Source organism: Pinus tabuliformis, chromosome 6 (genome assembly GCF_031772625.1).
Source record: "Pinus tabuliformis cultivar Carrire ecotype Pingquan chromosome 6, CPIR1, whole genome shotgun sequence".
Taxonomy (NCBI): domain Eukaryota; kingdom Viridiplantae; phylum Streptophyta; class Pinopsida; order Pinales; family Pinaceae; genus Pinus; species Pinus tabuliformis.
Genome location: NC_142292.1, coordinates 675594513 through 675666601, shown reverse-complemented (window position 1 = coordinate 675666601; position 72089 = coordinate 675594513).

Below are 72089 nucleotides of genomic sequence, written 5' to 3'. Positions count from 1 at the left end.
TAGGGACTTTAAAGGATAATATCCAACATGATGTTCGCCTTGGGAACCTGATTCATTAGAGAAGGCATTCAGGTTAGCAAGAAAAATGGAAAGCAAAATTATGGCAACCAGGAAGCATACCACTCACAACTATAAAGATGGAAGTGTTGTTGCCCCTAGTCTTCCACAACCTATAAGGTTGACACCACAACAATTGGAAAAAAAAAGAGCAAAAGGGCTTTGTTACAGTTGTGATAGCAAATACACTAAAGGTCATAAGTGTGCTGAGAAGAAATTATTCTACATAGATTGTGAAGAGGAAGAAGAAAAGGAGCAAGAAAGGTCAAAAGAAGAGGATATACTCCAGGAACAAAGCCTAGATAAAGAAGAAATGAATCCAACCATATCTTGTAATGCATTGGTTGGAATTACCACTCCTCAAACCATCAAGATAGAAGGACAAATCAAGAAGAAAAAGGTAATAGTGTTGATTGATTCAGGAAGTACCCACAATTTTATTCATTGTAAGGTAGCAAAAGAATTGAATTGCTTCCTATATCCAGCACCAGAGTGTCAAGTGATGTTTGCAAATGGAGGAACAATAAATTGCTCTGGAAAGTGCCATAATATCAAGCTATCCATGGGAGAATATGTATTGACTAGCCCAATGCTTTCCATTCCAATGGGAGGTGCTGATGTTGTACTAGGAGTCCAATGGCTACAATCCTTGGGTACAATAGCTTTTAATTTTCAAGAACTTTTCATGAAATTTTTTGCAGAAGGAAAGGAAGTTGAATTAAGGGGTATTGCAGGGAAACCAGAAAGATAATCAGACTCTAACGGTATGACAAAGCTTCTAAAAAAGGAACAAAGAGGTGTAATTGCACAATTATGTTCGCTAGATGTTTCCACATCAAATCATCTATTTCTCCAGATCTCCAAAAAGTCTCGGACAATCATTCCAAGGTATTTGAGACTCCCAAAGGTCTCCCACCTATTCGTGATCATGATCATGCTATTCATCTGATTCCAGGAAGTGTTCCTCCAAACATCAGGCCGTACAGATATCCCTATGCCCAAAAAAGTGAAATTGAACGTATGGTTGCAGAAATGCTAGAGGCTGGTATAATTCAACCTAGTCAAAGTTCTTTCTCTGCTCCAGTAGTATTGGTGCACAAGAAGGATGGATCATGGCGCATGTGTCCGGATTATAGGGAGCTCAACAAGCTCACTATTAAAGATAAGTTTCCCATTCCTGTCATTGATGAATTACTGGATGAATTGCATGGATCAATTTACTTCACCAAGTTGGATCTTCGTTCAGGATATCATCAAATCAGAATGAAGACTGAAGACATTCCGAAAACAACATTTAGAACTCATGAGGGTCATTATGAATTTTTGGTCATGCCTTTTGGCCTTACCAATGCACCTTCTACATTTCAAGGTTTGATGAATTCCATTTTCAAACCATTCCTTAGAAAATTTGTGTTAGTATTTTTTGATGATATACTAATCTACAGCAAGTCTTGGAAGGATCATGTTGAACATGTTGACAGGGTGCTACAACTATTGGAGGAGAAACAATTATATGCAAAAAGATCCAAATGTTTCTTTGGAGTACAAGAGGTGGAATATTTGGGTCATATTGTATCTCATGAAGGAGTTAAGGTAGACCCTAGCAAAATTAAAGCCATTAAGGAATGGAAAATCCCCACATCCATAAAGCATCTGCGAGGATTTCTCGGGTTGACAGGGTATTATCGCAAGTTTGTTAAGAATTATGGGAGAATAGCAGCACCTCTAACAACATTATTGAAGAAAGATGCATTTTCATGGACTCCAGAAGCAACAAAGGCCTTCGAACATCTTAAAGAGGCAATGTGCCAAGCACCGGTCTTAGCTACACCGGACTTCACAAAAACTTTTATTGTGGAATGTGATGCTTCAGGAAATGGAATTGGTGTTGTTTTAATGCAAGATGAAAGACCCATTGCTTTTGAAAGTCGTCCAATCAAGGGAAAGTTTTTACACAAAGCTATTTATGAGAAGGAAATGTTGGCAATACTACATGCACTTAGAAATGGCGACCCTACCTAATGGGAAGACACTTCAAGGTAAAAACGGATCATGATAGCCTTAAATACTTTTTAGAACAAAGATTATCCTCTGAAGAGCAACAAAAGTGGGTCACAAAGATGTTGGGTTATGACTTTGAAATCATCTACAAAAAAGGGAAGCAAAATGTGGTGGCAGATGCACTCTCAAGAAAGGATGAGGATGTGGAAGCATTGTTGTGCGCCATTTCTATTATCCAACCAGATTGGATAAACGAAGCAAGGAAGGAATGGAAGAATGATGAAGAAGTGTGGGCACTTATTCGAAAGTTACAACAAGATTCCAGTACATCTGATACATTTAGCTGGAAAATTGATTCGTTATGGTACAAAGATCGCTTATACCTCTGTAAGAATTCCCAACTCAAACAAAAGATTCTTATGGAATTGCACACTTCTCCCTTAGGAGGGCACTCAGGATTTTTAAAAACTTACCACAGGGTTAAGAAGGAATTTTTTTGGGATGGCCTTAAATTGGATATTCAAAAGTTTGTGGCAGAATGTTTGGTTTGCCAACAAAATAAAGTTGAAACAATTAAGACCCCCGGTCTATTACAACCTTTATCCATTCCAAGCCAACGTTGGGAGGAGGTTTCAATGGATTTTATCACAGGTTTACCCAAGTCTGAGGGAAAGAGTGTCATCATGGTGGTAGTTGACAGACTTACCAAGTATGCACACTTTTGTGCATTATCACATCCATTTAAAGCCAGTACAGTTTCTACTGCATTTATGGAAACAATTCAAAAGCTACATGGAAACCCAAAGATTATTGTAAGTGACAGAGATCCCATTTTCACTGGAAATTTTTGGACAAAATTATTTTCTTGTCTTGGTACTCAGTTAGCTCATAGCTCATCTTATCATCCTCAATCTGATGGGTACACTGAGATAGTAAAAAAATGTTTGGAAGGATATCTTCATTGCTTTGTATCTGATAAACAGACACAATGGGTCAAATGGTTGCCTCTGGCTGAATGGTGGTATAACACTTCCTTCCATACAGCAACAAAAATGACCCCATTTATGGCACTTATTGGATATCATCCACCATCCATCACATCATATTTAAGAGAAAATTCTAAGGTTCAAGCAGTGGAACATCACATCGAGCATCAACAACAAGTCCTCCAACTCTTAAAGGATAACCTCGTGTTGGCACAAAATAGAATGAAACAATAGGCAGATCAACATCGCAATGAAAGAAGTTTTGATGTAGGTGATTGGGTATTCCTGTGGCTACAACCATATAAACAAATGTCCCTCAAGCAAACTAAGAAGGATAATAAATTATCACCAAAGTATTATGGTCCGTACAAGGTGTTGCAAAAGATTGGTACTATGGCATACAAATTGGAGCTTCCTGTAGCTTCTCGAGTGCACCCAGTTTTCCATGTTTCATGTTTAAAGAAGGTAAACAAATGTCCCTCAATCAAACTAAGAAGGATAATAAATTATCACCAAAGTATTATGGTCCGTACAAGGTGTTGCAAAAGATTGGTACTATGGCATACAAATTGGAGCTTCCTGTAGCTTCTCGAGTGCACCCAGTTTTCCATGTTTCATGTTTAAAGAAGGTTATAGGCGACAAGTTCCTAGTTCAAACAATATTGCTAGAACTTGACGAGGAAGGAAAAATTATATTGGAACTGGAAGCAGTCATAGAAACAAGAACTCGACAGCTACAAAATCGATCAATTTCAGAGTATCTCATCAAGTGGAAGAACTTATCCGCTGAAGATTCCACATGGGAGGATGAGAATTTTATACAAAAGCATCCAGAACTACTCAAGCGTTGAGGACAACACTTTTTTGAAGGAGAGGGGCATGTTAGGTCCCTATAATACTAGTGATTACCCCATTACTATTGTAGTTGTATCCCTTATTAACATTGTTGTGCCCCTATTGTCCCCATATTTTTATTACTATGCCCCATAGAATCGCTCTATTGTTATTTTTGTGGCTTTATATTATTATTGTTAGGTCGACTGTGTTATATTGTGACTCCTTAGACTCCTATATATACAAAGGAGGTTTTGTCATTTGAATCATCAAAGAATCATTCATTTGTGTAATGTAAAGGAGGTTGCCCCTTTAAAGAGGCTGAATTCTAAGGCGTTGATCTATCTTTTCTATCTTTTTGTGAGCTGGTTTCATAACATATTGTCTCGAACCTCCATGGTAAGGAGACTCCATATGCAATGTGGAAGGCCTTGAAAGACCTGTTTCAAAATAATAGTGACCATAGGAAGCTAGCACTGGAGGACAAGCTCAGAAAAATCAATATGGAGAAGGGCGACATAATACCAAAGTACTTGACCAAGTTCAGCCAATGTCAGGATGAGCTTGGAAGTATCGGTGTTACAGTGGCTGAAGATGATTTGGTCATCCTAGCACTTCTAGGCCTTCCCAAGAGCTGGCATAGGTACCAGGAATAAGTAAATGAGAGGGAGAAGCTACCAGAGTGGAGCGTTTGTGGTCCAACTTGGAGCATGAAGAGATTCGACAGAACACTAGAGATGGAACCTCATCCAAAGAAGTGGAAGAGTATTTTGCGTTATTAAAGAAAGAAAATAAATCCAAGCGAAAGAAGTCCCAAGGCGAGGAGGTAAAGAAGAAATAATTGTCCAACATCAAGTGCTTTCACTGTCATGAGTTCGGGCACTATGCCACGAAATTTTCACACAAGAAAGCAATCATGAAGGAGCCTACAATAGCACCAGTAGGTGAAGCTCTAGCTTCACAATTCAAATTTGATTTTACTCTCATTGCATGCATGGAAATCATAGTATGGGGAAGCATGTGGTATCTCGACATTGGTGCCTCGTTCCATATGAAGGGGAATAGAGACCCCTTCAGTTACTTGGAGGAGAAACACCTCAAGAAGAATATAGATTTTGGAGATGACGGGAGGTATAGTGCGATCGATATTGATACAATTAATTTTAATAGGGAGTTAGGTTCCCCTCTCAAACTCACAGATGTGATGTATGTTCCAGGACTAAAGAAGAATATTGTTTCTGTCACAGTATTGGAAGACCATGGCTACATTGTGATATTTAGTAAAGGAAAGGTTTTCCTTAGACACATTACCACTGGATAGGTGAAGCAGATCGGTGTCCGAGTTAAGAATCTGTATGCACTTGAGGTATAAGATGCATGAAAAGGCTTGAGGAGCAAGGAAAAGGTCATAGACTTGGTGGTTGAGAGGGAGCATAAATTACCTCTCAACATGCAACCTCAGAAGTAGCCTCAGCAAGTTGTGGAGTAGCCACAATTGGAGAAGCAGAGAGGAGGACAAGTGGAGACATCTGGTCAAGCAGAGACCTCCAGTAGGGGGAAATTTTGATCTAAGTGGGTAGAGGGAGCACATGTAACCATACCTCCAGGTGTGAGGTGGGACGATATGAAACCTTAGTCCAAGAGTTTTAGAAATTGGACAGGATCCATTAAGGAGTGTTTGTCTCATGGAGCATTACCTTGCTATGGGGCCCCACAATATTCAGTAGCAGGAGGATTAGTTTTAGTCAGATACTGAGGAGTGTAGATTAGTGTTGACAATAGAGTAAGAAGCTCAGTGGCAGAGTCAGCAGCAACATAGTTTTCCTAGTAGCTAGTTGCAGACACATTTATTTAGTTTATTTTATATATTTTTGGATGCTTTTCAGTTGCATATGTTGCAATAGCAACAAAAACAATGAAAAGTGTTGCATGCAGTACATTCCAAAGTTGTTGGATTGGGATAGATGTAAATCATTTTCTTGTTGAGAGCGAGTGTTGAAAATTACAAGAAGAAATATTGAAAGTAACATGAAGAAAGATCCCAATTTAATTTTGTCCTTGAATTAAATTAGGAATAAAATTGTAATTCCACATCTCATGACAACTTGTATTAGTTAAATAAGTTAATTTGACTTAGTTGGCTCAGTTAATTCGATTTGAGGGTGTAACTTGAGTCATGTAGAGTGTTTCCTACATTATAGGAACCCTGGTTGAGTTTATTTTGAGTTTTAATTAAATAATTCAGATTAACCGGTTAAATTAGTTCCAATGGTTGGAGGAACTAGTGGGAGGTCTAGTAGTGTGGTGCTGCCTACACTATAGTGTGGTGTGTGGTGTTGCATGCACTATAGTGTGGTGCTGCTTGTAGTGATTAACCAGTAAACTGATGATTCACTCATAAATAACTCATGCATGTCAGATCTGAGAGTTACCTAGTTGAGACTGGAGTTCAGGTACATTGTACTATCAGTTGTATAATCATTCGAATTGTACAGGTGGTGCAAGCAGTCAGAGGAAGGCCTACGAGGATTGTGCAAGTCCAATTGAAGAATTTTTGTACTATCAGTTGTATAATCATTCGAATTGTACAGGTGGTGCAAGCAGTCAGAGGAAGGCCTATGAGGATCGCGCAATTCCAATTGAAGAATTTCCCTAATTAATAGGGGCTAATTCCCAAGGAGACAACGCAAGGAAATAGGGACTTGGGTAAATGAGAAATTGGTTAAGTATTGGCCTAGGCTTGTCAAGGAAGCAACAAGACAAATAAAGATAGTGCAGAGTTTGCTCGAGAAAAATATTGTAATCTTCTCATATTTTCTCACTTTAATTGTTTTCACTGATGTGTAGAGTAGATTCAAGTCTATTGTTTTAGCATATTATAATTAGCACTTTGAATCTACAAGGAATTTTTACATCTAGCATAGACATATAAATTGAATGGTTGGTAAAGGTATTAAAACACTTACCTCATCATACATCTCACATTGTCAAGATTAAAAAATATCATAAAAATTAACTAAATTATAACTATATTTTAATTATTATTATTATTATTAGTTATAAAAAATCATTATATGAGTAACAATATTTTTAACCATAGAAAATTACATTCACCTTAGCATAGAGATTTTTTATATATAAGTAGGCTTTGTTATAATACCATGGGCCAATACCATAACTATCAATAGAACATGCCCCAAAAACCATAACTCTTTTATATATATATATATATATATATATATATATATATATATATATATATATAATCCCTATCATCTATTTATTAATTATTCATAATTAAATTAAAATTCTAAAAATTCTATTCTAAAATAAACATTTGTATTTAAATAAAAATTAACAAATTTATAAATATTAAATTAGAATAATTCTAAATTAGTAATTCTTTAAATACCAATTAAACTTTTAAGCTTAGTAACTCTTTAGATATCATTTAGAGTATAGTTAGAGTTAAGCTAAACGAGTAACTCGGATCCCCATTATAACTATCAATAGCACATGCCCCAAAAACCATAAGTCATATATATATATATATATATATATATATATATATATATATATATATATATAATCCCTATCATCTATTTATTAATTATTCATAATTAAATTAAAATTCTAAAAATTCTATTCTAAAATAAACATTTGTATTTAAATAAAAATTAACAAATTTAATAAATTAACAAATTTATAAATATTAAATTAGAATAATTCTAAATTAGTAATTCTTTAAATACCAATTAAACTTAGTAACTCTTTAGATCTTTTAAACTTAGTAACTCTTTAGATATCACTTAGAGTATAGTTAGAGTTAAGCTAAACGAGTAACTCGGATCCCCATTAAGGTTAAGATTAAAGTGAGAGTTATTTTAAAATAACATAGTTTTGAATACTTACTAATATTAAATTAGAATCACTTCGATAAGTTAAACTCTTTGAATACCAATTAAACTTTCTAACTTAGTAACTCGTTGAACACAAATTAACGTTTCTAAGTTAGGCAAGTTAGAGTTACGCTGCATGAGTAACTCTTTGGATTTCATTAGGTTAGGTTATGTCGGCGTCATTGCAGCACTTTATTTTAAATGCCGAGTAATATTTCTTTTAAACGAGATGGGTTCAGCTTCGTATGTGGAAGTTTACCACCAGTTTAGTAAAAAGTTGCCCTAATTAGATACCCACTTCAATCGCATTAACCCTTTTTGTAAAGCTATTCCAGATCGGGCTTCTTATTAGTAAATTCATTGATCTCTGTTTTTGAGAGAGGGTATTCCAAGATAAGAGGACAACGACGCTTCTGAGAAAGTGCCGACGCCTACAGGAATTGGTCGCATTTCAGTCGAGCGATTCTCCTATCGTTTGAGGCCGAGAGGAAACTGGTAAGCCTCCGTTTTATGTTTCAGCAAATTTACAGTTGCTCAACGATTCCTTGCATTGTTTTTGGGGGTCGTTTATGAATTTTTTTCACTGCAACCTTTTAGCTATCTGTTACCACAAGTGTTTTATGAATTTTTTTCGTTGCAACCTTTTAGCTATCTGTTACCACAAGTGTTTCCAAATAGATGCATGGGAATGAAAGTGGTTGACATCTTTGTATGGAGTATAAGAATGCAGAATGCATGTCCATATCAGGCACCCCAACAATTTTAAACAGGGTAGAATATAACTTTAAATTTGTTCCTAGGATGCTTTGGTCATGTGAAAGGATTCTTTTTTATTCAAGCCATCATGTTTATTTCTACCTTTTCTACAAGATGGTTGTTTCTATCTAGTCACACCGCAGTTTTTTTTGTCTTTTATCTAAAGGAATTCACAATTAGGGTTTTTCTTTTTTCAAGGATTTCACGACTAGTTGTGTTGCTGGGATAGGATTATAGTTTTAAATACATGCGATCTCTTATCTTTTTTCAATGAAATTATCTGCCCGTTCGATCAAATAATGAATCTGCTTATTGCGTAGTTTTGAGTCTTCAACTTAGCAATTCCGGTAATGGGTTGGGAGTCCTCATTGAGTCAGTTCCTTCCACCATTAATGTGTGTCACCATCTCTATTCAATGGAAAATTTCTCAACACTATGTGCTAAATATGTTTTGGCTTTCCACCATAGAATCGAAAAAGGGCATATGATGAGCTGCTGTAGATTGATTATCTGCGGGCCTGCGCTGGCTCGTGGGGCATTTAAGGATGAGGGGCTTACTGTTATAATCTTCATTCGTCGCTGAAGTGAAATTTTTCTCATAGTTGATTCCTGCTTTCTAGCTACAAGTCTCTCCTTATGTCTTTTGATGGATCCTTCAGAGCTGTACTATCTGCCAAATATGGCTTCATGTTCATTGCTTTTCTATAGATTTCAAATAAGATGTATGTAGGTAGGCGTGATGTTTGGTGGATATGTTCCTTGTTACTCGGAATTTTCGTGCACTGAATGAGAAAATCGTAGTGACATCTATTATCAAACGCAGCCAAATGCATAGAGACCCAGTTTTTAATGGTTGGATTGTTGGGTTACATGACTCGTTCAGAGTCAAAACCGCTACCGGTTACCAACGTAGAGCTACTTTAAGAGAGTTATTATCTATGAACAAATTGATGCCTATATTTTTAAAATGCCATTTTTTTTACTTATTTTATTTTATGATCAGGGTATTTTGAGCTACGTGCTTATAGTTGCGAATTTATTTAAAATGCTCCCGTATATCTTCATCGACACTCGTTTTGTCAATGCTGTGTTAAAAGTAGCCATGTGTACATGGAAACAACCTAAGAAATAGTTAATTAGGAATGCTAGGCGTCAAAAGTTCAATTAGGATAATGTGTGTTTGGAAGTCTCTCTGGCCTGAGATCCCTTTATTGCACAGTTTAGAAATAAAGTCAATGTATACATTAATATACTATAGAGAAAAAAAATTAGGTTATACCCAATAGAGAAACTTAGGATAAGTAAAAATACCATTTTTAAGTATGGAAGTAAATTAAAATGTTGGTGTTTGGAGGTTTACATTTTTTAAATTCTTATTTGTCATTAGTATTGTTTATGTGTAGAATATGCCAATTCTTCCTTATATTTATGTTTGTGTTCGTTTTTCAATATTCGAATTTTTTTTGTTAGTAGAATGTTGTATTTTATAAGTTGTTAAAATTTGGTTATATTAATATTATAAAGAATAAGAAAATTTTTAAAGGAAAAATGTAATAGTTAGAATCCTAATTGGGAATCAATTTTTATAAAAAAAAAATTCAGTTTAAACCCCAAAAAGGGATAGATAATTTATTGACTACCATTTGAGAGATTGCTATATTTGTCTCTTTCGTCTAAAGTGAGACTTGTTATAAGAACAATCACAATTAGCTTAGATTTGGAACATATAGACCTCGATGGAATCCTCTTTCTAGGAGTTCAATCTCAATGTTCCCTTTACAGACACCCACAAATGGACTATCTTCTTCATTAGAATGGGTAAGGATTCTTAGCTACCCTTCTAAACCTTCTTAATCCTTCTTAATGAGAGTATTGGTTGTAGCCTGAGAGGTCAAAAGTACCTTGTAGTAGTACCCATTTGAGTAGGACCAATGAGTTGTTCACTCGTGTTTTCTCAACAAGCAAGAATAAGTTTCCGACACAAGGGAGAAGAGAAATTATCTATGCCGGTTGACGAGACTTTCGTCTTGTGCATGAGCTATGATAGATGAATAGAATAGAGCATGCACAGTTTTAGTCAATTTCATTGCCATTAACATTTACCAACTCAAATGCTTCAAACAATACATAGAGATACAAAGAATTTCACATAGTAATATAACTATACATTCATCAACACAAACCTTGATCTACATCCTTATGGCTTGATTCATCCCTTAATTGGGCATTTTATATATTATCAAATTTTACACCATATGACCATTAGGTTCCTCTTAGATTTACATTGAATATATAGATAAATGTAAATAGATATAAATTGGTTTTGGATCCTATTCATTCTCCTAATATCACTCCTAAGATCCTACAAGCTATCAACCACAATCCTATTTAAATTATTCCTATTAGAGTAAATTTGATTACATTCAAATCATTCATCCTAATATTCCTCAATATTCTAGAATAATAACTCAACCTATCTAAAACTCATAAATGTATCAATTTAGGAAAATACAATTTATTTACGTAGAAGAATAAAAATTGTTCTCAAAAATCAAGAACCCTTCTTAAAGATTTTTTTCTGCAAAGATGATTGTCTTGAAAGTTCTAAAGCTCCTGCATCATATAGCATGGCAATAGAAATTGATACAACCAAAGGTAGGTATTTTGATACCCCTTGTAGGTTGTACTCTTGTAACAATGATAGATATTTATGCCAATAGGCGTTCCTATGCTAGTTTGGCTTGGGTAGATCCAACCAATCAGAGACTTTGATTTTCGTCCTCCTCCTTCCAATGTGAATTAGATACGTGTCACTCCTCCTCTAGTGTTAACTCTTGTTCGAATGTAGGTGTCATTCATGTGTTTTTGATAACTGTTGTTGAGGAAATGAAAATTATGTTTTGGAGTTGTGCCAATGTAGATGTTGTTCCTATGTTTTTTTAACTGCTATTTCAAAAATGGAAATTATCTTTTGGAGTTGTGCATGCACAACATTTCAGTGTATGCAAAATTGCTGGCTTTTCTCTACTTCCCACAAAGCAAGGTTGTTCATGCATTTAATCTACATAGAAGATTAGGTTCATATATCTTTGAAATGATTCATTTTCCTTACTTGGCCACAAGTATCTTCTATCAAAATTGGTATGTGAAAGAGCAATATCTCTCCTTGATGATAAGGTGTCTCTATCTTTGCTCAATATATGTCAAAAATATAATTAGGGACATTTTTGAAAATGTGCATAAGATGTAATAAATGAGATATTAATAGATCCTTCTAGTAAGGGAGATCATAAAATATGGATTTCCTTTTCATTCCTTTTGGCATTTCAACCATAACTTGTTCTGGTTCCTAAATTGAATGAACATGATGAAAAAAATGGTTCCAAGCTTTTGATTCAATATCTTCATACACTTTAAGCCAATCGGTTGGACCCATAACCTTGGGAGGAGCTTTATTTTTAAATTTTCCATGAAATTTATTCTTTAGGCGATTTCTAAACCTATGGTCTCGTGGTAGAAAAACCTTATTTTTTGCATAAACAACTTTGTGTTGATCTTTTGAATATCACCCCTCGAATTGTTTTGCACATCTTGGACATGCAAAAATCCCCTTTGTTTGTAGCCTTGTTATTCAATATATAACTTACATAAGAAAACAATAATAATGTAATACTTATATAGAAGTTGAATTGAAAATAAATTATGATATACTGCAAATATGTAGATTATTTTATAGCTTACCAGAACAATCACCATGCCTTGGGAAATCATGAATTCTCCAACATAGTATGCCATAAAACATGAAGGATCTATTTGATCAAGGATGTGATATGTTATACATTCTTATGCCCTTCCATAGTAGTTGCATCTCATCAACAAAAGGCACAATGTAAATATCCATTTTTTTCACTTGATGTTTTCATAGAGTGATGAGAGTTAGCATAAGGTGTTCCTTTACAGCACTCATATATGGGGTAATATTTTATACTATCATTACAACTAGCCAAACACAATAATTTTAGCTTAGTAAAGAGAAAGGGCACCCTCCATCCATTGTAAGTCCTAACTTAGTACTGCAAGGTTCATCTTTGAATTTTCTTGGCCATTTTTCCTCTATATGTTTCATTGCTTTGGAGACCAAAGGAATATACATGAATACATATTTACTCCATTTCTTTGCATGCCAGTCCATCAATTGTGCAAAATATTTATAGCGAAACCTCTGTTGTAGTCTAGGAATAATTGGCATGTGTTGTAAAACCTTTTTTGGAAGGGTAGGACCTTGTACATTTGTATGATAGCTTTTCTCTTTGCATATAGGGCATTCTTTGTTATTTTTATATTCATCCCTATATAATATGCAATCATTTTTACATGCATGAATTTGCTTATATTCAATCCCCAACTCAACCAACAATTGACACACTTCTCTACAAGTTGATGGAAACATATTATCTTCAGGGGATATTTTATCCTTTAGAGCCTTGCAAGTTTTTTTTCAGACCCATGTGTTAGAAATGTCATTTATAGCATTGTTTATATACCATAATTTAAAATATACCTAAAATAAATTAAAGTGAAGTTAGTACTTATTTTCTAATCGAGGACACAAATCGACGGTGGAAAACTAGAAAAATAATTCAAATTAATTTAATAAGGTAGTGAAGTTCTTGCCTAATCAACCAAATAATGACTTATTTCCAATACTCTTAATGTGCATGAAAGCTTGAACGTTCTACTTGCACCCGATTTGAACATGACTATCTTTTCTACTTTCTTAATTAATTCATTGACGTTGATATCATCATAATTATGTTGGTGGGAATTTCCCTTTATATCTGCATCATCATTATTATGCATATGATCATAACCATCACCATTGTTTCCATCCCCAAAGAAACTTGTTAGCATTTCGTTCAATCCTTCTTTATGCATTACATTTCCATTAACATGAACACTTCGAACAATGGATAACATGTCATCAGTGTATGTTAATTTCATCAATTCCACAATTTTTTTAGGTGGTAGTGCTCTCTTCAATGCTTCTCTTCTTCTCCTAGTATGGTTTAAAGGATGAATTTGATAATCTCGTTGATTTCTTAATGGTCCAGTTAGATCTTGATCATTAGTAGGTGTATCATCAACATAATTGACCTATAATTAAATGCAACCATTATCTAATGTTAAATAGCAATTATTGGATAAAACACAGATCCATTCCAAAGATATATGCAATAAATTACTCAACAAGCAAGATATATATATATATATATATATATATATATATATATATATATATATATAATAAATTAAAAATATTATTTTTGAAAATATAGTTTAAAAAAACCACAACAATTTCATATTTTTGGATTTTCTTCCTTATATTGTAGATTAATTTCTAGCTGAACTTATTTATAACACCCACAAAGTATAATAATTGTATTAGAATATTCATCTGATGTATTATCATCATGTTTAACTTTTTGTTGATTGCCACCAATTTCAATTGTATTTGTTGACTCAATTGTCATATCTTCTTCCACCAACTTTCTCATGCTATGTGATTTAATAGTATGGGGTATAATCTTGTATACAATGTTGGTTGTTTTATAGTAAAGGGTTTAACTTTGTATTTGTTGCAAACACATTTTCCACCAAAAATAATCAACAACATGCATTATTTTTGTCAAGTTTGAATAATAAACTATATAAATTACTAGATTTAGGAAAAACAAATGGGAATCTAATATTCATTTTATTAATATTTCATAAATTAATGTGATATTTAACTACTTGATACTCCAAATCATGTTTTTTTTTTGTCTTCGTTAGAAATAACTCCAGTTGATTCCATAGCCTCCCCTAGGTCCTGTAATACATAACAATGATAGCAATTTATTATTAAAATCGTCTATAAGATTGTTATAATCTTATTTCTTATTCAATGAAGCTAATTTTCATGTTAGTTATTTGCATTTTCAATTATGGAATTATTCACCGTTGTTGCGACACTCTTATGATAAGGATTGAACCTAATTAATAGTTGTTGTGATTGGCACCACTGCAGTGGGGGGCAGGTTGCCAGCTACCAAACATGTAACACTAAGCCATGTTAGGTAATGTAAATGTCTCCATTACTTGATATGAGACAAAACTAGACTGGGGGTAGAGAAAAAGAGTCTGAGTGATAATATATGGTGGAAATTTGATATCAATTGTGGTGTATCTGCAGGTTCTTATGGTGTATAGTAAATTAAAATTCTAAAAATTCTATTAAAAAACATTAATATTTAAATAAAAATTAACAAATTAATAAATATAAATATAAAATTTCTTTAATTAAATTAGAATAACTCTAAACTAGCAATTCTTTAAATACCAATTAAACTTTTATACGTGGTAACTCTTTAAATATCGTTTAGAGTATAGTTAGAATGACGCTAAACGAGTAATTAAAGTGAGTTATTTTAAAATAATATAGTTTTGAATACTTGCTAATATTATAGCAGAATCACTTCAATTAATATTATATCAGAATCACTTCATTTAAGTTAAACTCTTTGAATACCAATTAAACTTTGTAACTCGTTGAATACAAATTAAATTTTGTAACTCAGGCAAGTTAGAGTTACGCTGCATGAGTAACTCTTTGGATTCCAATTAGGGTCAGGTTATGTTGGCGTTATTATTGCAGCACTTGATTTTAAATGCCCAGTAATATTTCTTTAATGCGGAGGTTTACCACCAGTTTAGTAAAAATTTGCCCTAATTAGACACCCACTTCAATTGCATGAGCCATTTTGTCACGCTATTCCAGATCGGGCTTCTTATTAGTAAATTCATTGATCTCTGCTTTAGAGATCAATGAGAGAGGGTATTCCAAGATAAGAGAACAACGACGCTTTGAGAAAGTGCCGACGCCCTGAAGGAATTGGTACACATTTCAGTTGAGCTTTTCTCCTATCGTTTGAGGCCGAGAGGAAACTGGTAAGCATCCATTTTATGTTCAGCAAATTTAAAGTTGCTCTACAGTTCCTTGCATTGTTTGTGGGGGTCGTTTATGAATATTTTTTCATTGCAACCTTTTAGCTATCTGTTACCACAAGTGTTTCCAAATAGATGCATCGGCATGAAAGTGGTTGACATCTTTGTATGGAGTCTAAGAATCCATGTCCATATCAGGCGCCCCAGCAATTTTTAACAGGGCATAATATAACTTTAAATTTGTTCCGAGGATGCTTTGGTCATGTGAAAGGATTCTTCTTCATTCAAGGCATCCTGTTTATTTCTACCTTTTCTACAAGATGGTTGTCTCTATCGAGTCACACCACACTTTTTTCGTCTTTTGTCTAAAGGAATCCACAATTAGGGTTTTTTTGTTTTTTTTTAACGAGTTCGCAACTAGGGTTGTGTTCCTGGGATAGGATTATAGTTTTAAATACATTTGACCTCTTATCTTTTCTCAATGAAATTATCTGCTGGATCGATCGAATATTGAATCTGCTTATGGCTTAGTTTTGAGTCTTGACCTAAGCAATTCCGGTAATGGACTTGGAGTCCTCATTGAGTCAGTTCCTTCCACCATTAATCTGTGTGGTCATCTCTATTCAATGGAAAATTTCTCAATACTATGTGCCTAATATAGTATGACTTTCCACCATAGAATCGAAATGAGGGCATATGATGATCTGCTGGCCTGCACTGGTTCGTAGGGCATCTGAGGATGAGGGGCCTACTGTTGTAATCTTCGTTCGTCGTTGAAGCGAAAGTTTCCTCATAGTTGATTCCTACTTTCTAGCTGCAAGTGTCTCCTTATTTCTTTTCATGGATCCTTCAGACCTGTAATATCTGCCAAATAAAGATGCATGTAAGTAGGCGCGATGTTTGGTGGATAAGTTCCATGTTACCTGGAATTTTCGTGCAGTTATGAGGAAATCCTAGTGACATATATATTATCAAACGCCGCCAACAGAGTGCTACTTTATCAAGAGCGTTATTATCCATGAATAAATTGCTACATATATTTTAAAATGACAATTTTTTTACTTATTTTATTTTATGGTCAGGCTATTTCGAGCTACGTGTCTATAGTTGCGAATTCGTTTAAAATGCTTCCGTACGATGTACAGTTTGGTAGTCAATGCCGTCTTAAAAGTACCCATGTGTACATGGGACCAACCTAAGAAATAGTTAACTAGGAATGCTAAGTATCAAAAGTTCAATTATATTGGTGGGATAATTTGTGTTTGAAAATCTCTCTTGGGCGAGATGCCTTTTTGGTACAGTTTGGCAATAAAGTCAATGTATCCATTAATATATTATAGAGAAAGGGAAAAAGATTAGGATATACCCAATAGAGAAACTTAGGATAAGCATAAATGACATTTTTAAGTGTGCAAGCAAATTAAAATGATGGTGTTGGAAGGTTTACAATTTTTGAATTTGTGTTTTGGTATCCTTGTATATTCATATATCTTCAATGCTTTAATTCTTATTTGTCACTAGTATTGTCTATGTGTAGAATATGTCAAATTTTTCTTATATTTTTGTTTGTTTTTTTGTTGGTAGAATATTATATTTTTCTGGTTAGTAGAATTTTGTATTCTATAAGTTGTTAAAATTTGGTTATATCAATATTATGAAGAATAGGAGAATTTTTAAAAGAAGAATGTAGTAGTTGTTTTGCTAATGGGGAATCAACCTAGACAATTGCCTTGGTTTAAAACCCAAAAAGTGATAGATAACCTATTAACTACCATTTAAGAGGTTGCTATATTTGTCTCTTTCACCTAATGTGAGAATTATTATAAGATTGATTACAATTAGCTTAGATTTGGAACATATATACCTCGGCGACACAAAAAGTGCTTGCATTAGCTCCTAGTCAATTTGAACTTGTAATCTCTAGAAGATTGAGGATTGAAGGGGAACTAAATTACTAGTTTAGTTAGAGGGGAAACTCGATATCTTATTATACCTTTCATTTTGTTTCTTATTGATAATGTTTTAGTTTATTATTATTAGTTCCCACCATAGGAAGGGTATTATAAAATCTAGTTCATCTTTAAATTGTCATTACCCTCATGCTCTTTAATGAATGATGTTGAAGGATTAAACTTCGCCAATGGTTCATTGCCAATGCATTTGCACTAAAACCTTTTACTGTCATAAAAATGAATACAATGTATCTTCAATTACATTAGACAATTTTTAATTATAAGAATAATTTGAGTCTTGTTGATGATTCAAAAAAAAATTCAAAATGATTGTGAACAATCAAGTCTTTAGGAGTTAATATTGATACAATAAATGATTGTTTGTGCACTTGGATCATTGCATTTCAAAGGTGAATTCATGCACTATTCTTCTTTGCTAGAGTTGTTCAAAATAATTGTGAGTGATTAAGTGGCCACAAATGCAATGTTGATTCAATAAACATAATGCTTGTGCATTGCAATCCTTCCAATACAAATACCCCTACATGTGTTGATTAAGGTATTTCTAATAGTATCTTATGCACTAGTGACACCTCGATGTCTATGATTTCTATCTTATGTCAAGCCTTACATCTTATTGAGCAAGGTGAATAGAGTTGTATTTTCTTTGAAAATTAGCATCCATCCACTATAGACCAAACCCTAATGTTGCTTGTACTTTTCTTGGCTCTTACATAGGTTATTGGCCATGGCATATTGGAATTTTCTTTCCTTGGATTTGTATATCAAATCCATTCCTTTTTTCCTTATATAAAATAGTCTAAGTCATAGGGTTCATCGAACTTGAACCTTAAGGTTGAGATTTGATGAGCCTAAAAAAAATTTGAGTTCATCGAACCTCAAATATGAACTTAATAACAAAATTCAATGAAATCATACATGAAGACATGCAATTTTGATTTAGGGTTTTCTTTCAATTTGATAAAAAAATATAAAAATTGAAGGGCATGCATCATGTGTGTCATTGTTGAGCTTCATCCTCAACCTTGCACATCTTATTTTCGACCTTCATCCTCAGTCTTCAACATCTTATTTTCAACCTTTATCCTCGATAGAACAATTTATCTACAATTTTGACTCTTGTACATTCCTCACCATTGCAATGCATTATGTTGTGTGTATTTTGTAAATGCTTTAGGCTCTGGAATCTACTCAAACCTCCACTTGCTTGGTTTGATCCCTCTTATACAATGCTAGAGTTGTTCAAAATAATTGTGAGTGATTAAGTGGCCACAAATGCAATGTTGATTCAATAAACATAATGCTTGTGCATTGCAATCCTTCCAATACAAATACCCCTACATGTGTTGATTAAGGTATTTGTAATAGTATCTTATGCACTAGTGACACCTCGATGTCTATGATTTCTATCTTATGTCAAGCCTTACATCTTATTGAGCAAGGTGAATAGAGTTGTATTTTCTTTGAAAATTAGCATCCATCCACTATAGACCAAACCCTAATGTTGCTTGTACTTTTCTTGGCTCTTACATAGGTTATTGGCCATGGCATATTGGAATTTTCTTTCCTTGGATTTGTATATCAAATCCATTCCTTTTTTCCTTATATAAAATAGTCTAAGTCATAGGGTTCATCGAACTTGAACCTTAAGGTTGAGATTTGATGAGCCTAAAAAAAATTTGAGTTCATCGAACCTCAAATATGAACTTAATAACAAAATTCAATGAAATCATACATGAAGACATGCAATTTTGATTTAGGGTTTTCTTTCAATTTGATAAAAAATATAAAAATTGAAGGGCATGCATCATGTGTGTCATTGTTGAGCTTCATCCTCAACCTTGCACATCTTATTTTTGACCTTCATCCTCAGTCTTCAACATCTTATTTTCAACATTTATCCTCGATAGAACAATTTATCTACAATTTTGACTCTTGTACATTCCTCACCATTGCAATGCATTATGTTGTGTGTATTTTGTAAATGCTTTAGGCTCTGGAATCTACTCAAACCTCCACTTGCTTGGTTTGATCCCTCTTATACAATGCATATTGTAAACTCTCTTCTTGGTCTATTACCTCCCTACTCTCACAAAAGTTATTGCTTGTAATGAAAAATGGTCTTTTATGTCATATTTCATTGTAAATTTTATATATGTGCTTGTGTGTCTATGTGTGGATCATACATGTAGGACACGTTAGAAACAAAAACATATGCATGATGATGATACAAATTCATCATGCATATGTATGATTCATCGATGATACAACTAGTACTTACTACTACATCAATGATGATAAATTGACAAACACAAGAAGTTAACCATAAAATATAGTTTTCTCATTTGGTCATCAAAATAAAAATGTATTACATAAATACTGAGTTCTAACTCACTGAATTGTAGATAATATATGTGAGAATGCTAATCGAAAATAAAAAATATAAAAAAGGGTAGAAATAAGAATTGTAGATCAATATGGAAGAATCTCATAGGCTATAGCTCATCAACATCAAAATAAACATCACTACTGCCATCATTCTCTTCTACATCCTTATCCTTTTTATCTAATGTAGTCACTCCATTTGTTGATATGGAGGATGACCTCTCAAGAGTATCACAATCATCAAAAGTTACAAGCTTCAAGATTCACTGTTTAAGATCCCTCAACACTATTGTCCAAACCCATATCATATGGAAACACATCCCACAACTTTGTCTTTCCCTTAATTGGTTCTCTCTTTGTCTATAAATAAGGTGAAGGTTGGTGTGCACATACACCATTGTCTCTAACTTGGATTCCTCAAGGTTGCTCTTCTCCCAACTATGCACATCTCCATATGTGCTCCAATTCCTCTCACAATAAGAGAGAATGAAATGACCTCACAGAGGAGCATCATGGCTAAATATTGTAGAGGAGGGCATGTTGCCCCATGAATTTCCTACCAAGCATAGGGGATCCCTAGAACCCCCTATCTCTAATCACATCATAACCTGCAAATCTCTGAGTACTAGTAGAAACTTTGCAAAGGCATCTTCTACCTCATCAAGTGATTCTCTATTAGGATATACTTTTCATAATGCATCATTCATCCCTTATGAAATATCACTATCCATGTGAGGAGGGAATCTACGTGAAGCTCCAGCATGTAGCCACTCATTGTTATAGTATTTTGGATTTAATGAGTGAGCCAAGAAACACAAAGGTGTGCAATTCTTGTCCCACCTACTAACAAGAATATACTTTATGGTGGCATAGAAAGCCTTCATTAATGTCTTATACTCAGGGCACTCATTCTAAAAAATAATAGTCCTCATGGACTTAGTCATGGAATACCATATTTCATTAACCTCTCCTTGAATGGGTTGGTTTATCTCTACAAATTGTAACAAAGTAATGATAGGGTCCATGATCTTAATAGTAAGATCTACTCTCTCCCACCAAGCATCATCTAACATTGTATCGTTGACTCCTTTTAGGGATGCTTGATCAATATTTCTTCAAAATGACTAGTACTATGAAATAACCATGGCCCCAAGAATGGTTTTGACCTCCCACAATCGCTTCAACATGATGAATGTAGAGGAAAACCATGTATGTACAATCTTCAATAATGATAGATGTGTGTACTCTTTGTAGATTGTGACAACATTGGTGTGATTTTGTACAATGTCATGGATATGTTGTGCATTCTCAATAAGACTTCTAATCCATGACACATAAGAAACAATAGGTTTAAGTGGTAAATTCAGGGAATCGATAATGCAAGGTGTCTAAAATATTTTTGGATATTTACCTTCTTAGATCATGCGAACATCCTTGGAAACAGGTGCATTGTCAATAATTATTTTCACAGAAGTTCAAAACCTACATCTTCAATAAATTTAATGAACAACTCACCTATATATTGTGCATCCTTGTATTTTCTAAGAGCATCCACTTCTTTGAAGAAAATTTGTCCATCTAAGGAAGAAATCATCATGTTAATGAGTGGATGTCATGTTACATTTTTCCATCCATAATAAGGTATATTAATTTTTTATGTTAGCTACGCTAATTTAATATGATCAAGCATTTTATCAACCTTCTTTTCCATAACTGACAATGTGGTTTTTATATTCTTTGAACTAGGAGGCATAAACCCCAATGAAACCCCTTATGTTAGATCCTAAGAGATCACAATATATAAAGATGATCATGTAACATTAAATGATATGAAGTTGAGATAGAAAGAAAAGGCAATGTTTAGACCAATCTCTTCTTGCCTCTCTTGTTGAATATATTTTCCATTGAACTAAGTTCCCTCCTTTTTGTTCCTAGACTTGCACCCCCACTAGAACTACCAAATGGATAAATGCTTCTCGTTAAGAATGGAAGTGGATCCTCATTCTTATTTTCCATTGATGTTGCAGCCACCATTTCCACACTAACATTGGCTTATCTTTCTAGTTATTTCCTCTTAGATGCACTTACTAATACAAATTTTATAATTCTGCAAGATGTGCCCAACAAATTCCCTTTCACACAGAAATAGGTTCTCCCAAATTGATGGTTGCAAAAGTTGTGTCCAAAGAACATTGCCTCCTCCCTTTAGCTTTCTCCTTGGCCCTTGATTTCTTGTAGAATAGTTCCACAAGGGATATTTAAGTTCTTGACCTTTTTGTCTTGCTAAAATGATATCTCCCTTAACATTTGAAGGTGTTGTTGTAGCCCCACTTCCAACACATGGAATATTATTGGAACTTGATGAAATTGAAAGAGGGGGGGAATTATCAATGGGATAATTCCTTGCCTTCTTTTAGCCCTTTTGTGTTTCCCTTGATTCAACCATTATTGTTGTGAATATATATAAAAATGGATTGTTGTAATGCTCTGCATGTAAAAGAAAACAAATCAGGAGGTTGTTGTAGGAAAACTAACAAATATTGGAAGGGAAATCCACTTAATTGCACCTTGAATCTCCTCTAAAACTCATGTTCCTCCTTTGTTGGTTTCTCACACACTCTTGCAGCTCCAAATCATAGGATTGAATGTTGACTTTGGCTTGTTGAACTTGGGTCCAACATATACTAGTTCATCTTTCGCATCATCAAAATTTCCATCCATAATAACTTGAGAGTACATGGATTGGATTATGGTCATCATACATAATTTTCCTTTCCTTGGGCCAAAAATATTCAAAATATGAATCATGTTCGTCCACTATATGAATCATTATATATTTCTTTTATTGTATCAAGAACTCTTTCCTAATCCTCTAATATATTTTTCCATTCTTTTATAACAATTGGTTAATCCTCATTATCTATAGTGTCTTTCCACATTTTTATGTATGATGGTATTCATTCCTTTTTTTCTTTTAGGTAGAAATCATTCTCCTTTGGATGTAAGAAACATGGCCTCTCTGTGGGCAGTTTAGGCTAACCTTCATCATCTTTATTCTATAGCTCAACTATTTCTGACCACTCAATATCTTTGATAAATTATTTGTATCTCAATGTTGGAACATCATTGAGTATAATAAATTGGAAGTATTGGACATTAAGATGTCTGACTAGTACATTTTTCCCTTCTTGATGTATCTATTAAGGAAAATTTTGAAGGCATACCCTTTGTCAATAAGTGTAGGTGGGAATACTCATTTTTCTTCAATTTTGTGATATGTATCCATCATTTTAGGTAAAGAATATACATCGTTACTATAAAATTCAGAAGACATTATTTCATACATTACATCAACATATTCATGACTGTGCCCCATGGAAAAGAACCCAACCTCAGTAATGATGAAAACACTAAGAGAAGCTAAAGCAATAGAAACATGAAAATCTCATGACTCTTATTATCACTTGTTGTATTATCAAATTGTACAAATATGTGGATGAGGTGATTTAAAATCAACATTTTGATTTTTTTGTCTTCGAGGAGACATAAAGTCATCCTTATACACTTTACCTTTTGAGTAAAGACAGCTGTAAACTAATGCCTTTGAAGGGGTTTTTTCTGCTTCCACTCATATAAAGTAGATCACCATACACATCAAGGTGTGGATCTTCTAGGCGCCTAAAACACTCTGTAAGGGATGCAATAGTAAATTGTGATGATCGCATACGTACAAATGGTAGGGAGAAATAACGAAAACATCATGTATTGTATCCATGTGTAGCATACATGTAAATGATAAACCTAAGTTTCTAGCTTGTTAGATTTGTTGTTATCACAATCACAAGGGTTGCATGTTGCTGTTGGACACCTAATCCTCAATGGGTTAGTGTAGAAGTCGAATGGACAAAAGCAGTCCAAGAGACCTTGGGATTCGAAACCCAAGAGTCACATAATGTACTATAAATGTATATCTCATGTTAATAAAATTGAATTGCATGATTTATCTTTTATATCTGTCTTGCTGTCCATGTGAGTTTAACATGGTATCAGAGCGGGCGATCTCCTGCCCTGCTCCATTGTGAGCCACCTGTTTCTGTGGCCTTTGTAAACCAATGCTCTCCTCTTGATTATACTTTTCTGAGCATTTCTTAGAATAGAGGATGTTACCTCTATCAGCGCTGCCATTCCTCTGTTATGAGCAGTCCTGGCCCTCTGCCATATTCTTTTCAAGCGCTGCCTTATAACGCCTCTGTAATCAACGCCTGTGTCACCACTACGCTCTGTCCATAAATGCCCCATTTAAAAGCGCTGATCCATCTGCGATTTACCATTATTGGCTGTCCTGACTGCCAAGCGTTTCATGATAATTACGCTGCTCCTGTAGCTGCTCCACCTGCATTTAATACGCTGCTCTCTGCATACGAAACGCTCCTTCACCCAGCGCTATTTGTGCCATTCTTTACCTGTGCCCTCTGTCATTTACTGTCCTGACCTGGTATGAGAACAAATTATTTCTCAAATTGAAGCATCAAGGACGTTGGAAGGACATAGCCAATGTGTTTCTTCCGTTGTCTGGGTCGAAAAAGATACTATTTATTCTACCTCTTGGGACCATTCAGTGCAGAGTTGGGATGTTGAAACTGGCGTTAATTCATTGACAGTGGGTTGCCGGAAAGCACTGCATTGTCTGAGTATCGGTGGTGAAGGCTCTTCACTAATTGCTGCAGGCGGGGCTGATTCCGTGCTTCGAATATGGGATCCGCGTATGCCAGGGACTTTTACTCCCATTCTTCAACTGTCATCGCACAAATCCTGTGGGGGAGACATTTCCTGGTATCGATATTGAATGGTAACATTTGAATGCTGGGATGTAAGATGGTTAAAACCTTGAAGTCGAAGAGTTGAAACAATGGTTTGCAAATTTGAATCTTTGTGTTCAAATACTGGTGCGTTGGTTCATATATCTGATGTGAATGTATTCATGGTATGTTATATATCTTGATTGTTGGTGTATTGACAATTTTGATGGTATCACTGTGTTGCATAATACTGCGTTACCGTAATTGTTGCTTGGTTAACGCCTCTCCTTCCACACAATTAATACTCCCGAATCCTGACGTTTGTTTGTCATACCATCAACTCTCCGCCTCCCCATACCACTGGTCCTCTCCTCTGGTTGCTGCATCCTGAATACTCGTGGATCCCTATTGCGTTCATACATCATACCGAATCATCTGTACACTCGACTCTGGTCCTCCCGCTTGGTGGTGCCACCATACCTCCCTCCGTTGCATATGTTGAACGCCGGTATACAAAATATACAACATCGGTCCATCATACCACGTTGCCTTTCGAACACTGGTATTAAGAGAGGCAGCGGTATTAAGAGGCACGTTGGTGCAGTTTTTGAGTCATTGTTTGGTGCAGTTTTTGAACGCTGTCCATATCTGTTGAATATTAACGCTGTGCGTTTGAATAGTGTTGAATATTACGCTGCGTTATTGAATAACTGTTAAATGGTATTAACGCTGTGGGTTTATACATATGCCCGTCCAAAATTTGTATATGCGTTGAACTGAGCTGGTATATGCGTTGAAACGGATACAGTAGCTATCGGGTGCCCTGTTATATCCGAGTTGTCTATGCATTGTTCAGCACTAATAACTTTGCGGGAATAGAAACGCCGGTACATGGAATCTACTTTAGTCAAATAGAAAGCGCCAGGCCGCAGCAAACTGAGCTGAGAAGTTGAAACGAAGTCCTTTGCTCCGTACAGAGTTTCCATCCGCTTCAAGTTTTCCACGAAATCTTCAGAAAGAAACTCGTTACGAGAATCAAGTTTGTTTATGCATTGTTCAAATTTTATATGTGCTCAAATTTTATATGTGCCTAACATTTGAATTGCCTCAAATCATAGCTGTTTAAAGCTTGAAGCCGTTGAAGTTGTAGAGACCCACATCAATTTTGGAAGCCTTGAATGGTGCACTTTCACTATATCATTATGTTGCGAGTTGTTTTGAATTGAAGACTGCCTTAAATGTTGTGTTGTGTGAACGCTTGAATTTACTATGCGGTGTCGTGCCTTCTGGTGGCCAGGCTCCAGTTTTGATGGTAGCGAAAATAACGCAGAGAAGGGATGTGAAATACGCAGAAGATGAAGCAGAGCATATTTTACAGGAGACATAGATAGTGACTGCCTCTTGGCACATAAAGAATGATCTAGCCCCAAGGCTACAAACTTGTATTTTCTGTGGTTGTTTCAGTTGAGCAGCATATCACTGTACCTGTGCTTGAAATCTTAATAAGTATAGACTATTGGAAGTGATGTTTGGTGATGTACCTCTGCTATAGAGGGTCTCAAACTTCCTCATCTCATTGGATGTGTGGCTGTGAATATATTGAAGACACTCCATATTTATTTCTCTGTCTTGGAGCTGAATACGTTGCATATATTATCACTGTGGTGTTTTCTCTGTAATGATGGAGCTTCTTTGATGTTATAACACTTATCTACAGCCACTGTTCTTCCTAACATTTGCTGGTATATTCTACTTTAGATCTCTGTTATTATTTGAGTTGATATATCAGAGGTATATGTAATCCATTCCTGTAGTTGAAGTTCGAATCTCAAAGAAGGAAGAAGTCATTTAGTTGTGCATCCATACAAAGCGTATCTTGGTATACCTGAGCATTTTAAGGGTGAAACATATCTATTGTATCTGTGTTGGAAGGACTTTGAGCCTCTCATTCTTGCTGGACACAAATCTGTTAGTGATTGGCTAAATTCTTAGCTGGAATTAGTTGAGTGCCTTTTGAATACCTTCGGTGAAGTTTTTTACATCATTGGGGTCATTTCCAAAAAAAAAAAAAGGGGTTGAGATTCTTGGATTTATTATTGAAGGAAGAGGTCGAGCTACCCTTATGTATATTCGTGGAGTTTGAGCCGTGTCTCCATTGCTGGTATTCGCGGATTTTTTTATTCTTTTTGCATTCCTGAGCTTCCAGAAGGGATATAGAGGCAAGTTCTATAAAGTTTGAAGGAATCAGCTACGTAACTTAATTTAAAAAGTCTAGTCAGATGTGAAATTTCTACAGAATTTAAAGAACAGAATCTCTGAAAGTCTGAACTGATATTCTTAATTTTTGAAATCTTCAATAGCTGGGGTTTGTCTAGACTTGCTATAGTCTCCACTAGGATTGTTGAGTGTTCATTTCTTTGTTGAGACAATGGCTAGATTTGATGATGTATTAGAGTTACTGAATACACTAATACACTCCACTATTGGTGGGAAGGTAAATGTTAACAAAGACACTCTTTGTGACATTCAGACCTGCCTGCATGATGCACAAGAAAATATTGATTTTTTGCAACTAGAATCTCAGTTCCAGCAAGATGAGCTTCAACAGATTTGTCATTCCAAATTGTTTTCTGCTCAAAACAATATGTTGTTCAAGGTTAAACCAGCAAGTGGTGAAATTAGTAGGATTGAGGTTGAATCAGATCCAGAATCCAATAAAGCAGCAGTTGTACATGCAGATGCAGAAACTCAGTCTGCACTTCCCAAGCCCATCATCAGACCTTGGGAACAGCTTGTCCACAACAAGCACAGAACTGGTCTTGGATATGACAAGGACTTGTCCTTTCATATTCCAAACTACGCCAAGCCCATTCAATTTCAGAGTGCCGGATTCATTCATGACAGTTCACCTGCTCCTCATGACAGTTCAGCTTCAGCTGTTCTAGACTCTGCCCCTCTTCCACAGCAGCAACAACAACAACAACAACAACAGATTGTGAAATGCCAACACTGCGACCGAGTTGGCCATTTGAAAGATCACTGTTTTGATCTTCATCCATGTAAGCACTGTCATAAAACCAGTCATTCTTCACACAGATGCTTCAGAAACAAACATCCTGCAAGAACAAAGATTCATCTTCGATGGATCGCTTCTTGGCAATGGGCATCAACAGCCAAGAAGATATTCCAAACACATGTCAGAACTTGTTCCAGAATATTGAACAGTCTTGAAGTTGAGTTTCCTCCATCATCTCACCTTGTATCTGACAGGGGGGGAAATGATGGTCATCTACAAGCTTCAAAGTCACATCAAGCGAGCCTGAGCCACAACCTGCCACACCAGTTTCAGAGTTGTAGCCAGAGACAAGGATGCCCATGAACATGCCTTCAGTTGGCAATCTGGGACACTTCGTCTAGCAGAAGACTTCAGCTTCTTGCCAGTTTTGGAAGCATTCCAGGAACAAAATTGAGAACACTTCCTCTAGCAGAAGACACCAGCTTCTTGCCAGCTTTGGAAGAGTTCCAGGAATTGCATTAAGCATTCCAGAGTTGTTGGTCATCCTTAAACCATCATAGGTTGAGACTTCCCTTTTCAGGTTGAAGTTTTAACTTTTATGCGGGGTGAGACATCCCTTTTATGGTTGAAGGTTTTCCTCTTTAAAACAATAGGATCACTTCCTCTAGCAGAAAACTTCAGTTTCTTGCCAGTTTTGGAAGAGTTCCGGGAACTGCACTAAGCGTTCCAGTGTTGGTGGTCATCCTTAAACCACCGCCCTTTATACCAACATTTCATAGAGCACATTCAGCCTAGTGCTGCCATGCATTTTTTGCACATTTTGTATTACAGCTCTCTTCTTGGACTCATACATAAACCTTCGGATTAAGGGGGGGAATGTTGGACACCTAATCCTCAATGGGTTAGTGTGGAAGTCGAATGGACAAAAGCAGTCCAAGAGACCTTGGGATCTGAAACCCAAGAGTCACATAATGTACTATAAATGTATATCTCATGTTAATAAAATTGAATTGCATGATTTATCTTTTATATCTGTCTTGCTGTCCATGTGAGTTTAACAATTACAATAAATATAGTGTGCACTAGATTTGTTTCTAGAATAAACAAAAGCATTGCAAGATAAAATAAATATAACACACTGAATTTGTTTCTAGCATAGACACAAATACTGCAGAATGAAACAAATCTAGCACATAGTATATTCCTTATAGTATAAACAAAGGCATTGTAAAAGAAAAAAATATAGAGCATGCTAAATTTGTTTCTACCACAAACAAAAACATTGTAGGGTAAAACAAATCTAGTGTGCGCTAGATTTGTTTCTACCACAACACCAACATTGCAAGTATAAAAAATATAATGTGCACTAGATTTCCTTCTTGTATAAAGACAAACATTGCAAGGTAAACAAATATAGTGTGAACTATATTTATTTCTAACACAGAAACAAAAATATAATGTGCTAGATTTGTTTCTAACATATATACCTAAGATTTGTTTTTTGTAGATTTGTTAGATTTGTAATCTTATAATACCTTATCTAGAAATCATTTGTAATCTTATAATAATCTAGAAATCATTCTCCTTTGGATTATATTTTTTTATATATGTTATTATCACTGACAAAGCATAGGATTACAAAAAACAAACAAACACATGTGCTAGATTTGTTTTTTGTAATTTAGCATAGGGTATTTATTTCTAACATATATACCCTATGCTAGATTTGTTTTTAGTACAAACACAAACATCACATTTATTATAAAGTTGTTTATTAATATTGAGTATTTCATGTTTTTTACAATTTTTTTCAGAAGTTGTGAAATTGAGTGTATCTGACAAGTAATGTAGTGAAGAGAACATGAAAAACAAATGATCCACAAACAATCCTCTTTAACTTGTTATGGTGGTTTTATATATTATTTATAGGACCTTATATATGTTAGTTTAGTTGGTTTGATTAAATTTTAATAGAACACTATATGAAAATATTTGAAATTAGAATTTCATTTTTATTTATGCTACTAAATTTTCATTATTATCTGCAAAACCATCAAAATGTTAAAATATCCATATAAGAAACAAGAAAAAGTTTTTCATGCCAAATTCTAATGTCAATAACACTTTTTACTTGTAATTTTGAAATGATTAGAAAGTAAAATACATCCAATACATATGAGTTTGTGCAACATTTATATGTTTAGATATAAACTTGTTTAAATATGTTTTCTTATATGTATCTATTTGGATACATATATGAAAACAAACTAGAGAAATTATGAATAATTGCTAACTTTTATGCTCAGAATGATAGTGACATCGAATTCCAATTGGAGGAAATTAAAGAAAATGAAGTAAAAATAGTTTTTTTTTCAAATGTAGTGTATATAATTTAGACCAAATTTGGTCGAAGAATTTAATAATGATTCCCCAAATAAAATAAAGAATTTAATGTTTAAATTGGAAACTATGAAAAATTCACTAAATATGGTATAAAGAGTTGCACAAATCTTTTAAAATATATCACTAAAGTTTTAAAACACCATTATGGATGAAGAAAAATATCATTTGAACTTTTTATTTATAATAAAAAGTAAAAATTTGGATAAAATATTAAATGATTTAAATTCAATGCACAATTAGTTTCTTTAGGGAGAGTATGTATAAATGAACTAGAACAAGGCTTTGAATAAAGTGATTTTAAACTTTTTACATAATTTAAAAAGTCCATGAAAGTTGAATTTGAGAGATCTAAGCTTGTAAATCAATGTGATGAAGTTCATGAAAATTTAAAACATTACTATTTATTTTCAAACATTTTCAATAAATAATTGGATGTACAAAGATGTATACAAACTTTAAAATGTTTAAATTAAGGTCATGGATTATTTAAATTTTAAAGTATTAGTCGAATCATTCAAAGAGAAATTTCAAGCATTATTATTTGTTGCACTTCTAATTCCATTTGATATCACTAAGGTTGATCCACTAATCAATCTTGTTAAGATTGTAAGTGAAACATATTATGCTAAAAGCATCAAATTTTGGATATTTGATGGTAAGCACACCATTCAAATAGCAAGAGAAGTTAGAACAAATTTAATATAGAGTGTATATGTGGAACGAAATAGAATTAGAAGTGATATTAAATAGAATTAGAAGTGCATCAGAAGATGATTTCTATAGGAATGTTTTGAATAATACTTTAACATTTAAATCATCTCGTTATCTCAATTTAAACATTTTGGGTATTATATGAATCTTTTAATGTATACTTTTTTATTGAAAGAGTTTGAAAATAAATAGTAGTGCTTGAAATTTTTATGAATTTCATCAAATTTATCTAAAAGCTTTGCTATCTTAGATTCAACTTTCACAGATTTTTGAAATTTTGTAAAAGGCTTGAAATCACTTTTTGTATTGCACTCTTCTAGCTGATTTAAATATAATCTCCTCAAATTAGGTAATTGTGCATCGAATTTATAATTTAGTATTTTATCCAACTTTTTACCTCTTTGCTGCAAATAAATAAGTACAAATGATATTTGTTTACATCTTACATAATGATATTTTATAACATTAGTGATATATTCTAAAATAGTCATGGAACTCTTTATCCTCGATTTAGTTAGGTATTCATAGTTATTCAACTTAAACATTGAATTTTTTATTGTATTTGGTGAATCATTATTTGATGTTTCAATCAAATTTGATCTAATTTTGTATACTCTATTTGAGAAGAAACAAAGTTTACTTTCTTTTCTTTAATTATCTCCATTAGCAAGCCAATGTCATTGTCATTGTTACCATAACAGTTAATAATTATTCATAATTTCTGTGGTTCATTTTCATCTATGCATCCAAATAGATCCATATCAAGAAATGTATTCATTGGAATTTCTATCTAAACATATCAATCTTGCATAAACTCATGTATTCTATGTATTTCACTTTCTAATCATTTCAAGATAACAATTAGAAGGTTTTGTCAACATTGCAATTTAGGTTGAAACTTTTCTATTCTTTGGATGAAAATCTTAACATTTTGCTTGTTTTTGAGCCAAGAGGTTATGCAAGCAATAATAAAAAATATTAGCATAAATAAAATGAAATTTTAATTACAAACATTGTCATATAGTGTTCTATTAAAATTCAATGGGACCAACTAATTTAACAATTTCTAAAGGATTATAAATAATATATAAAACAACAATACCAACTAAAGGAAATATTGTTTGTATATCACTTGTTTTTTGTTTTTTTTTTCGCCACTTTACTTGGAATTTCAAATACACATTTTCATAGTTTCTGAAAACAATTGTATAAAATTTGAAATACAAAATATTAATACACAATATTATAATACATTATTTTCATTTAGATGCATAAGAAAAATAAGAAAATGTGTTTTGGAAGCATACTACCCACATAACAATGTATTGAAATTCATTTAATTTGAAATTGCATAGAAGAATATCATTTGACTATTTCTAAATGAATATAAACTAGATTTGAAAATGCCATATAGGAGAATTGTGTTGTGTCACGATAGTTGTTTAGGAAACAAGAGATTCTACAAACAATAATAAAAAATTATTAGCATAAATCAAATTGAAATTCTAAGTCGAAACATTGTCCTATAGTGTTCTATTAGAATTTGATGGGACCAACTAATTTAACAATTTCTAAGGGATTATAAACAATTTATAAAACCAGAATACCAGCTAAAGGAGACATTGATTGTGTCACTTGTTTTTCATTTTCTCTTCACCACTTTGCTTATAATTTCAGATACACACAATTCCATAGTTTCTGAAAATGATTGTAGAAATACTTAATACACAATATTATAATACAGTATTTGCATTTAGATGCATAAGAACAAAAAAAATGTGTTATGCAAGCTAGTAACCCACACAACAATGTAATAAAATTCATTCAATTTGAAATTTCATAATAGAATATCATTTTACTATTTCTAAATTAATAAAGATTAGATTTGAAAATGGCATACAAACTATTGTTGAGATGAGTTTCCCTAGGGTTAAATTTTGCTAAGTCTTAAGTCATTTTGATAAGATATTATAAAGTCTTCGGTTTTTGAGGAGTGGAGTGTGAGTAGCGCATTTTGTTAAGAGTTAAAGGGGTTTTTAGGCAAGCCAAAGTCGCTTATTTTGTAAAGAGATGAGCTTTATTAAGCTCTGCCCATGGTTCATGGACCATGGTAATGTAATGTAAACACTATAAAAGGGACTCATTAAGGAGTCATTAAACAATTAACCAAGTTATATGTTATGATTGATGCTTAGAGTCTGAATTGTTATTTCCTGTATTTGGGTGAAGGGGAAGGTTCCTTTTATTGTGTGCGCAAAGACCTTGGCAAGTCTGTGGCTGAGTGCGCAAAGACAAAAAAAGTATATGTATTGAAGATTTGGAATAATAAAAAGTATTTGAAGTGATTTTGTGTCTGAACTGTATACTTATGTGTTTTTTGTATTTATGCTCAATTGAATGCCATTTATCTATAAGATTGTCTTAATTACACTGCGAAGATCTGGATCCACTGTTATATGTTATGTTATGCATGATTAGATCCTTAGGCGAAACTCATAACTCTTTTTAACTGGAATTTTCTTTAAGTTTGCAGATTTTGAGGATAAGGGTCCATGAAGGTCAGATTGAGCCCTAAATTAAAGAAACACCTTAGCCCCACATTACATAGCCTTCTGGATGCAAACACCTAGTACTAGCATCCCCCAATACTGCCTCAGGTGAGACTGCAGCCTGGGCTAAGTAGGTTTTTTTTGAAAGGGTTAGTAGTGTAGGGTTTTGTTGGTTAGCATAGCTAACTTTGAACCTGAGTCCAAGCCCCCTTAAGGAAACAAATGGTTCCATTGCCAAGACAAGGATCTATTTAAGGGATGTGTTATGTAGCATCCATGGATACCAACTAAGAAAGAAATCAAGAAGTGGATAGATCGGTTGTGCGTGAGTTTTTGTAGCTTAGAAGAATTGGAATCCATGTTTGTTAAAAGAAAGGTGGTTACAGAACTATATTTAAATAGAAGTGCATGAATTTTTCTTTTCGACATTGCCTTGTGAATTACACGAGTGGATGTCCAAATTAGCGGATAACTAACCTACTTGGAAGCACACCGATCCTATTATGTGGAATCGAGAATTAGTCAAACATCTTCAAAGATCTGATTATAAGGTTGGAAGGGATGTTGACTACTGGATTCATAGTATCTTGGTCAGTTTTGTTAGCCTCCTGCTGCAGCAGGTATTCATTTTTCATGATTGACATTTTCACATGCCAAATATGTCATACTTTGCAGGCTGCAGTGTTCCATATTTCCAGAACAAGCCAATGAAGATGCCACGAAAGTATCCTGGTCCAAATGCCACTGCTGTATTCCATTTTTTATCATAGTTATCAGGCAGTTTTGCATTCAAAGGAGGTACTCAAGCTGGAATTCACTAACCTCCCCTTCTTCTCATTTCCCCCAAGTCACTTACTAACATTCCCCAAGAGGTCAAGATCTGCTTGAGCCTCTCAGTTTCATCATTTCCATGACATTCGCCTTGGTAAGGATTTTCTTTACTCAAGGACTGCTCACTCATCATCTGTGAGCCTTCTTTTCCCCAACAAAGCCTAAGGTCTCAGACCTTAGCGCCCTCTTTTCATCTCCATATTAACTATTAACTTTATTATATAACTCCCTATCAGTTTTGCCCTTTCCCTATTAAAATCATGTATATAAAACTCCCCTATGAAAATACCCCCTCCTTGGCAAAATAGCCATATTTCCTATATGTCCGGGAAATCACAGTCCATCTGGGGCTGTCTTTAGCCCATCCGAGTCACTAAGGAGCTAGTCTGACATCAGGTCAGCTAGTAACCACCTCCCTAACCCCCAAAAACCTTCAAAAAACCCATTTTTGCACCTTTTGCCCAAGTTCTGTGCATAAAACACTAACCCCGCTTGGCAAAAACCCATATTTCGCCCCTATCCCTAAAAACCAAGTGTAAATATGCCAACCCGCGCTCATGATATTCATACAACACGTGAATCCCGCCATTTCCTATGTTTAAACCCACCGCCGCGATATATTAAAAAGGGAATATTCCCGTGAATATCCCACCCACTAACCCGCCGTCGCTACCCATCTACCGCCAGCCGTTAGATCTGGCCCGCCACAGATCTACGGTGGGCGGGCTTTTCTATATGCAACACGCCCGGGATTTAGCGTCCGGGAGTTCGGCGGTTTTGCTGCTGTACTCTCGCCATGCGTCAAGCTCTGGGGTGTGGCAGAGGTCCCCTTCACGAAACCATCATCCCCAAAAAGCAGTGCGCCACAAAACCACTTACCACCCATGACGTCACACCCCACGTCACCCCTGCACAGTCCCTGCTTATGTCACCCCTTTGTCCAGTCACCCGATGAGTCACCTGCCTGCGTGGCCTCCTGCCACGTCACTACCACGTGTCCCTGCCATGTCATCATCCGTATATGATGATGTCATGCTGATGTCATCTCGCCATGTCGTCCTGCTGACGTCACCCGCCGTACAGCGTCACGTCATGCTGACATCATCATCAGCTTTTTTGCGCGCAGAGGCAAAAATCGCACTTCGGAGCCCCGGAATCCGATTCTGATGCAATTTTTGATGAGCGATTTGTGCCTATGCTAGATTTTTTGGGCCTAAATGGGGAATCTTCAGGGAATCTTTTTATTATGCGGCCCCCAGCAAGCCCGAAAGGCGCCGAATGACCCATTTTTCTTCACGAAGCTTGCCGGAAGGAGCAGAAAATAGTTTTAAAGGAAACAGAGGTCGAACAACGGCCATTAAATTGTGAATAAGACCCACAGCACGACAAAACAGCATCAATTTATTGCCAAAGAGTATCAGAGGAGGAAAGAGAGCCAAAGAGTATCCGCCGAAGATTTTTAGGGGCTCGAAGCACTTGAACATTGATGAGCCCCCCAGAAAGTCAAATCAAGAGGAGTAAGCCCATCCTAGCTCTCAAATCATAGTCAAAAGCATTCAATACCACCGAACAACAATGGTGCAAAGACCAATGCACAGTTATGACAGATGAAAAGCACAGAGCCACCTGGACAGATATTAACTCATTTTGATACAGCTGCCCCCAGCATAGCTCAAAGATATTTTCTGGCATTTATTTCTGGATAAGATTAGGTTAAAGTAATCAATTTTCTGTCGGACCTATTAGGTCGGCTGTAATAAATAATTCCGGATAAATCTTCCCTATATATACCACCCTCTGTACTGTTTTAAGGGTTGGTTGGTTAATAGTTTTTCAGTAGAGACTCGCACTGTATACTTGACATGTTTTATGTAATCAAAGATTGCTGAAAAGCTTGGAGGAAAGATTGTCTGCTCTGTGTCTAATGGTTTGAAGAAGTGAATTTGGAATTCTTGTGCTGCAACATGACTCAATAAGTTTTCCTATCTCTGTTTTTTCATTGATATACCATCTAAATAGCAGAAAGAAAGAATAGTCTAGAATTGGTTAACTGCCCTCTATGCTCATTTTCTGCTGTTTCTTTATGTTTTCCTCTGGATCAATCATGAATATGAATTCCCTTCGGCTCATATTTCCCCTAATCCATTCATCTTTGACAGTTTTCTAGGAATTCTTAATTGCTCCTAGATAGAGTTCATTCACTTTCCCCCTTTTAAGCTTAATGAGAGATTCTTTGTTGCCTCTCATTCCTTATCCCTCATCCCATCCTTATAAGCTTTCAGTGTTGTTTCATGAGCAGCTACCTTGCTCCTTATTTCTCTTGTGACCAAGAAAATGCACCAGCCATCCCACTCCTTGACTCCACGCCCAATGGTTTGAAAACTTACCAGACTATGTCTTGCCTCTCTACTTGAAACATCTTCCTTCCCACCAAAAACAATACAAAACCCCTGTGCATCATATCTAGCCTAAAATCATCCATTAAACAAAGCTAAACCTAAAAGAGAGAGCCCTCTCTGACTGCAGGCAGGCTAGAACCTGCAGTCCAAAGTTGGTTTGTGGTTACCTCGGCCGTATCCTTTTCTGGAGCTTTAAGGACAACCTGAGTGATAACAAGTTTCATCATTGAATTTGAAGTCGATACATCTGTGTCTTATAGCAAAGCTGAATGCCGATTCTTCAAAGGTTCGAGAGGTAGGTACCTGAAATCTCTAAAGACTTGGATTAAAATGTTGTTGTGCGAGAAAGATGTTATGTATTTACATTAAGTTTTAAGAGAGGCCAGACTTGATCTGTGCAAAGTGGAAAGTGATTCACAGTAGATATAGACAAATTCATTGGAAGTGAATATAGTCCTTTATTGGGAGAGTCTGGAAGTGAAGAAGAAAGAAGTATCCATAGTACACCCATAGGTGTGATACAATCAGTAGATCGAGATACTTCTAGAATTCGAAATCCATCCACTCCACCTCCACCTTCCCCTCCACCTCATACACCTATGCCTCCACCTCCACCTCCACATTTGCTATTCAGTCTGGCAAATACAGTGAAAATGCTCGTATTAAGAGGTCAGGGATTAGAGGATCCCGATTAGTTTTGTTTCATCATAAGAGCTATGTGGAAGCCACAACAGGTCAACGATGATGACATGAAGAAAGCGTAACTGGTTACAATGCTACAGGAAAGAGACCTTACCCGGTACATCAAATATTGTATGACTCATCCAGCTGCTTCATTAGCTGAGATGAAGGATGCATTGAATGCAAAATTTAGGAAGCTGAAGTCACAAGCTCAGTGTGCGAATGAAGTAAAGGAGATCAAGAAGAGTGTTAAGGAGTCTGCTGGGGTATAGATCATTGATTGAAGTGTTTACTTAGCCAGGATAATCTTCAGATTTTAGATGAAAAAAATAAGGAATGGCACATAGCTACATTATTGCCTCACTTAATATTGTTGTTATCTCAACAAAAAATTGGGTCTCAGGCCAAAGCATTGGAGATTGTGATGAAGCTAGAAGCTTTGTCAATCCAAGACACGAATATAGGAGTTCAACAGATCTAGTTACAGTTAGAAAACTTGCATATGGAGTTGCAGGATCTGAAGAAGGGAAAGGAGTTTAAATCAGAAACACATTTTGAAGTTTGGTGCACGAGGCGCAAGATTGAAGGTCATCATAAAGATTAGTTCCCTGTATTCTGGGATTATATAAATGTGTGGGGTCCCAACTTGCTAAAGATAGAATCTACTGCTTGATCAAGTACCGGCGCAAGTGCCTCATGTAGCATCTGCCAAGTGTTAGTGTTTTGGAGAATTTGGTATCTACAGATAAATACTAATTCCCTAGATAAGTAGCTATATCTAGAACAATCATTTAAAGTGTTTTAGTCTTTTTCGATAAGATGAGAAGATGAGAAGACCTACTTGTAGTTCCGCTTTCCTCTCATCTCCTTTGTATCAATCTCATCGCTCATTCTTGTACTTAATACGCTTGAGAAGTACCTGTAAACACAATAGAAAACAAAGAATCGATCAAAGAAAACGATCTATTGAATATAAGTGAAAAGAATCAGATACAATTCACACATATAAGCATTATGAAACAATATAAACATATGGGAGAAAGGTTCAAACACTTTATTGAATAGAAGAAGGAACTACAACCATTGGTGTCTGATTCAAAGCTATTCCTCTAGCTTCATTCCCATCCACATCACATTAAAATCATGACAAACTTGTAGCATTACAATATTTGCTTCAAAGCCAAATCTCATAGAAACATTATCTCCTTACAATTCAACATAATCCAGCCCTTGATCACTTAGATGAGTGGTTAATTTATAGGAAGATGAAGGAGTTTTCGTCATAAATGGTGGCATTAAATGGCCTTCCATACTTAGAATTAGTTCCATGGAGGAAGGGATGAGAGGATATGATGCACCTTAACTCATTCCTCATCCATTTTCGAGCTCATAGGAGTTGATAAGTGAGGGAACCTTCTAGATGACTCCAAAATATAAGAATATTCCTCAAACCATATGTGAATTTTTCCCAACGTAGGTTAAAGGAAGCCTAAGTTCTTTGTAGAGCACCCTAACAGTGGACTCAACTTCTCTGCAGTGCACCTTTACAAGGGCTGACCTACGTTGGTTCTTCTAGAGGATATTTCTAGATGTCTTCAAGTCATGAAACTATTTGGGAAGGAGGCATTTAAAGGAGTGACTTGTTTAGGGTATGTAGCAATTGAAATTAGGGTTTGATGAGCCCTAAAACACTGATCTGGATGATGGGATTGATGTGCCCAAATGGATCTGTAATAGCTACCCCCTAAAGCATGAAGTCAGAAAAATGCCAATGTCAAATGAAATTCTTTACGATGTGATGAGGAGGTATCGAAGTGGAAGGTGACCTACATCAATTACAATACATATATCATGATATTTCATTTTACATGAATTTCCGAGGGAAGGCATACCCATGCTAAACTTATAAACTGCCATTACATGTACATAAACAGTCATCTATAGATATAGATCCATGATCGAAATGACTATCAATGTAAAGCCATTGTACATATTATTTAGTACTCCTGAAATCGTAGCCCGGATGGATGAAACTAGATCTGGGGTCTTCTATCTCATTCAATCATTCGCTCAAGTATGAGTCTAACCATGTGAATATATGATATGAAGTTGAACATGGGAAGACACCATATGATTACCAGCTAATGAAGTAAGCTGTTAAAAAATGCGAGAGAAATCACCGATAATGATAATGATCCTTAAGGTATTACAATACATTCTGCATGGCGTGAATGGATGATTTGATGTCGAACACCATACAAAGTCTTTCGGTCGAAGGCCATTGATGTCAACCTATTGCTAGAAGTGAGAAACCTACCACTGATGCATGCAAGCCTCAAGGTACTGCAAGTGTGTTTCTAAGTCAACAACACAAAATCAGTGTAGTGATTTTGGAGACGAAATTTGACTGACGACACAAGGTTCAGGAATGGCGTGCATGAAAATGAAGGTTTATCGTACTGTAAAGGATGAATTCTCTTGAACATATTGGCAACACTAAATGAATTGGCAGCATTGACCCAAAACCAAAGTAATGGATGGTGTGATAGACCATAGGTATGATAACCATCAAGTAGATAACCCAACCCAAATAGTTTGAATGAATTGGTAGCATTGACCAAAAACCAATAGTGATGGATGGTGTGATAGACCATAGGTATGATAACTTTCAAGCAGATAACCCAACCCAAATAATCACAATGATGTAATGAAAGTCTCATGTTCAAGAGCAACCTACTACCATAAAGTGGTTTTCCCCTTTTTCCCATTTTCCCCTGTCATTGCTAACTAGCACCTCTTTATTTTTATTAAGCTTGAGGGGGATAACATATGATTGTTGTATAATTCCACCCTTCGGGTGAATCCATCACTATTTGATGTTTTAACGAGTCTAGCGAAGGTGAAACTCGATCTTGTCTAGATGGACAAGTTTTTTGCTATTTGATGTTTTAACGAGTTTAACGACAAAGATAACTCAGTCCTTTTCATGTTTAGAGAGTTTGAAAAAGGACAAAAAGAAAACTCCACAAGTTATTTTTCGTAAATTAATCTCTCAAGCCTGAAAAAGTGTAAAATAATACAAGAGAGATGTTGTTTCCAATCCATTAATGAGCTGGAAAGGACAAGCAATCAATAATCTTTTCATGTTTAGAAAGTCTGAAAAGAGCTTAAAGAGGACTCCATTTTGAGGAGCAAGTGGTGTCTAGGGTAGAAACTGGTTCCATTGATGTCGGAACTTCTCAAAACATGTTGATTTATGTGAAGAGGTTGGCTAATAAGACCACTCATTGCAACTGTTCCTAAAAAAGGGTAAAATAACCAAGTGAAAGCGTATGATCGAATATAGGGATGGTGGCGATGGGATGAAAACAACCAAGGCTCATCTGATGAAAAAGGCTGATAGAATGGAAATTACGAGGGTTAAAATGGAGATGGGTTCATTTTTACACAAGCTTGAACCATAGGGAACTATGCTTGGATTCAGTTTCATGTTTACACAAGCTTGAAATGAAGAACTATGCTTGAGATTACTTTACATGCCCCCAACATGATGAATGGGAGAGTCGCTTGTAACCAGATGAAAATTGCTGCTGTGAAGCAGGACGGTTATCCAACACCATTTTGGCTTCGTCCAGATAGGGACAAAGGTGAATGGTGTAATTCCCTTCACATAACCTACAGGGAAACTTAACTTTACCACTAGATGCATGCCCCTTGAGCTTCATTACATTCACCTAAGTAGACTACTCGTGGCTATCAAGTTGATGGAATGAAGGTTATTTTATGAGATCAAGTGAAAGACTTGACTGAGATTTTATGAGATCTAATCAAAGACTCGACTTGGAACTTTTCTCCAGGGGAAATTGTTTCATTTTTAATGAGCTTGACACGAGACAAGGAACTCTGCTCAAATTCACTGTTTCATTTTTTAATGAGCTTGACACAAGACAAGGAACTCTGCTCAGATTCCTTGTTTCATTTTTTAACGAGCTTGACACAAGACAAGGAACTATGCTCATACCCTTTATTTATTTTTTTAACGAGGTTAACATAAGACCAGGAACTATCCTCATATCCTTGGTTTCATTTTTTAATGAGGTTGACACAAGATAAGGAACTATTGTCGTATCCTTGGTTTCATTTTTTAATGAGGTTGACACAAGACAAGAAACTATCCTCATGAACCTATTTAATTTTTTTAATGAGGCTGGCATAGTAAAAGAACTATCCTCATGGGAGCTGTTTCATTTTTTAATGAGGTTGACATAGTAAAAGAACTATACTCATGGTAGTTGTTTCATTTTTTAATGAGGTTGACACAATAAAAAAACTATCCTCATATTTCTTATTTCATTTCTAACGAGGTTGATACAAGACAAAAAAATATCCTTGTAGACCCTTGTTTCATTTTTTAATGAGCTTGACACAAGACAAGGAACTATGCTCATACCGTTTGTTCATGACTGATAAGAGGTCATGACTTCCAAGAGGTTCTCATAAAATGGGAGAACAATGCTTTGGAAAGAGAGATATGGCTCCAATACCCCCAGTACATAATGTACAACATCACTGAATTGATTGTCAGTTGATGTAGGCATGGAATGGGTTGCCACATAATTAACCCATGGCGGGGAAGATACCATTGGCACAAAATGACCATTTAGGGAAGATGGTTGACTGGAAGTCGTATTTGGACTGGGAAATGAAAGTTGGTCAATGGTGACAATTTTGCCTTCATGCGGGAAACAAATCACTCAAAAGAGTGTTGAAACAATAGCTCCCATGTCATAAACATAGTCGTGCCCTAGAAGTAAATTGTAATCTAAAGGGCTTGGGACTACCATCACATTCAGATAAACAATTTTTCCTCCCAAAGTAATAGGAAACTAAGGAAGGATCCCTAATGGTTGACTGGTTCCTCTGTTAAAAGCCAACAGATTCTGGGTAACAGGCACAAGTGGCGAAGAACCGAGTGCTTGTCAAGTAGTTGAGGAAAGTATACTCACAGATGCACCTTCATCTATAATAGTGCTAGATACAATCATATTATAAACCTGTACTATGATCTGTAAAGGCACATAAAAAGGAAGACAAAATCCTGCTAGCCGATTCCAATCGAAGGAAGTGACCATACTACTTGGAGGCGGTACCGTAGAAATGGGGGAATTAACCCCTCGAGTTACAAGAACAAGAGGATTTTCCTCTTGTCTTGATGGAACAGGAGGATTGTCCCCAAGCTCATTTGAATCTGAAGAAACTAGAAGAACCTGAGTAGTATCATATTCACTCTCTTCGGGAAAAGTATGATTAACTAAAGGTGAAATCCGGTTAACTGTTACCTCGACCTGTTGATTTGGGTTGGGTATAAACTCATGGGATTCACATTCAGAGAGAATGGGTTTGACCAACAGTTGATTTTGGTCAGTTAATTCATCAAATAGTGAAGGATTACGGGAGAGTCTCCTATAACCAGATGGAAATCACTATGGAGAAGCCAGATGGTTATCCAACACTTTTTTGGCTTCATCTAGATAGGGACAAAGGTGAATGGGGTGATTCCCTTCACATAACCTACAAGGAAACTTAACTTTACCCTTGGTTCCATGAACTTTACTACCACTAGTTGATGGTGTGTCACCAGCATGATCTCCAGAAGTTGATGATACAAGATGATGTGAATGAGAAGACCATTCTTCTAAGGTCTCAAGAATATTAGGACAATAATGAAGAATATGGTCTCCCACATAAAGTTTTCATGGATATCAAACTTTGTGAGGCTTGATGGACATTTTCTCATCAGATGTTGCATTCAAAGCAATGGTTGCTTGGTTGCCCCTCTGTTGAATTTGCTTCTTCTTCTTCTTCTTCTTCTTCCCTTTCTTTGCTCTAGTTTCTTGACCCTAATATGACATTATCTTAGATACTTTATTCTTTGAGGACCTTACGTTAAGGATTCAGACACATGACTCTATTATTAGTGATTGTGATATTTGTGGTTGTGATGTTTATGTATGTTCTCCATTGACATTATGATGATGATAACACTAAAGGATATGTATGCTCTCTATTGATATCATGATGATGATAGCTTTGATGGATAGGTATGTTTTCTATTGATGTTACGATGTTGATAGCTTTGATGGATATGTATGTTTCCATTGATGTTATGGTGATGATAGCCATGATGGATGTGTCCCAATGAACAATAATGAAAATGACTAGGTGATGGAAATGATGTTATTATGACAATGGCTAACACTAAGAAACATTGTTACTGATGATTATTGAGTATGGTAGGAAACCACCAAAGGCACTCACATATGACGAGTTGACGACACCTAGTTTGATGAAAATTTATATTATTTTATCTTTGAGATTTTAATTCAATTTTGAAACCTACTATATATGTTTATCTATATTCTGATGATATGTTAGTGGTTACAGGCATAGATTAGTTGCTTGGACGAATGACTCACATATGGGTGCTGGGGTTGTATAAGTGGATGGAACTACATGGGAGGGGTGGGACAATGTCCCTGATCTCACCCACTAGCACTCCCGCTGTGACTTGGGCTAGAAAGGTTGAAACACCTTTGCCTTGAAGATCACGATGCCATGAGGGCAGGTCCCAAAGTTGGGTCGCTCATGATGATTTTACGGGGGGTCGTGCATCAAGGTGGATTCCTTGATCCTCGACACAATTAGTTTCACTATAGCAGGCAACATAAGAGATGATAGTGGTCTATGTCGTTGCGCCTATACTTTCCCCTCGTAGTCATTGAATGCTTGAAGGGCAAGTGGTGTGGCACCCTTGGAACTTCAAGGGAAGTTCTTGAAGTGCACGACCAAACTTGGGACCCTTGGCATCACAAATAAATTGTTAGGCATGGCACCCTTGGAACTTCAAGGAAAGTTCTTGAAGGGCACGAAAAAACTTGGCACCCTTGGAATCATTAAAAATAAATAAATTAATAAATAAAATCAAGAAATGAAAACTAGGTAAATTTACATCAAGGGTAAATGATGTTAGAAACCGAGGTAATTAAATCAAGAATAAAACTTGGGTTAAGAGGATCATTGGAAGAAATAAAATATTTTATCTTAAAAACTCTACCCTCCCCATGTTCGAAAAATATTAGGTATATAATGTAGTTTAATTAGGTAAGAAAGGGAAAGAGGGACATAAATGTAAGGATACAGATTAATCCTAAACTAGTTAAACCTAATTAAGAGAAGAGGAAGGTAAATTAAAATAATATTAATAAATTAAATTTTAGAGAAATGTAGAGAACCTCCATGTGGTGACAACCAACATAAGAATATTCATCTAAGAGATAACTTGAGTTAAATTAGGGAGTGGATAGGGTATCAAATCTTGACTCATTAATTGACTTTAGTAACGAACAAAAGTTAAGGAATAAAAAGGGGGATCAAGAGGCAACTAGGAGAAGAAATAGGAATATTGTTGAGGTGAGGAAAATATTAGTTTTAAATTAAAATTTAAGTAAATAATTTTGGAGACCCTTGATGAGAGTGTGACACATGGGTGGGTGAATAATCAAACTATTGAATTATAAAAAAAAATTAATTATGCATGACAAGCCAAGTGTCACCAATGAGGACTCCTATAAAAGAAGGGGCAAGCCATGAGAAAAGGGACTTTTTGGAAACCCTATTGTTGGATGCATGAGACTATGTTAAAGCAGTGATTACGAAACTATAGTGAGTTTGGTGAGGTAGAGGATTTTAGAGAGGGGACTCTTGAGCCAAGGAGTGCTCTCCTCTATCAGCTATTCCATTCCTCCATTGTATAACCCCATTGCAGCTCGGAGGTCCGCAAGGAAGAAGATTACCCAAGGAGTAGGTTGGGAGGTTAACCAGTGGGTCATCATATTTGGATCAAGTACAACGTCATTCACTCTTAGAGGTGACCGACAACAAGGGAAGATAAGTAATGGCAAATCAAGTGGAGTCTCGACTTTTGGTGAATGGTACATATGTGTTGCAATATTATTTTGTATGATTTCTTTATGGCCTTAGTTAAATATATGTAACTTTTATGATATGTTCAATGAAATGAAATTTTGGGATGTGTTAGACGGTGCTGAATAAATTGGAATTCCCAATGTTTTTCTCGTTTGTTGTATTTTATTGTGGTTAAAAAAAATATATAGTATAGAACTGGTCCTTACACTCTTCTTCTTAGCCACCTGGTTACTAGTACCAATACTTTCACCAGGCGAAGAGGAGGAAGAAACAACCGAGGCAGAAGGCAAAGGGTCAACTTTAGGATCAACTGGAGGTTGATTTTGTCTAGTTGGAGGAGTACTCAATTGTGGAAAAATCACGACATTTTGAACCAAGGAGGTTGAAAACAACCATACTAGCAAGCCAATGATAAATCTTGGAAGGGACAATGTAGCCATATATGGAGCACCAATATTTCCAAAAGGAGGAAAAGGACTGGGATTCCCATCAAAAGGATTTCCTTGATCAGTGGACTCTGGATTTGTTGCCATATGTTTCAACCTAGGATCAACTAAGGAGTGAATGTGGAGGATGTTATCCGTGGTCAATTAATTTTATTTTAATCAAAGTAACATAACAAAACAAAAGAGTGATAATCTAGGAAAAAGGTTTACCAAGCAACTGTGAACTGCAGAATACCTCTTGGTGAACCAAGAAGTATGGGTAGGCAATCTCCCCGAATGCTATGTTCGGTGTATCACAGTGTACAAGGCATTCGACTTGGGTACCTAAGGATGGATAGCAACCTAGTTTTGTCCTCCCATATATACCTGAAATTACGTGGAGGCACAATCTGTATAAGTGTTGTCTAATGCAAAACTGCACAGTGAGAGTATTCCCATATACTTTACGTATTGTAACACTGCCCTATATACCCAAAGGCACCTGGACAAGCTATGATATAATGATGTATGTGGAATGAGTTATCACACTTGGGATGTATTATAGACAAGTTAGTGACAACTGCTTTATTTTACGACACCAAAACACATCTCTAGCCTAGATCTCTAAATGTTTTTCGTTAGGTGACAATGCTTAAGTAAATTTAGATAAATTTTAAGTTGATCTTCTTTAGAATTTGTCTTTCAAGGTTCACCACGTGATACATGTTTGCAATTCCTAAAATGCAACTAATATGATAAGCATTATTTTCATTCAATTGAACAATGAAAACCTTAGCTAGTAGGGATAAAGCAATCAGATCTTTGACAAAGAGCAAAGACCACATCTAGTGCAATTTCCCTAGCTATTCCTTTCAAGCATTCAAAAACTACAATATGAACATTACAAGCTTTTCTTTTCGAGTTCCTTAATATTATGATGAACAAAAGGAAATATGAACATACAATCAACCAATCTTCCATAAGAACGAAGACGGATAATGACAAAGAAAACATTTAAGAAACATTATTTAATCAAGTCAAAGTAGGGCTAGACAAGGAGATAGAAACTTGTTCTCTGAGACATGACATTCATTAATCAATCAACAAGCAAACAAATAGAGAAAAGTTGGAAAAGACACATTCCAAAGGTGAAATTTTTCCCTAAGGTGGATCAATCCAGGTCAAAGAGGGCCTAACTGCACTGTAGAGCACTGTCTCTCACTCAAGGGTGCTTTGTAGAGCACTGTCCCTTGACCAAACTTGCACTGATTCTTGAGAGGCCACTAAAGATTCATCTAACCTCAATTTTTAACCAAAATTCAATGCAAAAGAGCTGAAATACAGTCAATGAACACAAGTACGATCTACAAGAATGTCCTAGGAGGTGGATAAGCTACAAGGAAAGAGGATCTTCCTTAGTGGAGTTGCTAATTTGTTTTGGAGAATTTGGTATCTACAGATAAATACTAATTCCCTAGATAAGTAGTTGTATCTAGAACACCAATTTAAAGTGTTGTAGTCTTTTCCTATAAGCAATAGATAAGATGAGAAGATAAGAAGACCTACTTGTAGTTTTTCTTTCCTTTCATCTCCTTTGTATCGATCCTGTCGCTCCTTCCCGTACTTAATACACTTGAGAAGTACCTGTAAACACAATAGAAACCAAATAATCGATCAAGGCAAACGATCTATTGAATATAAGTGAAAGGAATCAAATAAAATTCACTCATATAAGCATTATGAAATAATACAAACATATGGGAGAAAGGTTCAAACACTTTATTGAATAGAAGAAGGAATTACAACCAATGGTGTCTGATTCAAAGCCATTCCTCTAGCTTGGATCCCATCCACATAACATCAAAAGCATGACAAAGTTGTAGCATTACAATACTTGCTTCAAAGCCAAATCTCATAGCAACATTATCTCCTTACAATTCAACATAATCTATCCCCGGATCACTTAGATGACTGGTCAATTTATAGGAAGATGAAGGAGGTTTTGTCATAAATGGTGGCATTAAATGACCTTCCATACTTAGAATTATTTCAAGGGAGGAAGGGATGAGAGGATATGATGCAACTTAACTCATTCCTCATCCATTTTTGAGCTCATAGGAGTTGATAAGTGATGGAACCTTCTAGATGACTCCAAAAGATAAGAATATTCCCCAAGCCATATGTGAATTTCGCTCAATCTCACCTAGTGCAGGTGAAAGGAAGCCTAAGTGATTTGCAGAGCACCCTAATAGTGGACTTAACTACTATGCAACACACCTTTACAAGGGATTACCTGCGCTGGTCCTTCTAGAGGCTATTTTTGGATGTCTTCAAGTCATGAAACTGTTTGGGAAGGAGGCATTCAAAGGGGTGACTTGTTTAGGGCATTTAGCAACTGAAATTAGGGTTTGATGAGCCTTAAAACATTGATCTGGATGATGGGATTGATGTGCCCAAATTGATCTGTAATAGTTAGGACAACATTCAAAAAACAATTATTATCTATTGTAGAAGTTTGTACAGTCTCCAAAGAAACTCTTTGGTAACTTTTGTAAATTGGTTGGTCATGATGAAAGGAATTGTTGAAGCTATGAATTAATGATGGATAGGACTTCGTTGTATATAATGGAGGCTAAAAACTATGCAAAAAATGATGAAGACTCAACTATGGCTCACGGAGGATTCCAAGGATGGGGAAGAGGATGAGGAGGAGCTGGAAGAGGTTGGGGCTAGATCATTCGCTACAACTATGGAGATCTAGGACACTTTGCATGCGACTGTTAGAATCCCACTCACCCTTCTTGTCAATACTGTCAGAAATTTGATCATGTTATAGAAGATTGACGAGAATTAATAATGAAGATGTAGTGGAAGAAGAATCAACAACTGAAAAAGAATATTTAGATGATGAGATACAAGCTGCGTGAAGATGATCCTAGTATTAACATAGTCACAAGAAGTGGTATAGCCACTGGTGAAAAAAAGGTCAAAGTTAAACAACCAGTATCAGATCTATGGTTTCGAAGACCCGGTGAGAAGAATGTTGGGTTTGATTTACATAGAGAAAAAGAAATGTTCATGTAGGCAAGAATTTATTTTATGGATCCAGGTGTTTCTATGTCTAAGAATAAGATACCACTTGTCCCATAAAAGGAGACACCTGAAGAAGTTACTACGATGCACGTTTAAGATCCCACGTTGTTAAATTAATTTCTATAGACCTGTATGAAGTTATTACGAGATCAGAAGGAAGTTGAAGGACTGCAAGAGCTGATAGACAAATGCTCCAACAAGGATAAGCCATTACCATAAGAACGCGCAGTCAATAAGGTGAACCAAAGCAAGAAGCTAATTGGTAGGGAGATGCGGTTGACAACATAGATTGGTGATTTCAAAATGGACCAGGTAATCCTAGACTTGGGCTCTGATGCTAACGCACTGCTAAATAAAATTTTGGAATGTATGGGGAAGCCTAAGTTACGGTGTTGGACCGCCAACATGTCAGGGGATCTCCTTGGTAAGAAGTCGCAACTAGACCTCATACCATTTGGTGTAGGAGTACCAGTAGTGGGTTGTATGGTATGTGAGCCAAAATGGCTTGAGAAAGCCATACAATAAATCACTAACACTCGGATCGTTGTGGTAAGACCAACTCTTCGACATCCTTGTGATGGTCAATGATGGAAAATTGATGCCAAGCTTGGTCATCTGTGATGGTGTCCATGCACTAAATGGTGACATCCTACTGAAAGCGAACTCTTGCCTCCATTGCATCTGGGTACATTGATATGGCTCCTTTGTCCAACTTGTTTGACAACATGCGCGTGATCATCTTGAGTGCAGCTGGACCAACAACATACTGATGCATAGTGTCTGTGCTGAACTTTAAGTGTGTGTTGGTGACCATGCACATCAACTTGTCAAAATACATGTTCAGCATTAGTCTGACTTGATTCTTATCTTTGTCTCCGTGAGTGTGCCAAATGGGTGGGACCGCATGTGTGCACACAATGACATCCATGCTCCTAAGAAACTTTGCATGTGATTGACAACACTGCTCACCTTGTCTTCTCCATGCCAACTACTCTATGGATCCATAACATGTATGGATGCAATTCCATTGGTCTATGGATGTTGCACCTCCTATTGTACTTGTTCCTGCTGCAACTCCTCCTCTTGTCTGTTCAACTCCTATTCTTCCTTGAGTTGCTGCTTCAACACTTGCAACTCCTTCTTTGTTTCTCTCTCTGCCTTCGCGTAATCCCCTTGTCGTGCCGTCGCCTCATAGCCTCAATCTCCAAAGTTACTTTCACATCAAGTGGATCTGCTTGAGCTTGTAACTTTGTTATGTCTCTATGCCATCAACAACCTTCCTCTTACATTTGTCGCATGCAGGTGTGCTACCTTCTGCTACTGCTGATGGTGTTGCTCACTGTGACACTGCTGTCATCTATTGTTGTTTCATCTTGATATCCTTGTCCATGAACAACTTTATGTCTTCATAGATATGCAAGTTCATATACAATTGACTCTCCTCTCTTAGAAGCCATTGTACTTGTGCTGTTGTGTGACTGTCTGTGAGGATTACACAATTTCTGCCAAGAGGTCGGGGGACTGACTGCCAAAATTGCGCAAGGCACAATCTGGGCTATCGAGAGCCTGAATGACTGCTAGAAATGTGCAATGCATGGTCCAGCCTGGCTTGCTAGATGTTGAGATTGAGTAAATGCGCAATTTCAGCTGGCAAGTGATGTAGGCCCAAGGAGTGCATTGCACAATTTTCTGGGTCAGCAGTCACTACCTCTCAAAATTGCGCAAAGAAATACTTGAGGGCAGCGAGTGGCCAAAATTGTGCATTTTCTGGGAGGAAGGTAGAGCCTTCCATCTCATAATTGCACAATGTTGTCCGGGCAAGGCAGAGTCTGGGCGAAGGTTGCCCAGACCCGCCGATGGGTGAATGAAACATGAGAAGCTTGAATGCATGGTGATATTGAGTGTAAAATATAGTGAATGATCATGCATGCAAACAGCAAGTGCATGATTCAGAAAATGGGAAAGCATGCATGTGTTTGAAGCGAGTCACCGTAACGACAACCGTACGTGAAAAAACAATGTCATGCATGTTACAACAGTTAGATGCGAATGAAAACTGAAACAATGGTTCTACAAGCTAACCTACATCAAAATGAAAACAAGCACTTATTGAAATCAGGCAGACAACACTCACACAGAGAAACACAAAAAGAGACAGAAACATAGCTACAAAACATGCAAAGCGGGCTTACCCCGAAACAGTTGAGATGAATGTGCCAACGACTCCTAGATGTGATGTGGGATGTCAAAGATGCAAGATTGATGTGAGGGATGAGCTCTACAACATCCAATTAATAGGTTTTGACAAAATAGAGGTTATGACGTGCATGCCACAAATCTAGGAAAAGTGATACTTGGTGAGAGGTTTCTGAAAAGAGCCTTGCATGTAACCTCTAGTTGCTAAAAATAGGTCCCTAAATCTAGGGATGCCTTTGTATGTTGCCTTGGGAAAAGTAGTCCATGCATGCATATCAAATTTTCTTGATTCCAGAGGGAACCAGTCAACCTGAAGGCACATGCATCGGTCTGTGAGCCTGGGATGAAAATTTGTGTAGTTCCTCGGCTGAGATGGGCTAACTATCCCACAAGGATTGCACAATTTCTGGGGTTAGCAGGTGATTACCTCCCATAATTGCATAATTGTTGGGTTGAGCAGCAGTGTTGGGTCAGATTGCGCAGTTTCCTAGAGGAAGACTTCTTGATTTCTCTACGTAATTCTAGAGCCCAGCAAGCTGCTAGGATGATTTGTGCAATTTCTAGAGGAAAGGCTGGTTCCCCTCCAGAATTGTGCAATTTTTTGAGGGAATCCTAACAGACTGATTTGCACTATTCTTGAGCTCAGTAGGATGGCAAGCTGATTTGTGCAATTTTTGTAGGGAAGGCTGGTTCCCCTCCAGAATTGTGCAATTTTCTTGGGGAGCTACTTTGTAACACATGGTCTAAGTCTAGAATGATAGCCTGTGAGGTGAGTGAAACAAACTGACATGCACAGGCTGACAAGACATTGAGAAATAGCTTAAGTCTATATGCTTGACGATGCAAGACATGCTGTTGAGGATGGTTGGTAGGGAGGCTCCAAAACGAAGCTAAGGCAAAATTTTGGAGGGTGGTTGTAGCCGGTACAACACTTGGTGACACACTGGTAGAACTCTAGCTCTCTGAATGGACCTTGTTCATGAAAAGCAAGTCTAACACCTACAGAAGTATCCTTCAGTTCTCTGTTCATCTTGGTTTCCACACTTGCTTGATTGTAAGATGTAGTTTCTACCAAGTTCTTAGTTGATCGGTACACATTCCATGCCAAGTCAACACAGTTATTTTGATTAGGGATGAGGGGTATATTGGTCCACAAGTTTTATGTTCATTAGAGTTTTAGTTTCATCTTTGGTGTTTCTCTAATGCCAACAAGCCTGGACAGTACCTAAGCAGAGTCATGCAAAAACAAAAGCATCGCTCCATTGCAAGTGAGCTTGGTCAATACCCCGGTAGAGTTACTTGCATCACCTATTTACGCAGGAAGCCTTTCTCTTCTTTCGCCTTATTCATTTTTCATTTTTTGAAATTGTTTCACATTTTCCTTTTTCATTTTTGTTAATTGTGCATAGAACTTATTCACTTCAGAGGCGGAAGAGGGATCCTGACTTATTGAGAGAAGAAAATGTTTTTACTTTAGATAAGTAGTTTATATATACCTCTGATGTGCTTGTTAAGGTTTTCCCCCTCACCTTACTCTACTTGACTGAGCTCACAATGATTAACCCAAAAATAACCGACTAGAGTAGGTGATACTAGTTAGTGCACAAGAGTTTTTTTTCACCAAGGTTCACTTCGAACAATACGTATTTTCCATCAGTGTATCATGGACTAAAGATAATAAGTTCTTCATACAGAGGTAAGATGATAGATAATCAAGTATTCATAACTACACAAGTCCTCTTGTACATTACCCAACTTGTCTCAAGAGTTGTGCACGGTCTCATGCAAAACTAACCTACAAACGTAAGTAAGAAAACAAAGCAGGAAGCAGAAGAAAATGGGTAAACAAAGCGAGTAATCAAACAAACAAGCAAGAAAGGAACACACAAAGTAAGAAGCAAACATGCATGCAAGAAAACAAACTCAAAAGTAAACACTACTCCTACTCCTACACTAACAGTGCATGGGTCATCTCACGTGAAGTGATACTTCCAATGCAGCCATTAGCACATTTGTCGACCCATGTTGGTGAAGGCATGGTTTACGAACAACACAGCTGTGCGAGCCAGTAGATGTGAAAGATATAAAAATGAAGAAAAACACACTCTGTGTTTAAATGATTCCACAAGACGAATATGAGTGAAAGTGAATGACATACAGTTCATGGACTCGTCATGGTGCAATGTGACCATGCATGTAGACATTGAAAACATTCACTCTTGACTACGACATGTAAGCAAATGAAAGAAACAAAGAAAACTTGTGTTGCACAAGTGTGCTTGCTGTGTAAGATTCCTCTAATGTAAGAGTGATGGGATCGTGTAGTTCGAGTGGATGAAACAAAATATGTGTGTGATTGATCTTCAATGGATACAAATGAGTCATGAGGAGCCTCATGTGTTTCAACAATTTCTTGATTAGAAGTGAAACCAACGTCAGGACGACAAGGTCTTGACATAACTCTCAGCTCAGACTGAAGTGCCTTGACAGTCTGTGGTGTTTCAACTTCGTCAATAGATATATCATCATAGACCAGTGTCATAGACTGATTAATAATTATTGAATCAACATTGTGATCAGATGAAGAGGTAGAGCGATCACGAAAACCAAGATCAAAAAATTATGGATGTTTGTCGGCATCCTCATGATTTGATGAATCACACATAGGGGTAGATGAGAAGCAAGGATGTCCACCCTTTGCATTTTTGAAAAGGGAGATGAAAGATCAAGTGCATTTTTAATGAATGATTGGTCCTCTCTATCATTGGATGATGGGTTGACATATAATGTGTTCTTTGAATGATCAACAATAGGTGCACCCATGAACAGAGATACACACAAAAAATCAGGGATGGCAGGATCATCAAGGATGTTAGGGAAAAATGGAGGAGGTACGGACATACAGGGATGGTCCTCTGCTGGTGGTGGATGTTCAAGCTCCCAGTTATACTCTTCAGGAATGACAATGCATGTTGGTTGTGCAACACCAACTCCATCGATATCTTGATCCTTTTTCACAACAAGTGTAGAGTCTAGAATGGAGGAACACAAGACAATTGCCATTCGGAGGATCACCCGACTACGAAGATGGAGGTTGAGGTAAAAAATGCATGTGATAACCTAATGGATTCACTACCAAGCTTGTGCAAAAATCAGAAGGAGCGATGTCGAGAGGATGTGACGGTTGAATAGATGTGTGTGCATTCTCTCCTGCATCACTCTACGATCGTGGAGCTGTTTGATGAGGGGATGATGAATAGTCACTTGTGACAACGACCGTTCTAGTCCATGATTGCACATATCCATCACCGAAGTATGCTAAGTAGGGTTTGAGCTTGAACTTGTTGTTATGATGGATTGATTTGTTACAACACTATTCAAATCTGTCCCAAAGATGTGGAAATTTCATCTGGCTTGTGAACAACAGGGTAGTTGAGTTTTGGTTCCTACATGCTTGTGCTCATGAAGGATATGGGGCATTCATCGTTCATATCATCCTTCTGAGTGAGTACTGCAAGGAGCGAATTATTGGAGGTAAAGGTGTATAGTAGGAAATCCTTCTTGAAGTCTGGGTTGTAGTGCAGGCACTTTTGCAATGGATTGCCTGATACAGGTGAATACACACTTTTCCCTCTTGCCCCAGCTATAGACTACATATTTCTTGATCATGTCCTGCATGGGCTTAAGTATCTGTGCATAATCCGAGATGAATTTCTGGAGGACCCAGTCCCGATCCACCTTGATCCCGCTTTTGAAAATAATGTGTCTGAGAAGGTTCCTTTCAGACACTACGAATACACTCTTCTTGGGATTTAAGGAAATCCCATACTTTTGTCATCGCTCAAAAATTTTCTTCAGATGGCGTATGTGGTCTTCATGTCTTCTTGAGAACACAATTACATCATCGAGGTATACCACTACGCTCTGTCCTATGAGTCTATGAAAAGCAATGTCCATGGTGCGTTGAAAGGTTATGCCTACATTTACAAGCACAAATGACGTTTGTCTATAAGTCGAGTAGGGAAAACATTTGTGCCCATATACTGTTTGCAAAATGTGGTCCATAGGTGACATGAGGTAGTTATCTTTGTCTGAGGTGTGGTTCATTTTCCGGAAGTCAACACACAAGAAGATTTCCCCATATTTCTTGTGTACAAGAACAAGGTTTGAAATCCCCGTGGAATGATGAACTTTGTATATGATCCATGCATCCTACAGCTTGGTAAGCTCTTTCTGTATGAGGGGTTTAAGTGACAGATGTAATTTTATCAGCTTCTATTGATACAACTTGACCCCTTCTTTGATTGGAATGACATGCTGGATTATTTGTGTGTCATAGGTTTTCAGATCATCATATGTCCATGCAAACATATCTCGGTAATATTTGAACAAGTGGACAAAGGCTTGCCGATATTGACGAACTGAAGTTCTTGTTCTGTTCCCAGGTTGATCAATTCGTGCATCATGGTGGAGTTGTTGGTTTTGCTATTCCTCAACCCCTGAAAAAACTCTTGCAAGTAATAAAGCTTCTCCAAAGATGCCACACCCTTCATGATAAGGTGGCCTTTCCTATTACTAGCCTTTGCTTGTAGAGAGTGCTCATGCTCATCATCATCCATCACCGCGTCTTTGAAGACGTCAGCATTGGGATTGAAATGCAGTTTTTGTTGATCATCATTAAACATGCGTAAATTAGTTATGTTATCTAGGATAGATGGTTTGTACAAAATTTAAATATTAAATCTATCCCTAATTGGTGACATTCTTGAAGCTGAGTTTTTTCAGAGCATTGGTAGCTGTAGTACACATATGTGGTACAACAGTGATGTTAAATGCTTGGAAGTTAGAGATCAGTCACCATACCTCTTGTTGGTAACTTTTGAGATGCGGTGACAAACAGTTAATGGTGTTAGGTACCTGCCATACCACTATCTTTGAATCACCTACCACTTTTAGCACAACCACATTGAGGCTGATGGATTTCTGTAAGCCCAACACGAGTGCTTCATACTCAACAATGTTGTCCATGCACTCGAACTCCAAGTGACTTGAAACTAGATGCTTCTTGTTGTATGGGTCGATCAAGACACTTCTAGCTCCCAAGCTATCCTGTGTCTTTGATCCGTTAAAGTACATGGTCCACAGCTTGTTTGTACATGGACCATTTGACACACTTGTACTACTAGTACTACTATTGCTACTGCTACTCCTACTATTGGTACAATGTACTGTACATGTTTCATTACCATCAGTTGGGCAAGGAAGGAGTCCCAACTGCATGTCTGGTGGGGTTGGAGCTAGCTGTGCAGGATAACACCCCAACGTTGTTTCAAGGAGGCATTTACCAAACATGAGCTCTGCGAAGGCCAACTTTTCATTCTCACCATTGAGGGGAGTAACATTGTGCTTCATATACCTCTCGGATATGACCCGGATTTGATTTATTATTCCCTTGCATAGAAGCCACATGTGCGACTAGTCTGTCGCAAAATATCCATTCAGCTTACTGGATCAGTCTCTCATGAGTAGTAGATCGTATGCTTTCAGTATGTCCACAATGACAATGTTGATGCATTGGTGGACTAGACTGTCATGAGATTCGGATGATCATGTCTTGAAATTCACCAATAGCTAGTGTAGATGTTCGATCAATTTGGATGATTTGCGCGGATGTCTTGCTCCATTGTGCATTGATCTTTTAGAAATGGAGAGGGGCATGACGTTGGCTGCCACACTAGAATCAACCAAGAATTTGTGAACCTTACAGTTAAAAAATTCAAATGAGAGTAGAAATGGAGGGCAACATGAGTTTTTTTCCTTCCATCTAGAGTGCGTTAAGCATAATGGAAAGTGATCCGGAAGGTGTGCTTGCTCCCTTGCTGGTAGAGGATATGTTATCCATTGTTGTCTATCCCAATGTGCGTAACAAGATGTATTTTTGACTTTGGATCTTAGCTAACTTGAAAAAACTGATGTTTGTGCGTGTTTTATTAATGTCATCTACAATGTTTTAGTCCAGATGTGGTAGGCCCACTAAGGTGTCTGGGGTAGGACTGATGTTTGTGTTGTCTAATGGAGTGTTCTACAGTTTGCTGCTCATGGATGTACTTTTATCCACCGTTGTCTTCCCATACTTGTTCTGTGATTTTTTCTTTGGGGTGGCTGGTGGATCAACCTTCCTCAACAACAATCTCATATTTTGTTGTGCTTCCCCAAATGTAAGGGGAGCCCCTAATATTGTAACAGTCATTTTGCTCTGGGGTTGTTTCTCGGTGTTCGCCTTCAATGTTGCTTATGAGCATTGACACGTGTTCACCACATACCCAGAACTTGACACTTCATCAGGCGTAATACCTTCATCATTATCTGTGTCTTCTAGTTGCTCCTGCATATTATCTTTTGCATTGAATCTAGACTGAATATAGAGCTTGTGACTCGCTTCTAGTTCGAACAAGAGTTCTCTAGGAAATATTCTTCATGGAATGAACATATCTTAGAATTTTCACATTGATCGAGGTGGAACACAGAGCTCTCCGTAGTTTTTAGAGTGAACCAGTTGCTGCCTGATGACACACTTCCTTATCTCTGTCTGGGCAGATGGATGCTTGCAGATGTGTCTACTTTTTGTTTATTAAGCTTGAACACTTTTGTTGTCAAGTTTTTAATGAGGCGAGTGATGGTTTCGATTTCATTTGTTTCCTTGTCTCTACCTTTTCTCGCCATTGCCTTGGACTTTCTGCTTGTGCCTTTGGAGTCCTTTGCTGGTTCATCATCCTTGATGACCCCAATCGCATGCAAGTCTTTCTCAACAATAATAACCTCTTCATAGTTTTCCAATAGTGTTGGTTTCGCAACTCGCTTGACAAACTGCACAATGCTGGTTGGCAGTGCAGATGTGTAGTAATCAATAGTGATGGAGTCATGAGGTTTGGTGTTTTCTGCATTTTTTTTCAATATGTGTGTAAACCTTTGATTGAAGTCTTTTACCTTCTCTTTCCCCTCCATCGTCAGGCTTCCCAATTCCTTGAGTAACATAGTTGGGGTCTTTTCATCAAGAAACTTTTCAAGAAACATGTGTTTGAATGCACCCTAGTCTGTATGGAATTTGGTGGAAGGATGCGATACCATGTAGCTGCGTAACTATCCAAGGTACATGGAAACAATCTACATGCTATTTCAGCATACCATACCTCAAAGGTATACAACTGTAGGTAGAAGTTGTCTAAATGGTCTTCTTCCTTCACTGTGCTCTCAGGGTTGAACTTGATGTTTATTCTCTCCGCTCACTTCAGCATCTTGTGGAGAGCACCCGGGAGAGCCAATGGTCCCTGAGTCATCCATTCCATATTTTGGTTAGCCATCTCTTCTTCTTCTTCATGCTCCTCATCTCCTTCAGAATCTGACAGTTATGGCTTTGAGTCTGTTGGTTCGTCTCTGCCTCTTCCTCGTTCGCTGCCTTCCCCTTCACCTCTTGTACCAAAGTTTGATCCCAAGATCACAAGGGTGTCTCGTTCCCTTGGTCAGAAGACCGTAGGTTCCTCTTCATCTTCAATAGCTTCTACCAGATGTTCAATTGTGGCAAGAACTGCTTCTTCCACTGACAATACAACAACCCTTGTGGGAGTGGATTTTGGCTTCCTTGATGCATATGGAAGTTGTTGTATACCTAGGATCGATTTGATTTCTTTTGCGAATTGGTAGGTGATGGGATGGATGGAGCGAAGGTGATGATATGGAATTTCGTGTTCAGTCTTGGGAGGTGAGAAGTAACCAACTACAGAGTCACGCATAGGTGAGAGGGAGTGCGAGTTACTGCCTTGACTAGATGGTTGATGAGTGAGTGTGAGAGGACGTTCAACCATATACAAGTGGTGGCCCTCCTTCTAGCACCAGAAATGTTAACGTGATGGACTTGCCAACATTCAAGGGATCACTCCAATATGAAGTCCCAACTAAAAATAAACAATTAAAAAACAATTACAAAAATAAAAAAAATAAAAAATAAATATAAAAAAAAACAATTAAAAATAAATAAAAAGAAAACAATTTAAAAAAATTAAAGAAAAAACAATTAAAAATACCACAATCTCCGCCCTCCCTTACCCATTCCCATCCCTTCCCCCACTCGAACAAAAAGGGTTGATGCTCATCAACACTTTTCAATATCAAGATGCAAATCACTAACAAAAAAAAATGTTCACACTTGATACATAAAAAAATTAAAAGTGTAAAAATAAGCCCTCTAAAAAAATGAGTTGATGCTGCATCAACACTTTTCAAAATCAACATGAAAATCACTAACATTTGAAAAAATGTGTTGATGTTTCATCAACACTTTTCAAAATCAGCATGAAAATCACTAACATCGAAAAGAAAATTTTCATACTTGATACATAAAAAAATTTAAAGTGCCAAAAATATGCTAAAAAAAAAATGTATTCTAGCATCACCGCCTTTCAAAATCGGGTGATTTTTTTCTACCTCAAAAAAATGGGTACCAGATTAGTTTCTCGTTTGATCAGTAACTATGCTTACCCTTCCCATGTTGGAAAATATTAGGTAGATAATGTAACTTAATTAGGTAAAAAGGGGAAAGAGAGACGTAACTGTAAGGATAAATACTAATCCTAAAATAGTTAAACCAAATTAAGAGAAGATGATGGTGAATTAAAATAAGATTAATAAATTAAATTTTAGAGAAATTTAGATAACCTCTATGTGGCACCAACCAACATAAGAATATCCATCTAAGAGACAACTTGAGTTAAATTAGGGAGTAGATAGGGGATCAAATCTAAGACTTATCAATTGACTTAAGTATTGAACAAAAATTAAGGAGTAAAAGGGGGATCAAAAGACAACTAGGGGAAAAAATACGAATTTTGTTGAGGTAAGGAAAAATATTATTTTTAAATTAAAACTTAAGTAAATAATTTTGGAGATCCTTGATGACAGAGTAACACATGGGTGGGTGAATAATCAAACTATTGGATTAATAAAAATAATTAATTATGCATGAAATGCCAAGTGTCACCTACGAGGAATCCTATAAAAGAAGAGACAAGCCATGGGGGAAATGACTTTTTCTTTACCCTATTTTTGGATGGATGAGACCATGTTAGAGTAGTGACTAGGAGCTATAGTGATTTTGGTGAGGTAGAGGACTTTAAAGAGGGGAATCTTGTGCCAAAGAGTGCCCTCCTCTACCAGCTAATACATTCCTCCATTGTATAACCCCATTGCAGCTCGGAGGTCTGCAGGGGAAGGAGAGTACCCAAGGAGTATGCTGGGAGGTCAACCAGTGGGTCACTACATTCAGATTAAGCACATCGACATTCAAACTCGGAGGCAACCGAAAAAAAGGAAGGAAAGTAGCGGCAAGTCAAGTTTGAATCTCGTCTTCTGGTGAACGGTACCTATGTTCTTATAATATTCTTTTGCATGACTTCATTATGACTTTAGTTAATAATATGTAAATTATATTATATGTTCAATGAAGTGAAATTCATGGATGTTTTATATAGTGCTTAATAAATTTTGAGTTGTCAATGCTATTTTCTTATGGTTGTATTTTTTTTAATTAAAACTAAAAATACAACCATAAGAAAATAGCATTGAGAACTCAAAATTGATTAAGTACTATATAAAACATCCTTGGATTTCACTTCATTGAACATATCATCTAGTTTACATATTATTAACTAAAGCCATAATTAAGTCATACAAAAGAATATTATAACAACATAGGTAACGTTCACCAGAAGACGAGATTCAAACTTGACATGCCCCTAATTGCCTTCCTTTGTTGTTGTTCGCCTCCAAGTGTGAATGTCAACATTCTTAATCCGAATGCAGTGACCCACTGGTTGACCTCCTAGCCTACTCCTTGGGTACTCTCCTTCCTCACGGACCCCCAAGTTGCAATGGGGTTGTACAATGGAGGAATGTATTCGCTGGTAGAGGAGAGCACTCTTTGGCTCAAGAGTCCCCTCTCTAAAGTCCTCTACCTCACCAAACTCACTATAGCTTGTAGTCACTACTTTAACATTGTCTCGTCCATCCAAAAATAGGGTAAAAAAAAGTTCTTTCTCACATGGCTTGCCCCTTCCTTTACACGAGTCCTCATAGGTGACATTTGGCATTTCATCCATAGTTAACTATTTTTGTTAATCCAATAGTTTGATTATTCACCCACCCATGTTTCACTCGCTCATCAAGGATCTCCAAAATTATTTACTTCAATTCTAATTTAAAAATAATATTTTTCTTCACCTCAACAAGATTCCTATTTCTTCTCCTAGTTGTCTCTTGATGCCCCTTTTACTCCTTAATTTGTGTTCATTACTTAAGTCAATTGGTAAGTCACATATTTAATCCCCTTGATACTCTCTAATTTAACTCAAGTTGTCTTTTAGATGGATATTCTTATGTTGGTTGTTGCCACATGGAGGTTCTCTAAATTTCTTTAAAATTTATTTTATTAATCTTATTTTAATTCACCATCCTCTTCTCTTAATTAGGTTTATTTGTGAATAGAAAGGAGGTTTTGTCATTTGAATCATGAAAGAATCATTCATTTGTGAATGTAAAGGAGGTTGCCCCCTCGAAGAGGCTGAATTCTAAGACGTTGATCTATCTTTTCTATCTTTTTCTGAGCTAGTTTCATAACATATTGTCTCGAACCTCCATGGTAAGGAGACTCCATATGCAATGTGGAAGGCCTTGAAAGACCTGTTTCAAAATAACAGTGACCATAGGAAGCTAGCACTGGAGGACAAGTTGAGAAAAATAAAGATGGAGAAGGGCGACATAATACCAAAGTACTTGACCAAGTTCAGCCAATGTTAGGATGAGCTTGGAAGTATCAGTGTTACAGTGGTTGAAGATGATCTGGTCATCCTAGCACTTCTAGGCCTTCCCAAGAGCTGGCATAGGTACCAGGAATAAGTAAATGAGAGGGAGAAGCTACCAGAGTTGGAGCATTTGTGGTCCAACTTGGAGCTTGAAGAGATTCAGCGGAACACTAGAGATGGGACCTCATCCAAAGAAGTGGAAGAGTATTTTACGTTATTAAAGAAAGAAAATAAATCCAAGGGAAATAAGTCCCAAGGTGAGGAGGTAAAGAAGAAATAATTGTCCAACATCAAGTGCTTTCACTGTCATGAGTTCGGGCACTATGCCACGAAATTTTCACACAAGAAAGCAATCATGAAGGAGCCTACAATAGCACTAGTAGGTGAAGCTCTAGCTTCACAATTCAAAATTGATTTTACTCTCATTGCATGCATGGAAATCATAGTAATGGGAAGCATGTGGTATCTCGACAATGGTGCCTCGTTCCATATGAATGGGAATAGAGACCCCTTTAGTTACTTGGAGGAGAAACACCTCAAGAAGAATATAGATTTTGGAGATGATGGGAGGTATAGTGCGACTGATATTGATACAATTAACTTTCATAGGGAGTTAGGCTCCCCTCTCAAACTCACGGATGTGATGTATGTTCCAGGACTAAAGAAGAATATTGTTTCTGTCGCAATATTGGAAGACCATGGCTACATTGTGATATTTAGTAAAGGAAAGGTTTTCTTTAGACACATTACCACTAGATAGGTGAAGTAGATCGGTGTCTGAGTTAAGAACCTGTATGCACTTGAGGTATAAGATGCATGAAAAGGCTTGAGGAGCAAGGAAAAGGTCATAGACTTGTTGGTTGAGAGGGAGCATAAATTACCTCTCAACATGCAGCCTCAGAAGTAGCCTCAGCCAGTTGTGGAGCAGCCACAATTGGAGAAGCAAAGAGGAGGACAAGTGGAGACATCCGCTCAAGCAGAGACCTCGAGTAGGGTGAAATTTTGATCTAAGTGGGTAGAGGGAGCACATGTAGCCATACCTCTAGGTGTGAGGTGGGACGATATGAAGCCTTAGTCCAAGAGTTTCAGAAATTGGACAGGATCCATTAAGGAGTGTTTGTCTCATGGATCATTACCTTGCTATGGGGCCCCACAATATTTAGTAGAAGGAGGATCAGTTTCAGTCAGATATCGAGCAGTGTAGATTAGTGTTGACAACAGAGTAAGAAGCCCAATGGCAGAGTCAGCAGCAACATAGTTTTCCTAGTAACTAGTTGCAGACACATTTATTTAGTTTATTTTATATATTTTTGGATGCTTTTGAGTTGCACATGTTACAATAGCAACAACAACAATGAAAATAGTTGCATGTAGTACATTCCAAAGTTGTTGGATTGGGATAGATGTAAATCATTTTCTTGTTGAGAGAGAGTGTTGAAAATTACAAGAAGAAATATTGAAAGTAACATGAAGAAAGATCCCGATTTAATTTTGTACTTGAATTAAATTAGGAATAAAATTGTAATTCCACATCTCATGACAACTTGTATTAGTTAACTAAGTTAATTTGACTTAGTTGGCTTAGTTAATTCGATTTGAGGGTGTAACTTGAGTCATGTAGAGTGTTTCCTACATTATAGGAACACTGGTTGAGTTTATTTTGAGTTTGAATTAAATAATTCAGTTTAACCGGTTAAATTAGTTCCAATGGTTGGAGGAACTAGTGGGAGGTCTAGTAGTGTGGTGCTGCATGCACTATAGTGTGGTGTGTGGTGTTGCATGCATTATAGTGTGCTGCTGCTTGTAGTGATTAACCAGTAAATTGATGATTGACTCATAAATAACTCATGCATGTCAGATTTGAGAGTTACCTAGTTGAGACTGGAGTTCAGGGACATTGTACTATTAGTTGTATAATCATTCGAATTGTACAGGTGGTGCAAGCAGCCAGAGGAAGACCTATGAGGATTGCACAATTCCAATTGAAGAACTTTTGTACTATCAGTTGTATAATCATTCGAATTGTACAGGTGGTGCAAGCAGTCAGAGGAAGGCCTATGAGGATCACTCCATTCCAATTGAAGAATTTCCCTAATTAATAGGGGGCTAATTCCCAAGGGGAAAACGCAAGGAAATAGGGACTTGGATAAACAAGAAATTGGTTAAGTATTGGCCTAGGCTTGTCAAGGAAGCAACAAGACAAATAAAGATAGTGCAGAGTTTGCTCGAGAAAAATATTGTAATCTTCTCATATTTTCTCACTTTAATTGTTTTCGCTGATGTGTAGAGTAGATTCAAGTCTATTGTTTTAGCATATTATAATTAGCACTTTGAATCTACAAGGAATTTTTACATCTAGCATAGACATATAAATTAAATGGTTGGTAAAGGTATTAAAACACTTACCTCATCATACATCTCACATTGTCAAGATTAAAAAATATCATAAAAATTAATTAAATTATAAATGTATTTTAAATTATTATTATTATTATTATTAATAGGTATAAAAAAATCATTATATGAGTAACAATATTTTTAATCATAGAAATTTACATTCACCTTAGCATAGAGATTCTTTATATATAAGTAGGCTTTGTTATAATACCATGGGCCAATACCATAACTATCAATAACACATGCCCCAAAAACCATAACTCATATATATATATATATATATATATATATATATATATATATATTATTCATAATTAAATTAAAATTCTAAAAATTCTATTCTAAAATAAACATTTGTATTTAAATAAAACTTAACAAATTTATAAATATTAAATTAGAATAATTCTAAATTAGTAATTCTTTAAATACCAATTAAACTTTTAAACGTAGTAACTCTTTAGATATCATTTAGAGTGTAGTTAGAGTTAAGCTAAACGAGTAACTCGGATCCCCATCATTTAGAGTGTAGTTAGAGTTAAGCTAAACGAGTAACTCGGATCCCCATTAAGGTTAAGATTAAAGTGAGAGTTATTTTAAAATAACATAGTTTTGAATACTTACTAATATTAAATTAGAATCACTTCAATTAAGTTAAACCCTTGAATACCAATTAAACTTTCTAACTTAGTAACTCGTTGAATACAAATTAATTTTTCTAAGTTAGGCAAGTTAGAGTTACGCTGCATGAGTAACTCTTTGGATTCCATTAGGCTTAGGTTATGTCGGCGTCATTACTGCACTTGATTTTAAATGCCGAGTAATATTTCTTTTAAACGAGGTGGGTTCAGCTTCGTATGTGGAAGTTTACCACCAGTTTAGTAAAAAGTTGCCCTAATTAGATACCCACTTCAATCGCATGAACCTTTTTGTAAAGCTATTCCAGATCAGGCTTCTTATTAGTAAATTCATTGATATCTATTTTCGAGAGGGGGTATTCCAAGATAAGAGGACAACGACGCTTCTGAGAAAGTGCCGACGCCTACAGGGAATTGGTCGCATTTTAGTTGAGCTATTCTCCTATCATTTGAGGCCGAGAGGAAACTGGTAAGCCTCCGTTTTATGTTTCAGCAAATTTATAGTTGCTCAACAATTCCTTGCATTATTTTTGGGGGTCGTTTATGATTTTTTTCACTGCAACCTTTTAGCTATCTGTTACCACAAGTGTTTCATGAATTTTTTTCATTGCAACCTTTTAGCTATCTGTTACCGCAAGTGTTTCCAAATAGATGGATGGGAATGAAAGTGGTTGACATCTTTGTATGGAGTATAAGAATGCATGTCCATATTAGGCACCCCAACAATTTTAAATAGGGTAGAATATAACTTTAAATTTGTTCCTAGGATGCTTTGGTCATGTGAAAGGATTCTTTTTTATTCAAGCCATCTTGTTTATTTCCACCTTTTCTACAAGATGGTTGTTTCTATCTAGTCACACCGCAGTTTTTTTCCTCTTTTATCTAAAGGAATTCACAATTAGGGTTTTTTTTTTATTCAAGGATTTCACGACTAGTTGTGTTGCTGGGATAGGATTATAGTTTTAAATACATGCGATCTCTTATCTTTTCTCAATGAAATTATCTGCCCTCTCGATCAAATATTGAATCTGATTATTGGGTAGTTTTGAGTCTTGACCTTAGCAATTCCGGTAATGGGTTGGGAGTCCTCATTGGGTCAGTTCCTTCCACCATTAATGTGTGTCGCTATCTCTATTCTATGGCTTTCCACCATAGAATCGAAAAAGGGCATATGATGAGCTGCTGTAGATTGATTATCTGCGGGCCTGCGCTGGCTCGTGGGGGATTTAAGGATGAGGGGCTTATTGTTATAATCTTCATTCGTGGCTGAAGTGAAATTTTCCTCATAGTGGGTTCCTGCTTTCTAGCTACAAGTCTCTCTTTATGTCTTTTAATGGATCCTTCAGAGCTGTACTATCTGCCAAATATGGCTGCATGTTCATTGCTTTCCTATAGATTTCAAATAAGATGTATGTAGGTAGGCGTGATGTTTGGTGGATATGTTCCTTGTTACTCGGAATTTTCGTGCACTGAATGAGAAAATCGTAGTGACATCTATTATCAAACGCCGCCAAATGCATGGAGATCTAGTTTTTAATGGTTGGATTGTTGGGTTACCTGACTCGTTCACAGTCAAAACCGCTACCTGTTGCAAACGTAGAGCTACTTTAAGAGAGTTATTATCCATGAGCAAATTGCTGCCTATATTTTTAAAATGACATTTTCTTTTTACTTATTTTATTTTATGATCAGGGTATTTTGAGCTACGTGCTTATAGTTCCGAATTTATTTAAAATTCTCCCGTACATCTTCATCGACACTCGTTTTGTCAATGCTGTGTTAAAAGTACCCATGTGTACACGGGAACAACCTAAGAAATAGTTAATTATGAATGCTAGGTGTCAAAAGTTCAATTAGGATAATGTGTGTTTGGAAGTCTTTGTTGCTTGAGATCCCTTTATGGTAAAATTTAGAAATAAAGTCAATGTATCAATTAAATAAAGTCAATGTATCAATTAATATACTATAGAGAAAGGGAAAAAAATTAGGTTATACCCAATTGAGAAACTTAGCATAAGTATAAATACCATTTTTAAGTATGCAAGTAAATTAAAATGATGGTGTTTGGAGGTTTACCATTTATAGTTAATTAGGAATGTTAGGTGTCAAAAGTTCAATTAGGATAATGTGTGTTTGGAAGTCTCTCTTACATGAGATCCCTTTATGGTACAGTTTAGAAATAAAGTCAATGCATCCATTAATATACTATAGAGAAAGGAAAAAAAAATAGGTTATACCCAAGGGAGAAACTTAGGATAAGTATAAATACCATTTTTAAGTATGTAAGTAAATTAAAATGCTGGTGTTTGGAGGTTTACAAATTTTTAATTCTTATCTGTCACTAGTATGGTTTATATGTAGAATATGCCAATTCTTCCTTACATTTATGTTTGTGTTTGTTTTTCAATATTATATTTTTTCTTGTTAGTAGAATGTTATATTTTATAAGTTGTTAAAATTGGGTTATATTAATATTACGAAGAATAAGAGCATTTTTAAAGGAAAAATGTAATAGTTAGTTTCTCAATGGGGAATCAATTTCTACAATTGCTTTGGTTTAAAACCCCGAAAGTGATAGATAATTTATTGACTACCATTTGAGAGGTTGTTATATTTGTCTCTTTCATCCAAAGTGAGACTTGTTATAAGACCAATCACTATTAGCTTAGATTTGGAACATATAGACCTCGCTGGAATCCTCCTTCTAGGAGTTCAATCTCATTGTTCCCTTTGCAGACACCCAGAAATGGACTATCTTCTTCATTAGAATGGGTAAAGATTCTTAGCTACCTTTCTAAATCTTGTTAATCCTTCTTAATGAGAGTATTGGTTGTAGCCTGTTCGAGAGGTCAAAAGTACCTTGTAATAGTACCTATTTGAGTAGGACCAATGTGTTGTTAACTCATGTTTTCTCAACAAGCAAGAATAAGTTTGCCACACGAGGGAGAACGATAAATTATCTACGTCGGTTGACAAGCCTATCGTCTTGTGTGTGAGCTATGATAGATGAATAGAATAGATCATGCACAGTTTTAGTCAATTTCATTGCCATTAAAATTTACTAACTAAAGTGCTTCAAACAATTCATAGGGATACAAAGAATTTCACATAGAAATATAACTATACATTCATCAACACAAACCTTGATCTACATTCTTATGGCCTCATTCTTCCCTTAATTGTCCATTTTCTATATTGATCAAATTTTACACCATATGATCATTAGGCTCCTCTTATATTTAAATTGAATATATAGATAAATGTAGATAGATCTAATTTGGTTTTTGATCCTATTCATTCTCCTAATATCGCTCCTAAGATCCTACAAACTCTCAACCACAGTCCTATTTAAATTCTTCCTATTAGAGTAAATTTGATTACACTCAAATCATTCATCTTAATATTCTTCAACATTCTAGAATAATAACTCAAGCTGTCTAAAACTCATAAATGTATCAATTTAGGAAAATACAGTTTATTTACATAGAAGAATAAAAATTCTTCTAAAAAATCAAGAACCCCTCTTAAAGATTTTGTTCTCCAAAGATGATTGTCTTGAAAGTTCTAATGCTCCTGCATCGTATAGCATGGAAATAGAAATTGATACAACCAAAGGTATGTATTTTGATACCCCTTTTATGTTGTACTCTTGTAACAATGATAGGTATATATGCCAATAGGTGTTCCTCTACTAGCTTGGCTTGGGTAGATCCAACTAATCAGAGACTTTGATTTTCGTCCTCCTCCTTCCAATGTGAATTAGATACGTGTCACTCCTCCTCTACTGTTAACTCTTGTTTTAATGTAGGTGTCGTTCCCGTGTTTTTGAAAATTGTTGTTGAGGAAATGAAAATTATGTTTTTGAGTTGTGCCAATGTAGATGTTGTTCCTATGTTTTCTTTAAAATGATTCATTTTCCTTACTTGGCCACAAGTGTCTTCTATCAAAATTGGTATGTGAAAGAGCAATATCTCTCCTTGATGATAAGGTGTCTTTATCTTTGCTCGATATATGTCAAAAAATAGAATTAGGGACATTATTGAAAATGTGCATAAGATGTAATAAATGAGATATTAATAGATCCTTCAGGTAAGGGAGATCATAAAATGTGGATTTCCTTTTCATTCCTTTTGGCATTTCAACAATAACTTATTGTGGTTCCTAAATTGAATGATCATGATGAAAAAAATGGTTCCAAGCTTTTGATTCAATATCTTCATACATTTTAAGCCAATCAGTTGGACCCATAACCTTGGGAGGAGCTTTATTTTCAAATTTTCGATGAAATTTATTCTTTAGTTGATTTCTGAACCTATGGTCTCTTGGTAGAAAAACCTTGTTTTTTGCATAAACAACTTTGTGTTGATCTTTAGAATATCACCCCTCAAATTGTTTTGCACATCTTGGACATGTGAAAATCCCTTTTGTTTGTAGCCTTGTTATTCAATAAATAACTTACTTAAGATAACAATAATAATGTAATACTTATATAGAAGTTAAATTGAAAATAAATTATGATATACTGCAAATATGTAGATTATTTGATATCTTACCAGAACAAACACCAAGTCTCAGGAATTCATGAATTCTCCAACATAGTATGCCATATAAAATAAAGGATCTATTTGATTGAGGATATGATATGTCATACATTCTTATGCCCTTCCATAGTAGTTCCATCTCATCAACAAAACACACAATGTAAATATCCATTTTTTTCACCTTATGTTTTCATAGAATGATGAGAGTTAGCATAAGGTGTTCCTTCATAGCACTCATCTATGGGGTAATATTGTATATTATCATTACAACTAGCCAAACACAATAATTTTAGCTTAGGAAAGAGAAAGGGAACACTCCATCCATTGTAAGTCCTAACTTAATACTGTGAGGTTCATATTTGATTTTTCTTGGCCATTTTTCCTCTATATGTTTCATTGCTTTGGAGTCCAAATGAATATACATGAATCCATATTTACTCGAGTTATTTGCATGCCAGTCCATAAATTGTGCAAGATATTTACAACGAAACATTTGTTGTAGTCTAGGAATAATTGGCATGTGTTGTAAAACCTTATTTGGAACTGTAGGACCTTGTACATTTGTATGACAACTTTTCTCTTTGCATATAGGGCATTCTTCATTATTTTTATATTCATCTCTATATAAGATGCAATCATTTTTACATGCATGAATTTGCTTATATTCAATCCCCAACTCAACCAACAATTGACACAGTTCTCTACAAGTTGATGGAAACATATTATCTTCAGGGGATATTATCCTTTAGAGCCTTGTAAGTTTTTTTCCAAACCCATGTGTTAGAAATGTCATTTATAGCAATGTTTATATACCATAATTTAAAATATACCTAAAATAAATTTAAGTGAAGTTAGTACTTATATTCTAATCGAGGACACAAATTGACACTGGAAAACTAGAAAAATAATTCAATTTACTTTAGTAAGGTAGTGAAGTTCTTGCCTAATTAACCAAATAATGACTTATTTCCAATACTATTAATGTGCATGAAAGCTTGAATGTTCTACTTGCACCCAATTTGAACATGGTTGTCTTTTCTACTTTCTTAATTAATTCATTGATGTTGATATCATCATAATTATGTTGGTGGGAATTTACCTTTATATCTACATCATCATTATTATGCCTATGATCATAGCCCTCACCATTGTTTCCATCCCCAAGAAACCTGTGAGCATTTCATTCAATCCTTCTTTATGCATTACATTTCCATCAACATGAACACTTTGAACAATGGATAACATGTCATCATTGTATGCTAATTTCATCAATTCCACAATTTTTTAGGTGGTAGTGCTCTCTTCAATGCTTCTCTTCTTCTCCTAGTATGGTTTAAAGGATGAATTTGACAATCTTGTTGATTTCTTAATGGTCCAGTTATATCTTGGTCATTAGTAGGTGTATCATCAACATAATTGACCTATAATTAAATGCAACCATTATCTAATGTTAGATAGCAATTATTGGATAAAACATGGATCCATTTCAAATATATATGCAACAAATTACTCAACAAATCAAGAGTAAATATACATATATATAATAAATTAAAAATGTTATTTTTGAAAATATAGTTTAAAGAAAAAGCCACAACAATTTCATATTTTTGGATTTTCTTCCTTATACTGTACATTAATTTCTAGCTGAACTTATTTATAACACCCACAAAGTATAATAATTGTATCAAAATTTCATCCGATGTATTATCATCATGTCTACCTTTTCGTCGATTGCCACCAATTTCAATTGTATTTGTTGACTCAATTGTCATATCTTCTTCCACCAACTTTCTCATGCGATGTGATTTAATAGTATGGGGTCCAATCTTGTGTACACATTTTGGTTGTTTTATAGTAAAAGGGTTCAACTTTGTATTTTTTGCAAACACATTTTCCACCAAAAATAATCAACAACATGCATTATTTTTTGTCAAGTTTTAATAATAAACTATATAAATTACTAGGTTTAGGAAAAACAGATGGGAAACTAAATCTCATTTTGTTGATATTTCATAAATTAATGTGATATTTAACTACTTGATGCTCCAAATCATGTTTTTTTCTCTTCATTAGAAATAGCTCTAGTTGTTTCCATGGCCTCCCCTAGCTCCTATAATACATAACAATGATATCAATTTTTTATTAAAGTCATCTATAAGATTCTTATAATCTTATTTTTTATTCGATGAAGATAATTTTTCATGTTAGTTATTTGCATTTTCTGTTATGGAATTGTTCACCATTGTTGCGACACTCTTATGATAAGGATTGAATCTGATTAATAGGTGTGGTGACTAGCACCATTGTAGTGTTGGGGGGGGGGGGGGGGGGGGGGGTACCAAATACCAAATATGTAACACTAGAGCCATGTTAGGTAACATAAATGTCTCCATTACTTGATATGAGACAAAACTAGGCGAGTAGGGGGGGGGGGTAGAGAAAAGGAGTGTAAGTGATAATATATGGTGGAAATTTGATATCCCTTTGTGGTGTATTTGTAGGTTCTTATGGTGTATAGTTATCCCGACGTTGTTTTCTAGATCACCTAGGTGGATTTATTATTGTGGAGTATTTAGGCCCCCAACAATCATCTGATCTATGCCACATGGTATCCTCATCAAGTTCCAACTCACTCCCTTCACATGGATGATAGGCTCTATGGTGAGATCCTTTAAACTGATTTAACATTTGTTATGTGT